A 72,089-nucleotide genomic window follows, 5' to 3' on the forward strand; every position below is an offset into this window, starting at 1 on the left:
ACGTGAAAAACGACCAATTGCAAGAGGTGAATCAACAATTTGTCACTAGGTCTGTAGATTGAGGGGTTCTGTGAGCTTGCATGGTATCTATGACTTGATCTAAATGTGTTTAGATTCCTCTTTTTACTTAATGAACGATAATCCGCCCTTTCTTTTGTTGTTGTTGTTGTAGTTGTTGTTTTGTACTGAACATGCTTGCTTGATACTTGGGCTCTGTTTATATTCAAGACATAATAACACACTGTAATGATACAAAAATGAAGAAAAGAAAAAAAAAATCCGCGTACTTTCTCAGCGGCTAACTGTGAAAGTTTACATCTACACGTCACCCGTGGTCAAGAAGGGAGTCGGGTAGAGAGAGACTATAAAGCTGAGCTGCCAAGTCGGCGGTGTTGTTTACCAAGATACTGGCTTAACCTAGGGCTGTGAGGGACTCACCAGATGGAAGCTACTCAATATTGAAGTAAATGTATTTGTCAATTATTTTATGTTCTGGTCATCTTGAACGTCACAATTTGAAGGCTTAAGATTAAACTTCATTATAAATGTATATAGTTGTGTTTTGTTGTCTTTTCTGAGTCCTAGCAGCAGTTTAAAAAAAAACTAATTTACGTGACACCCCCCCCCCCCCCGGTCCTCTCATGAAATTAATCCCAATATGGTATTTTTTCAAGCGTTCCTGTGATGGAACAACACACTTGTAGACATTATACAAAAACATGCGCATATTTCGGTCAATGAACTCTACAATACGCAGTGCGTAAAGTTCAGTGATTTCAGCTCACGAGATGAGAACTTAAAGGGCTGTAGCATGAAGAGACTTTGCGTCTTTCCCGAGGCCCACTAGGGGAACATTGGGTATAATACGACTACGGACGACGCCACAGCAGTAGGCCTACATATTCACGTGCGTGCAACATACGCGAAACCGAAGCGTGAGGAGAACTTCGGTCTGTTTCGCGAACGCTAGCGCTAGCTGTCCCAGTCAATAAGGTCCATTCGTTTATTTGCAGTTGTCCAAAAGAAGACGTAGATGGCGTCAACCACTATTTCCTATGCTACAGCCCCTTTAAAGGAGAATTAACCCCAAGAAATAACCTATTATGCAAGTTTTTCAGAAAGATTTATTGCATTCTCGTCCATTTATCTACAAGATTTCCCAGAAGTATGAGAGAGGTATAAAGCAAAGTATTCTTAGCATTATTTACAATTTACCGGTGTGACCGCGCCGTTTGTCCTACCAGTTTCGTTTGTCCGTCGGACTAATATGCGGGTTTTCTGCTCGCACGGATCGTCCGTGACTCGCACGGATCGTCCGAGGGACGATCCGTGCGGTTTGCTATCCGCACATTTTGTCCCCCATTGTTTTACGTGTATATTTGATAAAAGGAAGCAACTCGGCAAATCCAAGCCCCCAAGCCCGCCGTAGTAGGCCTCTAAATAGTAAATAAGCACATTTCTTGCCTGACTGTAAATTTTGATATTTGTCATTCTCTCACAAACGCATAAAAAGTATAATTTACTAAAAAGTGTGGAAAAATCGCGGAAAATTAGGCCGTTTCAGCAGCATCTGTAAATCACTGGTATCAAATTAGAACAAAATTTCACTTTAAAAGTTTATTTTGGTGGGGGGGGGGGGGGGGGGTAGCAACTGGCTGATTACTTAGACCTATGGTGTCGAGGGGCTCTTTCTTTTTTTTGTTCGGTAATAAATAAGGTTAGTTTATGTGGGTGTCTCTCAGGCGCGGACATACGGGGGGCGACGGACCCGCCCCCCCCCCCTTTGAAAAAAGGGAAAGGAAAGGAAAGAAAAAGAAAGGAAAGGAAAAAGGAAAGAAAAAGAAAGGAAAGGAAAAAGGAAAGACAGAAGGGCTAAAAACACGAGTTAGAAGTGGACCAATCAAGGCGCTCACTTATCCGTATCAGGGGAAAAATACACGGGGGCTCGGGGTGAATCAGCCCCCAAAATGCCAAAAAGAGCCCCCGAAAGTCATAAAAGTAGCCCCCGAAATTTTTAAAGTATTTTTTTCCCTGATCCGTATATAGGACAAGGCCCTGGGGCAGCTAGCCATACTCCGATATTTGGGTCGTTTTCCGATCTAGCCCTAACTATCATTCCAGGATTTTGTTTCAGAACCTGAGACAAAGTCACCCAATCCCTTTAAGTTTCAAAAAGTAGGCTTCATTGACCTGTACATAGGCTTAGGAACCGGGGGTGCTTGGGGGGCACAGCCCCCCCCAAATATATATATATATATATATATATATATATTGGGGGGCTCAGATATCATTGAGCCCCCCCCCCCCAATATTTCGGACGGGCTCGGTTATCATGAGCCCCCCCCCCCCTCCCCAATATTTTGTTCGTGCTGATGAGTTGAGGGAAGTGTATGCCGGAGATATTGACTTTGTAGCATTAACTCGGCAGCTAACAAGCCTCCAAGACGTGTATGACGATGAGAGGAAACCTATCAAATACATTAAAACAATCTGTGAGATTTTCAACAACAGTCCAATCTATAAGAGATCGGCAACGGCAACTTGCGAGAGAACATTCTCTATCTTGAAAGGGATCAAAACTTGGATTAAAATAAGCAACATTATTACATACTGCACATATATGCTAATAAGATTATTATGCTAATAAGGCTAATTATCCTACATATACATGGAATGTCTTCTCATGAATTAATGATTAGTCTTTCAAAGGTGATTTACAATGTTGCATTGCACCATTTTTAGGCTTTGTAGATAAACAATGACAATGAAGTCCATAAATTGTACATAATTATGCTAATTATGCTGTTTAAGACAATTGCATTAATTGGAAGCAAAAACTGGTATCAAAAATGAATTCCTTGTCATAGAAAACCCTTGAAAAGTCGTATTATCCATGTTTTCAGGCTTCCTGGATTGAGATTAGCAACATTATTACATACTGCACATGTGCTAATTACATGATTATGCTAATATGGCTATTAAAAAAGTTGCCCAAGGTTGCCAAGCTGGCAACCGAGCTTAATTTACTTCAATACCCATCTAGAACACAAATCAACAATAAAACCTTGTACTTATCAACTTTTCCAGGTCTGAAAAACTTCTAGAGGACTAATATATAAATCTCGTACAGATAAACTGGACTTAAAAAATATTGCCCAAAACTTTGTTTCCAGGAACACAAGAAGACAAAACTTCTTTGGCACATTTGTCTGAGGCTGCATGTGCACCTCAAAAGAAGAAAAGTCTGAAATTTTTCGCCGCGATGACATAGACGAGGAACAAAGAATTTATTTCCAGGTGCAAATCTGAATTCAGACAAGGATTAAGAGTCGAGAACGGTACAACAAATCGTCTTCTTTTCATAATAATTTAATGAAACGTCTAAGCTACCGCGCTTTGCGCGGGAGGCCTTTTACCCACCCCCTACCCCACCTAGGGAGCGCTTTGCGTGCTCTTTAAATGATTCGCTTGCTCAATACCGCCCCTCCCTTAAATAAAATCCTACCTACGCGCCTGCATTAAATATATAGCTATGATGCTTACTAAGTTGACGAAATAATTTGTATATTTATGTCGTCGACGAAAATGACCATTTGCGCATAACAATTTAGCCTTTGGCCTCGGGTTTATGGGGTTACGTTTGTAGATATTGGGACATTTAATTTTGTCGGTAATCGTTGGCCTCTATACCCCCCCCCCCCTGAAAAAGGTCTAGCGACGCCCCTGACGACACTTGCGTTTTGTGAGAGGCTCAAGTATCCGGGCCAGCTATTTATAGTTGAGTAAGTTTTGAAGAAAAACAAAACGAGTACTCGCTCTCCAATCGTATTGGTTATTTGGGAATTTCAAATGTCATCAAATATGTTTTTTTCCTTTTAACACAATGATTATTTTGCGACTCAATTCAGGCCTGACTAAATATAATTTTTTTCGTAAGGCAACAGACAAGTAATTTAGTCATATACCTCATTAACATTTGAAGATTTCCTACACCTAATGCCTGGCCGTGCGTAACCCATATTTGAACACTAAGTTGCACCTGAAATTGCAACATGTGCATTCAGGGGCGTACGCAGGGGGGGGGGGGGTGTTTTGGGGGTTAAACCCCCCCCCCTTTGGTATTTTGTATGTGTGTATTATTAAGAAAAAAACCCCTAACTCCCCTTTGTTGTTGTTTTTTTTTTTAATTATTAAAAAAAAAAAAAAAAAAAAAAGTTATGCCCATAATTGACCTAAAAAAGGTGACCTTACCCCCCCCCCCCAACGACGAAAAATGTTAAATTTTCAAATTTGGAGACAAAAAAAAAAGTGTCCTCTTACCTTTCTTCTTCCTCTTTTTCCCCCCTTTCCCTTCCCTTACTTCGCTCTCTCTCTCTCTCATTTAAGTTTGCTGAGGGAGGCAGGGGCCTTTCGCCCCCTCCCCCCGATCCACATGATGTTGGTGGGATTAATCGCAATTGATCTCTGCCTCTTTTCACCTTTTTCTTTTCTTCTTCCTCTTTTGTGTTCCATTTTGGCTCTCCTCTTTCCCTTTCCATTCTTTCTCTCTTTTTTTTGACGGGGAGGGGGTGGGGGTGGTCGGGGAGGGGGGGGGGCAGAGGCAAAGGCCTTTCTCCGCGATCCACATCTTGTTTGCAGGAAAATTGCAACTGATATCCCTTCTTTTCTTTTTTTCTTTTGTTTCTTTCCCTTTCCTTCCTTCTCTCTTGTTTTGCGGGGGGGGGGGGGGGGAGGCAACAGCATGGGCGGCAAGGCCCTGTCGGACCCTTTCTTCTTCCTTCTCTCTCTCTCTCTTTTTGTTTGCTGAGGGGCCAGGGGAGGGCAGGCGAAGGCCTTTCGCCCCCGATCCACACCGTGTTGGTGGGGAAAAAAAAATCACAATTGATCTCCATACCTTTCTTTTCTTTCCCTTCTCTTCTTTTCTCTTTCTTTTAAGTTTGCTGTAGAAGGGGGGGGGGGGGGGGGAGACAAGGGCCATTTGCCCACCCCCCCCGATCCCCAGCTTGTTGGGCGGGAAAACTGCAACTGATATCCCCCTTCTTTTCTTTTCTTCCCTTTATCTCGTCTTTTCCCTTTTTTCTTTCCCTTCTCTTCCTTCTCTCTTTCTTTTTGCTGGGGGGGGGGGGGGCAACAGCCTGGGAGGCAAGGCCCTTTCGCCCCCCCCCGATCTTCTTCTTTCCCCTTTTTCTTCTTCTTCTTCATTTCCCTTTGTCTCTTCTTTCCCGTTCCCTTATTTTCCTTCCTTCTCTCTCTCTCTCTCTCTTGCTGAGAGGGGGGGGGGGGTGGCGAAGGCATTTCGCCCCCGATCTCCTTTGTTCCCCCCTTTTCTTTTCTTCTTCCTCTTCTTCCTTTCCCTTACTCTCGGCTTTATCTTCTCTCTCTCTCTCTCTCTCTCTTCATTTTTTGTTGGCTGTTGGGGGGGGGGGGGGGGTCAAGGCCCTCCCCCCCTTGATCCGCGCCGGGAAGACCTATAGTGTCATCCCTAGCTAGCTGGCAAAGCTGAATATGGGTTATCCAGTCGTTTCATTCATTTAGTATATTTATACTTGTTGAATATGTATACGTGTGGACTAGTGTACGGACATTCGGTGCGGCAGGCGGACTATTGGTGCGAGACCTCTTCCGCACAGATTGTCCGTCGGACATTTGAGGCGCGCACGGAATGTCCGACACGGACATTCTGCGCGGATAAAATCCGCACCGATCGTCCGCTCTCGATCGATCTCTAATAGGCGGACGATCGGTGCGGGTAACATTCTACGCGGTCACACCGGCACGACATGTACATCGCCATTTTCTCGATGACGTGTCGTACCATGCGTCGTTTATCAAGTGAATGTATTCAAATTGATAGATGCTTCCTTGTCATGTGTGTGTGGTATTGATGTATGCCGTTCACCTGCTATTATCTTTGTACTGCAATTGTCAGAACGCAAAATGCATAAATAAGATGTTGCTCTTCTGGAGTGAAGCTTTTGCATGAATGAAATATATTTGTCTATATAGTGCTATAATGTAGTATTTTAAATAAATAAGTAGCAATTGTTCCCTCATTGTTTTTTTAAACTAAATATAATTTTTATCTTCTCAGCTATGATTTTTACTCATTTAAAAGTGATCTTTGTACTAATATAACAAGTCTTTCCCGTAAGAGCGTTGATGCATGATACATGTACAAGTTCGTCTGGTACGTAACATCATTAAGAAAATGGCTGCGCTCAAGTCATGCCAAAAGGCATTACATCATGCCAATAATATATTCATGTATGTATCTCTTGTGCATTTTCGTTAGTGATATTGTATATCAATATCTAGGCAGTAATAATTCTGAACTCCGGCTCAGCATACCTACACAAATCATATAGAGTGAGGTTTCCTTTAACCTACCGGCTAGTAAAGGACTCTGAGCGTGGAACCTATCAAAGGAGAACTGGCTTGTGAAAGGAAACAGTACATGCTTGGTTTCATATCGGGTATATTCCGGTTACAGGAACTTTCATGCACAATCGAGTCCTAATTCATGAATAGCCGGGTGTAATGTTAGTGAAATACACTTTCTTATTGTCACAGTGTCGGATGCAAGTTACCAGATATTTCATTACAAAACTGCAGCAAATCGACAATTTCTAATACGAGATAACAAGAGTTTGTAAAGAGGCTTTTCGTCGATGCCTGATTTTATGGATCGGCATGTTCTCACAAATCTACATGTAACCCCTTATCTCCCCCGAAACCTTATTATGTCTCATAACCTCCTTGACATACATGTATGCCACTTATTTCAGACGACTGAGAGTAATGTTTTCTCACATTTCCCAAAGACTTTCTTGCTAAGTTTGCTTGCATTTATGGTAAACCTATCTCTTTAATTCTCATTCTTACTCAATCTTTAATTATAAGATTTTGTTTAAAACCCCATAAGGATTGATGATGTCATCCAAATAATAAGATCTAATCGGGCACAATGTGACCATACACATCTTAAGATATTTGCTAACTTGCTGCCCTCGCTTGCAATTAAATATTCAGACACTGGTTCACAGATCTGCGAAGTATGACGCTGAAGCAGTAAATAACAAATGTTTAAACTCATCCCTGAAACAATGTCGGGTATCTAACAATGTCTAAAACTTGTTTCAATTTCGTTTTGAGGTAATACAGTTTGTAGGTGCCAATTTTCTGCAGGAAGTGCCCTTTTTCGTTAATGCACCCCCACTTTGACGGACTCTCCGCCGCACAGTGGGCCAGGGAGGAACCAAAGTGCGCCAAAACTCATGTTTGGGGATTTCTTTTTTTATAAATCCAGAGGAAATGTTTGGATTTCCAGGGATTTTCGCTTAAATTGTATTACCAACATTTTCTCTGATGTCTAAGCTTTAAGTTGATACCAGATTTGGCTGCCCGATTCTGCCCGTTATTATGTTAGAGCTGTTTTCCTTGCAACATTGCCCCGAAAAATGTGTTTATTTTGGTCCGCGGTGTCAGAACAAGTGTCACGTGCCCCCTCGCGCCTTGATTTATGACCACGAATCCTTCATGATTCATCCGCGGACCCCAAAAACCCACATTTTCGGGGCAATGTGGCAAGGGAAATCGGCTCTAACATAACAACGGGCAAGATCGGGCAGCCAAATTTGGTATCAACTTGAAGCTTAGACATCAGAGGAAAAGGTGGTATTAAAATTTAAGCGGTACACCGCGGAGATCTAAACATTTCTTCTGGATTTATAAAAAAACATGGATAATTAGTCCATTTGTCAGTGAATTACCCTATAATATATCATGAAGATTGTGTTTCTATTAATTTTAACCCATTCATTCAACGAAATGAACTATCAGGAATATGTGAGAGCAATTTCATATCAATAACTTAAAAACTTCATGTTGAATTGAAAGATTTATAAAATAAGTCACTTTTGCACTAAAACTGTGAATATGTAGGATTTTGCTGTTTGAAGTAGTAAATTTATACCCTTATTGTGCATACCGGAATTAAACATTTCACTGAGGTATTCCTCTATGTATTACCTTTCAACTGGGCAACAAAAAAATTGAAAAAAATAAATCACCCAAAAATAATTTTGGCGCACTTTGGTCCCTCCCTGGCCCACTGTGCGCCGCCTCTGCAGTTCAACAATGAAACACGTCACGAATACATATCTCTTTAATATTTATCCATGCGAGCGAGGCATTGTTAAATTTCTTTGTATTTTCCTCATCGCGATCGCGTTCAACTAGACTTGTTGACGCTGTACGTTAATCCTTATTTGCAGGCTGCAGCATGTCGGTCTTTTTGGAACAGGGAGTCGACTTTTGAGAACTTTCATACTTTCTCAACTCAAGCAAGCTACATAAAAATTTGGAGAATGAGGAGATTTCAATACAAACAAAATCGGACACTCGAGAGTTGCTGGTATTGTGATCCGAAAGGCTTGTTTAACTTTTCTTCATCCTCACATTTTACACCAGTTTGAGCCGTTTATAGAACGTCGTACTCATTAAGCAGGCGTTTCATTTTGAGTGGAATATTATTACAGACAACATCCTTAACCGGTTGTTTATAGCTCATTTATTACTCATTTTTCATTACATCGAGACAACTAATCGTGCACCTTAATTATCTGCGTTAAATGACGTAATTGACCTGTACTTAAAGGCCTACGGATTGATGATATACAAAACGTGAGTAGTTCAATCTGTTTTATATTTTTTGGGAAAAAAAATCTTCATACGTACCCAGGAGTCATCGCATAATAATTCTTGACGTGTAGTAGCAATAGTAGTAATAATAGCTACGTGTACAAGAGAATCATGATGGCATACACGCCTTTTTGTCTCCTGGTATGTGAATTTGTGGGGTGAGCGTGCTTGAACGCACTCGATCAAAGGTAAAATATTAACAACCACCAGATTCTGGTCTATTAATATTAGGTTATGTAAAAACGATTCCTAGTTTCTAGTCCGGATCATCCGTAAATTAGGAGGTATTTCCAGGTTAGTTTATATTTTGCTAAGATGGTCGCCGAAAATAAAATGTTATTAGCTAGGGTCTCTGTTAACTTGTGTTCTTGAGGGAGTATACATCTAGTCCCCCACAGTTGATAGTATTGGTTTGCATCAAAATATTTGGGATACAAAATACCTATATAAGAAATATCAAAGTTCATTAAAATAAAAAATAAAATCTTGCATTAATTAGATTCATAAATTCTAAACTATAATTGCTACTTTTTTCTTTAATCATAATACAACTTATCGAGTACTTCGTAGATTTTAAAAATATAGCCAAAAAAGTAAACAATTATAACAACACAGCATTATAGTATTGTTATATTTGAGTAGGTGCGATATATAAATCAAACTTATTCATGTAGTACATGTATATTATTAACAATTTAAAGGGCTTCGTTATTGTATGTGTGCTTCTGTGGATGGATGTTGGTTTGGGTGTGTGTTTGTACATGTGGTTTTAGGAGGCGGTTGCGTTTTAATGAATTTGAGAAAATCAAAGCATAACAGCTCAGAACAAAGTTTAGAAATAGTATTCTTCATTTGTTTTTTTATATATATGTTCTTCTGTTTGTTGTTGTTATTGTTAAAATTCAGGTTGTTTGAAAATAGTAATTTCATGTAGTTTATATACCCTAAACAAAAATAAAACGACTTGAAAACGCAGAACTACCCCTAATTTACAATTTCATCTTGAATTTTGAAATATATTGTCAGGTAGCTGACCACAAATATGTTATGATAAATGATAACGAAATATGAAATGAAGTATACCCCCAAAATATGAAAAAGCAATCTGTTAATTAATACGATCGGTTTGCCAGACTTGTGCCAGTTCCTCATAATTTTCCCATTATTACAAAACTTGCTTTTATTACGTTACATCGGTTGTGAATAAGGCATAAAATTGCATTTAAGATACTGAATTGTCAAGCGGCAAAATGTTGTCTGAATTATTATATATTGATCACATCCATACTCACATACCTTACTAAGTAAAGCATCCATCTATACCTCAAATTAAAGTATCCATCTATACCTCAAATTAAAGTAACTCTTGGAGATTGCGCTTTCAGTTGTGCTGCTCTGAAGCTTTTAAACAACCTAAACTAGACATAAGAAAACCTCATCTGTTGCCGTCGTTTAATAATGCTTTGTTAAAGGCCCACTTCTTTTTAGAAACTTTTGAATAGTTGATTATTGTGTGTCCGTAAAGTAGCGCTTCTTCATTCTCACAGTTTACACCAGTTTGAGCCGTTTTGAGAACGTCAAACTCGTCGAGTAGGGTCTCATTTTGAGCGGAATATTATTATGGACAACATGCTTAACCAGATGTTTATAGTTCATTTATTACTCAACTGTCATTTCATCGAAACAACTCATCGTGCACCTTAACTAACGGCGTTAAATGACATAATTGACCTGTACTTTAAGTCCTACTGATTGATTAAAAAAAACACGTGAGTTTCATACTGTTTTATATTTTTGGAAATAAAATCATCATATGTACTCAGGGCCAGGGTCAAAGCATAATAGTCCTTGACGTGTAGTAGCAATAGTAGTAAAAATAGCTACGTGTACAAGAGAATCATGATGGCATACACGCCTTTTTGTCTCCTGGTATGTGAATTCGTGGGGTGAGCGTGCTTGAACGCACTCGATCAAAGGTGGAATATTAACAAGCACCAGAATCTGGTCTATTGATATTAGGCTATGTAAAAACGATTCCTAGTTTCTCGTCCGGAATGTTTGGAAAAGCAGAGCTCCCACTTAGCCGAGTTGTATAATACCCCCTTCACATACACGGATTTTTCTTACGAGTCCTTACGGATCGCCAACTCGTATTCAATCGCAAGCATCCGTAAATAACTCGCTGGTATCCGTAAATAACTCGTCACAACTCGCAACAACTCGTAGACACTCTTAAGGATCCGTGAAAGGAGAGGCAAATTTTTTGACATGTCAAAAATATTCTTACGATTGTCCATGGATTGATTTGTCCGTAAATAGCTCGTAAATATCTCGTAACAATCTGTAATCATCCGTAAACCGCTCGCAACAACAAGTAACCATCCGTAAACTGCTCGCAAGAATCCGTAACTGACTCGTAACAGATTTTTGTAACGATTCGTTACGGTTAGTTTACGATTTGTTTACGGATTATTTACTGATTATTGCGAGCAGTTTACGGATGGTTACGTGTGCTTACGTGTTGTTTACGATTTTATTAGAGTCATTTTACGATGGCTTTCCGGATTGAAACGGGTTATTACGAGCACTTAACGTGTAGCCACGAGTACTTGACGAATAGATACGTATACTTTACGTATGCTCAAGAACTATTTAAGTCTTGGGGGAAGGTATGCAAGCTGCAAATTCGAACACTTTATTTTCAGTTGTTTTTTTGGCTAAAAATCGTAAGGACTCACAAATACTCGTAACTTACTCGTAAATATTCGTAACAACACGTTAACAGGTCGTAACTAACACGTTACTTGCTCGTAGTTATCCGTAACAACTCGTAATAAATCGTGGACTTCTGCCATAAATACATCGTAATAACTCGTAATAATCCGTAATAAACCGCAAACAGCTCGTAATAACTCTTAAACCGGTCGTAAAAGTGGCCAAATCGTAAGGATCCGTGAAAGATCCGTGAATTTGTGCGATCCGTAAGGACTCGTAAGGAAAATCCGTGTATGTGAAGGGGGTATTAGCGAGTTATGGCGAGTTGTAATGAGTCAAAGAGGCACTCGCAATAACTCGCGAAAAGCTCTTCTTGTAACTCGTGATCACTCGGCGTAACTCTTTACAACATTCCACGACTCTCCTCAAAGTTGCGAGCGGTTCAAAATCTTTGAACATGTTCACAAAAATTCTAACTCGTTGTTACTCGAGATGAACTCGCTTACACTCGTAATATAGTCGCATTACTCGAAACAAGCCCGCACTGCACTCTTCATAACTCGTATCAGTTCGCCACATTCAAGTATACGCAAGTGCTATTCGGGTTGCCAAGAGTGGAGTACGAGCACGACGATCGTTCTGCGAGTCATGCTGAGTTGCCCACGAGATTTACGCGAGTTTAGTATGAGCATGAGCAGAGTGTAGGGCGAGCATGACGAGCGCACCATGAGACGTCAGCTGGCGTTCATTATTGTCCAGCAGATCTAGCAAAAATACTCCTGGCATCCATCTTTGTTTTGGAGAGCGCCAAAATCAGAAATAGATGACAATTTAAATGAGGCTGCTCGTCAAGCTGCTTGGCGTCGGGCCTAGCAATGAGCTTGCCCCATCATTGTCAGAATCAGATGATTTCTCTGCCATCACGATCCGTCTCTTGCCTACGCCACAGACACAGTCACAAATAACACTCTTACAATGATAAAAGAATGAACAATAGTAATATATGGGTAGGCCTATATGGATAATTGCCTGATTGTTGCCAGAGCATACCACCTTCAGCCAGCCCAGCTGTATGCTCAACGTGATGTGACGCGTGTTTCACTTGACGCCTTAGCTTAGCTTGACAAGGCCTGCCGGCAAGGCTTACAGGCTAGGCCTAGGAGCGTCGTGATCTCGGACGAGCTGACGCGACGAGACCGGTCAGCAAAGGGGGCACCGCGCAATTAAGGCTATCTGCCGCTGCGAAGATCTAGAATGAGCAGTGCAGTCTCCAGTTCAGTTTTTATTCTCGTACTTTTATTTATTTCTTATTCATATTTCTTATGAATTAATTGTATCCTTCATTGAAAATCATCTAAGATAACAGTATTTTCAACATATTTGTCATTGGAAATCACGGTAAATCACTACGTTGATAAAGTCTTTGGTCCGGCTCATATAGCTTCAATACGCGAAATCCAATTCTGCTGATCTGCATGTAAACAAACCGGTCACTTTTTTTACTTTCGGACTTTAGGGCTCGAGATTTTGAAGGAAAATGCCATTTCTTGTATGTATAATTAGATTCAAGTAAGTTTGTTTTTTTATGGTAGTCATTCAGCTTGTAACTTCAACTCGTTCGTTTTAATTTACAAATTTGAGCTTGTATATATTTATGTATATGCACCATCCACCAGGTCCGCCTGTCGAGATCAACAAATTCGTCGAGGCTAATATGGTCTGATTTAACGCTAATTAAACAGATTTACAAAACCGATGAAGAATATCCGAACAAAAAAACATTAATCTTGTTCTTCTATATTCGTGTCACGTTTCTTTGCATACCGTAAATGTAAAAAAATAACATGTAAAATTGGACGGAATATACTGGTGAAAGATAGATGTTGTTTTACGCGTTGTATGATCTGTACTGTTTACGGCGCGCCAGCTGGGTCCATATAGCTACGTCACAAAAACAGTGTCTCACGCTATAATTCAACTTCCGTGTTCTAAGAATTTGAGAGGTGTTTCTAAATTGTGTTTTAGAGGGATTTCAATATATTGATATTATATCTAGTAAATATCATGGTAATCTCGATGCTTTTCGCTTTCCATTAATATATTATTTGCCATATCTGCGCTTTTCAATGAATATCAACTTTAACAAGTTGTTTATAGTTCATTTAATACACATTTGTCATTACATCGAGACAACTCATCGTGCACCTTATCTGTCGGCGTTAAATGACGTAATTGACCTGTACTTGAAGCAGCGCGTACGCAGGATTTTTTCGAGGGGAGGGGGGGGGGGGGGGGTTTAAAATCTGAAAATCACGCCGAAAATTTAAGAGGACATCTTTATTTTGTCCCAAAAATTGAAAATTTGGCCGATCGATATTTTGTTTCGTAGGGGGGGGGGGGGGGGGGGGTTTCCTCTAAAACAAGCACATAAAACAAGTTAAAGGGGGGGGGGGGGTTAACCCCAATGCCCTGCGTACGCGCCTGACTTAAAGGCCTACTGATTGATTATGTATAAAACGTGAGTTTCATACTGTTTTACATTTTTTGGAAAAAAAATCATCATATGTACTCAGGAGTCATAGCATAATAATTCTTGACGTGTAGTAGCAATAGTAGTAATAATAACTACGTGTAAAAGAGAATCATGATGGCATACACGCCTTTTTGTCGCCTGGTATGTGAATTCGTGGGGTGTGCGTGCTTGAACGCACTCGATCAAAGGTAAAATATTAACAAGCACCAGAATATGGTCTATTGATATTAGGCTATGTAAAAACGATTCCTAGTTTCTCGTCCGGATTCTTCGTAAATTAGGAGGCGTTTCCAGGTTAATTGATATTTTGCTAAGATGGTCGCCGAACATGCATATGTTATTAGGTAGGGTCTCTGTTAACTTGCGTTCTTGTGGGAGTACATCTAGACCATCACATTTGGCTTTAGGGATCTGTGTCAGATTATTTGAGGTAAAAATAGTAAATATGAACAATCAAAGTTCATCAAATTAAATGTGAAATCTTGAATAAATAAGATAGTTTAAACAAAATATAACCCAAAAGTGAATAATTAATAATGACAACACCTATTGTTTTATATGAGTAGCTGCTATGTATAAATCAAACTTATTAGTAGTACAAGTTTATCATAAACAATCAAGAGAGCTTTGTTATTTAATATGTGCTAGGCTGTGGATGCGTGTTGGTTTCGGGGGTGAGTGTGGGTATGTACATGTCGTTTTAGTAGGCGGTTGCGTTTTAATGAATTTTAGAAAAATCAAAGCATAACATATCAGAACAAAATTTAGGAAAAACTCTTCTTCATGTCGATATTTATTTATACATGTACACATTTGTCTGTTGTTGTTATTGTTACAATTCAAGGTGTTTGATAATAGTAATTCCATGTTGATTCCATACCCTAACCAAAAATAAAACGACTTTGAAAATGCAGAACTACCCAAGTTCACAATTTTATCTTGAATTTTGAAGAAAAAAATTGATAGCTAGCTGACCACAAATATGTTATGATTAATGATATTACGAAATAACAAATGTAGTATACCCCAAAAATATGAAAAAGCAACTATAAATTAATACGATGGGTTTGCCAGATTCACAAATAACGAATTTGCAGCGTGTTTAGAAAGCCTCTGCAAGACTTGTGTCCAGTTCCTCATAATTTTCCCATAATTATGATACTTGCTTTTATTACGTTGCATTAGTTGTTAATAAGACATAACATTGCATTTAAGATACTGAATGGTCAAGCGGCAAAACATTGTCTGAATTATTATATTTTGATCACATCCATACTTACATACCTTACCAAGTAAACTTTACACCTATACCTCAAATTAAAGTAACTCTTGGAGATTGCGCTTTCAGTTGTGCTGCTCTGAAGCTTTTAAAAAACCTAAACTAGACATAAGAAAACCTCATCTGTGGCCGTCGTTAAATAAAGCTTTGTTAAAGGCCCACTTCTTTTTAGGAACTTCCGAATAGTTGATTAATGTGTGTCCGTAAAGTAGCGCTTCTTCATTCTCACAGTATACACCAGTTAGAGCCGTTTTGAGAACGTCAAACTCGTCGAGTAGGGTTTCATTTTAAGCGGAATATTATTACGGAATACGGACAACATCCATAACCAGTTGTTTATAGTTCAGTTATTACTCAATTGTCATTTCATCGAAACAACTCATCGTGCACCTAAACTAACAGCATTAAATGATGTTATTGACCTGCACTCAAAGTCCTACTGATTCATTATCCACAAAACGTGAGTTTCATACTGAATTATATTTTTAGAAAAAAATCTTCATATGTACTCATAGCATAATAATTCTTGACGTGTAGTAGTAATAGTAGTAATAATAGCTACGTGTACAAGAGAATCATGATGGCAAACACGCCTTTTTGTCTCCTGGTATGTGAATTCGTGGGGTGAGCGTGCTTGAACGCACTCGATCAAAGGTGGAATATTAACAAGCACCAAAATATAGTCTATAGATATAAGGCTATGTAAAAACGATTCATTGTTTATAGTCCAGACTTTTCGTAAATTAGGAGGCGTTTCCATGTTAGTTGATTTAATGCTAAGATGGTTGCCGAACATACACATGTTATTAGGCAGGGTCTCTGTTAACTTGTGTTCTTGAGGGAGTATACATCTAGACCATCACATTTGGCTTTAGGGGTCTGCATTAAAATATTTGAGGTAAAAATAGTAAATATGAACAATCAAAGTTCATCAAATTAAATATAAAATCTTGAATAAATAAGATCTATAAAGTCTAAAGTATAACTTTTTAATTTATCTATTACCATACAACTAAAGTTTGTAGATAGTTTTATAAAAATATAACCAAAAAAGTGAAGGATTAATAATAACAACACCTTTTGTTTTATATGCGTAGCTGCTATGTATAAATCAACTTATTAGTAGTACAAGTTTATCATAAACAATCAAGAGAGCTTTGTTATTTAATATGTGCTAGGCTGTGGATGCGTGTTGGTTTCGGGGTGAGTGTGGGTTTGTACATGTAGGTAGGAGGCGGTTGCGTTTTAATGAATTTTAGAAAATCAGAGCATAACATATCAGAACAAAGTTTAGAAAAACTCTTCTTCATGTCGATATTTATTTATACATGTACACATTTGTCTGTTGTTGTTATTGTTACAATTCAAGGTGTTTGATAATAGTAATTCCATGTTGATTCCGTACCCTAACCAAAAATAAAACGACTTGAAAATGCAGAACTACCCCAAATTCACAATTTCATCTTGAATTTTGAAAAAAATTGTTAGCTAGCTGACCACAAATATGTTATGATTGATGATATTACGAAATACCAAATGTAGTATACCCCCAAAATATGAAAAAAGCAATCGTTTAATTAATACGATTGGTTTACCAGACTCACAAATAACGAATTTGCAGCGTGTTTAGAAAGCCTCTGCAAGACTTGGATCCAGTTCCTCATAATTTCCCCATAATTATGAAACTTGCTTTCATTATACGTTACATTAGTTGTTAATAAAGCATATTAAACATTGCATTACGATACTGAATGGTTAAGCGGCAAAATATTGTCTGAATTATTATATTTTGATCACATCCATACTCACATACCTTACCAAGTAAAGTATACATCTATACATCAAATTAAAGTAACTCTTGGAGATTGCGCTTTCAGTTGTGCTGCTCTGAAGCTTTTAAACAACCTAAACTAGACATAAGAAAACCTAATCTGTGGCCGTCGTTTAATAATGCTTTGTTGAAGACCCTCTTGTTTTTAGAAACTTTTAAATACTTATAATTGTGTGTCCATAAAGAAGCGCTGTTAGGATATATATTTTTCTTTCTTTTTTCCTTTTTCATCACAGCGCAGCAGAATATTATTAAATAGCTTTTAAAGATATTTTTGTAATCGGTCCGAAACTCGTCACGTAAAATCGATTACGAGGATCGTAATTAGCATTAACTCCCGGTCATATTTTGATGTGATATAGACCAGCCGGTCAAATTAGTATACTTCGGTATCATACCGTATCAAATCAACACTGCCCGCACTAAGCGCTTGCATCTAGACATCATATTTTAATTTATTTCGCTTTAGGCATACATAATTACTCCTTTCCCTCCTCTCTCACTCACATTCTCACAAACACACATTATCACTTAATCAATATCTCACTCTCGCCAACTCTATCATTTATTACTTGCTCATTCAAATGTGTTCGCTCTCTTTATCTAAATTGATATATTTCTATTTATTTATTTATTCACATCAACTAATTAAACAAACTCACTCCCTTTGTTACTCTCTCTCTCTCCCCCCCCCTCTCTCTCTATCTCTCTCTTACATTGAAGCACACACCCGATGAATCCCTCTCTTCATTCGTCCCCATCCAGTATATCGTGCATGGCGCAGGTGTACACCTTCACCTTCACCGCCCCCTTCCCATCCCCAAAGAAAACTTGTGAAGTTGCAACGGAAATGGTCAATGCATCTCTCACATACACATTGACACGAACACACACCCGCATCATCTGTTTCTGCGTTTTAGTGTGGGCAAGGGGGGGGGGGGTGGCCTTTTGTTCACCTGCACATGGACATGTCTCTGACACTTGCACTCCTTTAAAGTTGAAAAGATAGAAAAGAAAGAAAAGATATAAATGAATATCTTTAAAAAAATACAACTGAGAAACAGTGTAACTACGAAGCCCGCAGCGAATACAAATCTCTATAATAGTAAAACAGCCAAAACGTTTTTTTTTTTTTTTTTTTTTTTTTTTTTTAAACTTTGGAGGGAATTTTGGGTTAATGCATGACATCCAAACTTAATCTCTTGGGAAATACTAAGTAATCAGATATGAGTGGATGCCACGCATGTTCAAGATAACTTAATTCTGGCGATAATAGTTTCATCTAGTTTTATCTCGCTGGCTGAATTTAAACAGCAATCGTTCGCCATTTAATACGACCATGACGTGGCAATTTATTCTTTCGGGTAGGACTCATAATAATTTGTTTTACAGTTGATTCCGGTCGGTTGACTCCACTGTTCGGAAGTTTTGGCAGACGATGTGTTATTTTTCCTATTTTGTCGTCTTCTATACAATACTATATGCATATTTTGATGACAATAAACCATTGCGGTACTATTTATAAGGAACCGTCACATGGCAAATGTATTCATCAGTACCAGGCTTAATAATATGAAAGAAAACAGAATTTGAACCCCGGGCTATATCTCCTCCCCCTCTCTTTCTCTCTCTCTCTCTCTCTCTCTCTCTCTCTCTATCTCTCCCCCTCTCTCTCTCTCTCTCTCTCTCTCAGTAAGATCATATAAATGTTCGTGCCCTCTTCATCCCTCCCACCCTGAAACAATAATGATGAAGTAAACACTTTTCACAGCTACCTTATGAAGAGATAACATGAGGTGGTTATTTTGGGCGGAGTGTAGAGCAATCTCTATTTTGGAAACCAATAATTGGAGTTGAAGTTATACGTCAGGTTTTGCTACTTATACCAAAAAGGCTTCTTGTCACGACAACATTACTGGGCAATTGATTAAATATAGAGCTCACTATACTTAACATCCATTGACAAATATATTTATCTTATTATTAGAAACGGGCAATGTTCCAGATTATATTAAGATTGCAAAGGTTGCTCCCCTACACAAAAAAGGGCAAAGTGAAGATCCAGATAACTACAGACCAATATCGGTTTTACCTGTTATAAGGTTTAAACAAACAAGAAAACAAATATATCAGATCAATCAAATTTCTAGAAACAAATGGTGCATCAGTATGGGTTTTGGAAGAAATATAGAACTAAATTGTCTTTCATCAGCTTGATCAAATCAACTTTAAAATGTATAGATCGGGGATATTTAACTTTTAGTGTATTCATCGATTTTAAGAAAGAATTTGACACAATTAATCATATTCTATCATGTTTAATTTTGTTTCCTTTTTATTTGAAAAGAAAAGGAGCAAAAGTTGTAAAAAGTATTACGCGTAATATAATTTATTTTCATCCCTGTATTATATTTCAGATGAGACATGCAGTAGTATGTTAATTTGTGTCATTCCTGGTTATTGTATTGTTTACTCAATTATCTATATAACACTATAATTTTGAAATTTGTTATCCAATGGTTACACAAATTGAGAATGATCCTATCTGTTTGGATTGAAATCAAAACAGTTTGAATTTAATTAAATCAAATTTAATTATAATACATGAAATAGGGATACTATCTGATTATGGCGTTAAGGGGTTACCTCTTCAATGGTTTACAGACTATCGTAATAACCGATTTCTGTTTGTTTAATTTTGTTAAACGTTATCTGAAAGGAAGAAGATAAGATGTGGATTTTCACAAGAATCAGTAGTAGGGCGAACCCTGTTATCCATATAAATGATATGCCATTAGTTTCTGATTATTTAAATTGTTGGCTGTGTGTCGATGATTCCAACCTATTTCATACTTTACCAGATAACCAGGGCAAATTTGATGTAAATAAAGTCAATAACAACATACAGATAATACAAAAATGGTGCAATGGTATCAAACTTGAAATTATTTAAATTGGTGTACACTTTTTATATTTTCATCTCAAGGTCCGACTTCATAAAGGAGGTTTACCTTAATCCATAGTTTAAAGAGGCTGTAGCATGTGAAATACTGGTTGACGCCATCTTCGTCTTCTTTTGGACAGCTGCAAGTAAACGAACTGCACTGAGGTAGAGGTTAGTGAGTAACTGGGTCAACGCGCGCTAGCGTTTGCGAAAGGCCTCGAAACACACCGAAGTTCTCCTCACGCTTCGGTTTCGCGTATTTTGCACGCACCTGAATACTGCGGTCGCGTCGTCCGTAGTCGTATTATATCCGATTGGCCCCGAGGGCCACGGGAAAGACACATGTTCTCGTCATGCTACAGCCCCTTTAAATATACATAATTTGAATGTTTTTTAATCAAAAAACCATATCAAATCAAATCAAATCAAATAATATTGATGGATGCCTGTCCTTGTCAAATGGGTGGCAACAATACGCTACTATTAATTTTCGTATGTGTATACTTATTTAGACCACGATAGAAATCTACATCGTAAATTAGAGTAGCGTTTTTCAACCCTTTTTCAGAAATAAAAAAGCTTTGTGTCACCCAAATACCATATTCATCACAGAATATTACTCGTGCATCACTCTGAAACTCGTCGAGAGAGTCCAAAATTTTTACCTTTTTTATGTTACACAATTATTCTGTAAATAACAAACTGGATAAGATATACAATAATAAATGCCAGCACTCTGCTGTAAAATTTACATGAATATAAGGATATCTCTATGCCCGGATTTTCCCAGTTTCTAGATGTTACGAGTGAATGAAGCGAACAAGCGGTAAAATGTAAGTTTGATCATATGTAAGAAATACAGACAAACGGACATACGGGCATCTAGCTGTGGGCAAAAAAGTTGTTTTGGTGGAAACCAAATCAATAACCTTGTGTTGTTATAACTTTTTATTGAAAAGAGATATCAATCTTTCCTTTTCACAGAAATTATCCTTGATTATGGGCTAATTCCTGAAAACTTAAAACTAAAAATGTACCTCTCCAATTTTGGTTTATGGAAAATAACGTTTATTGATAAAATTCAATATGTCGAAATTTCATTTTTTACTTAAATTCGCGATATTGATTAATCCCAATTTTTTGAAATCTGTAATAAAATTTAGATAATTTAATTTTCATTTATATGACACCAAACTCATGATAGTTGAAGATTCCCTTAAAGGTACTATGTCCCATTTGCAGGTCAAACAAATAAAATGTTGAATTCCAACGGCGTTTGAAAGACAATACTTATTTAGAACTTCCCTCAAAACGAAAGGGTTTGAAAATGGCTTTATTTTGGGGGAAATTAGTTGTCGAATCAACATAAGTGATTGATCACTTAAGTAATAGTCCGATTTTCAGACCCTTGTACCGAATGGTCGTACGTTTTGCGTTGCACAAAGATTCAAGCAGTTTAATTTTGGCCATTACAAGTAGTGGGCTATTGACGAATGCTTATGTACCTGTTACAGCTCATTTTATGATTGTTATCACCAAAGATAAAAGATGTCAGTCAGTCACTCAATACTGTCTGACAGTGAAGTCTAGAAAGTAAACAGGTTAACTTGCATAATTTGAATACTAGGACACTGCTAACGTTTAAATTTTACAGATAGGACATACATGACATATTCATGTGGGGCCGCTTTTTTGGACGCCCCCTCCGTTTTAGGAGGGTTCGCTAAAAAAAAAAAAAACACCTCTGAAATATTGTCTATTATGATAAAATCTTTCGAATAAACAAGATGTGCTTTATGCGGTAGTGGCAGGCAACTCAAAAACTAAGCATGATATTTTACTTTGGCCCTCCGCTTAAAATGGGGACAAATCAATTGCTCACATACTTTACAAATTACAAAAGTTAGTAAGGGTATGAATAATTTAGTTGTTAACTGTATGTTGTCATTCCACACGCATGAAGATAAATCATCATCAGATAATGTGAGGAGGCGCGATAGCTCAGTTGGTAGAGCAGTGGTCTCGTAATCCGGTGACCCGGGTTCGAAACCAAGTCGATGCGCTAGTGCCCTTTGGTAAGGCATTTATCCTCATTACTAGATCCCTCGGAGAGGACCTACAGCCATCGGCCGTCTGGTTACTTACAAGCATTTATGCTTTCTTTGCAGTCAGGTAAAATAAACACCACCATTCACATTATGAATAAGTCATTTCATGTTCTCCAAAATGAATTTGTGTCTTTTTACAGGATGCGCATTTTGAATGGAAACACTATACATGTACATTTACAGTATACATGTACTGTACATGACAATTCTGACAGGTATTATAGCAGTATTACTCAATGGGCCAAAAAATGAAATGCCCCCACCCCTTTAATACTCAGATTTTTGTCTAAAGAGTGAATATTACGTTAGGATGAAGAGCACCGAAATAAAATGTTGTGGATGGCTTCTTGAGATGAAGAAATGGATTACAAAGCGGTGAACACTTTTTTTGGAAGCGACATGGGGGAGAGCCTTACTATACGTCACCCTATATCATCTCTTTAATCTGCAGTAATATGTTTTATTCCTACATCGTGTTTTGTCCTGGTTCATTTAAATCTGAATACTAAACAATTTGAGAGTGGTAAAATTCCAATGTCAATTTTTCTGCCCATTTTTCTATTCTTTGTCATTTTACACATAGCGAGAGAGAATACACACACCAAGAGAGAAGACAGAATGCACATGGCGCTTTCTACAGCGGTGAAGGAAGGCGATCTTGTAGAGACAATGTCTATTCTTAAAGACGAGACAGATGATACCAAGCTGGACATGCTACGCACTCTGACTCCTGACGGAAAGACATCTCTTCATATCGCTTCAGAAGAAGGGCACATCGACCTCGTGAAATATATGACTGACTTGGGGGTGGATCTAGAAAAACGAAGTAGGAGCGGTGACGCCCCTCTTCACTACGCATCTCGAAGCGGTCACCAAGATGTTGTTCAATATCTCATTGGCCAAGGAGCAGATACCAATATTGCTGATATCAATGGCTATACACCACTCTATCTTGCTTCGGAGGAGGGCCATTTTGGTGTTGTTGAGTGTTTAGTAGATTCAGGAGCAGAGGTGAACAAAGTAACATGTGATGATAAAAACTCACCCCTTCATGCTGCATCAAAAAATGGTCATCTGAACGTTGTGAAATATCTCATCACTAATAGAGCAGATATGACATTGAAGGGATATGAAGGTAAAACTTGTCTTAGTACTGCGGCTTCCTATGGTCATCTTGATGTTGTAACATACCTCTTAACTAAAGGTGCAGATATCAACGTGGACGACAACAACAAATACACACCACTTCACTCAGGATCAGAAAATGGCCACCTGCATGTTGTTGAATATCTCGTGGAAGCAGGTGCAGATATCAATAGAGCGTCTAATTCTGGTTACACTCCGCTGTCAACCGCATTAATAAAGGGACACTGCGGCATTGTGAAGTTTCTCATGTCTAGGGAAGCAGACCTTGGCAACAGAGATGACGTTGGTCCGCTTGTGCTTTCCAAAGCATCATCAGAGGGCTACCTCGACGCTGTAAGGTACATCATGCGTAAAGAAGTAGACGTTGATACTAGTGATGGAGATGGATTTACATCCCTTTACTACGCATCATTAAACGGACATCTTGATGTTGTTGAATGTCTAGTGAATGCAGGAGCTGATGTGAACAAAGCAGCAGAGAATGCCGAGACACCTCTTCATGTGGCGTCAAGTAGAGGTCATGTAGACATTGTAAAATTCCTAATTTCTCAACGGGCGAACCCGAATTCGTTTGATAACGATGGTTATACACCCCTGTACAATGCCTCACAAGAGGGTCATCTCGATGTTGTTGAATGTCTAGTGAATGCAGGAGCTGATGTGGAGAGAGCAACGGAGAAAGGCTGGACACCTCTATATGCGGCGTCATATAACGGTCATGTAGTCCTTGTAGAATATCTCATTTCTCAAGGAGCGAACGTGATTTCGGTTAATAACGATGGTTATTCACCTCTGTACATTGCGTCACATAAAGGTCATCTTCATGTTGTCGAAAGTCTAGTGAATGGAGGAGCTGATGTGAAAAACGCAAATGTGAAAGGCTGGATACCTATCCACGGGGCGTCATGTAATGGTCATGTAGATATCGTAAAATATCTCATTTCTAAAGGAACGAACCCGAATTCGGTCGATAACGATGGTTGTACACCCCTGTACCATGCCTCACACGCGGGTCATCTTGATGCTGTTGAATGTTTGGTGAATGCAGGAGCTGACGTGAAGAGAGCAGCAGATAATTGCGAGACACCTCTCTATGCTGCGTCAGGTAGAGATCATGTAGAGATTGTAAAATATCTCAGTTCTCAAGGAGCGAACCCGAATTCAGTTGATAACGATGGTTATACACCCCTGTACTTTGCCTCACAAGAGGGTCATGTTGATGCTGTTGAATGTTTAGTGAATTATGGAGCAGATATAAACAAAGCCTTAAATGATGGTTCTACACCCCTTTATACCTCATCAAGTAAGGGTCATCTTGATGTCGTGAAATATCTCATAGCTAAAGGAGCAGATATCAACATTGATGACAACAGCAAATACACACCCCTTCACGCGGCATCAGAAAATGGCCACCTTCATGTTGTTGAATATCTCGTGGAAGCAGGTGCAGATATCAATAGAGCATCTAATTCTGGCTACACTCCGCTATCATCCGCATTAATAAAGGGGCATCGTGGCATTGTGGAGTTTCTCATGTCTAGGGAAGCAGACCTTGGCAACAGAGATGACGTTGGTCCGCTTGTGCTTTCCAAAGCATCATCAGAGGGCTACCTCGACGCTGTAAGGTACATCATGCGTAAAGAAGTAGACGTTGATACTAGTGATGGAGATGGATTTACATCCCTTTACTACGCATCATTAAACGGACATCTTGATGTTGTTGAATGTCTAGTGAATGCAGGAGCTGATGTGAACAAAACAGCAGAGAATGCCGAGACACCTCTTCATGTGGCGTCAAGTAGAGGTCATGTAGACATTGTAAAATATCTCATTTCTCAAGGAGCGAACCCGAATTCGGTTGATAACGACGGGTTTTCACCGCTGTGCATTGCCTCACAAGAGGGTCATCTCGATGTTGTTGAATGTCTAGTGAATGCAGGAGCTGATGTGAAGAAATCGGCAGAGAACGGCGAGACACCTCTTCATGTGGCGTCAAGTAGAGGTCATGTAGACATTGTAAAGTACTTAATCTCTCAAGGAGTGAACCTGATTTCAGATGATAACGATTGTGTTTCACCCTTGTACTTTGCCTCAAAAAATGGTCATTTTCATGTTGTTGAATTCCTGGTCAAGGCAGGAGTTGATGTGGAGAAAGCAACGAAGAAAGGCTGGACACCTTTTCATACGGCGTCATATAATGGTCATGTAGACATTGTAAAATATCTAATTTCTCAAGGAGCGAAACTAAATTCGGTTAATAACGATGGTTATACACCCCTGTGCATTGCCTCACAAGAGGGTCATCTCGAAGTTGTTGAATGTCTAGTGAATGCAGGAGCTGATGTGGAGAAAGCAACGGAGAAATACTGGACACCTCTTTATATTGCGTCAAGAAGAGGTCATGTAGATATTGTAAAATATCTCATTTCTCAAGGAGCGAACCCGAATTCGGTTAATAACGACGGGTTTTCACCCCTGTGCATTGCCTCACAAGAGGGTCATCTCGATGTTGTTGAATGTCTAGTGAATGCAGGAGCTGATATGAAGAAACCAACGGAGAAAGGCGGGACACCTCTTAATGCGTCCTCATATAGAGGTCATGTAGAGATTGTAAAATATCTCATATCTCAAGGAGCGAACATGAATTCGGTTGATGTTGGTGGTTATACACCCCTGTACAATGCCTCACAAAAGGGTCATCTCGATGTTGTTGAATGCTTGGTGAATGCAGGAGCTGATGTTCACAAAGCAACGGAACAAGGCCAGACACCTCTTCAAGCGGCGTCCCTGTATGGTCATGTAGACATTGTAAAATTTCTGATTTCTCAAGGAGCGAACCCGAATTCGGTAAAAAGTAACGGTTATACACCCCTGTACTTTGCTTCACAAAAGGGTCATCTCGTTATTGTTCAGTGTCTAGTAAATGCAGGAGCTGATGTTAAGAATGAAGCAGAGAATGGCGAGACACCTCTTCATGTGGCATCAATGTATGGTCATGTGGACATGGTAAAATACCTTATTTCTCAAGGAGCGAACCCGAATTCGGTAAAAAGTAACGGTTATACACCCCTGTACTTTGCTTCACAAAAGGGTCATCTCGTTATTGTTCAGTGTCTAGTAAATGCAGGAGCAGATGTGAAGAAAGCACTGGAGGAAGGTTCGACACCTCTTCATACAGCGTCACAATATGGTCATGGAGACATTGTGAAATATCTCATTTCTCAAGGAGCGAACCCTAATTCGGGTAATAACGATGGTGTTTCACCCCTGTACTTTGCTTCACAAGAGAGTCATCTTGATGTTGTTGAATGTCTAGTGAATGCCCAAGCTGATGTGAACAAAACAACGGAGAAAGGCTGGACACCTGTTCATGCGGCGTCATATAACGGTCATGTAGACATTGTAAAATTTCTGATTTCTCAAGGAGCGAACCCGAATTCGGTAAAAAGTAACGGTTATACACCCCTGTACTTTGCTTCACAAAAGGGTCATCTCCTTATTGTTCAGTGTCTAGTAAATGCAGGAGCAGATGTGAAGAAAGCACTGGAGGAAGGTTCGACACCTCTTCATACAGCGTCACAATATGGTCATGGAGACATTGTGAAATATCTCATTTCTCAAGGAGCGAACCCTAATTCGGGTAATAACGATGGTGTTTCACCCCTGTACTTTGCTTCACAAGAGAGTCATCTTGATGTTGTTGAATGTCTAGTGAATGCCCAAGCTGATGTGAACAAAACAACGGAGAAAGGCTGGACACCTCTTCATGCGGCGTCATATAACGGTCATGTAGACATTGTAAAATTTCTGATTTCTCAAGGAGCGAACCCGAATTCGGTTAAAAGTAACGGTTATACACCCCTGTACTTTGCTTCACAAAAGGGTCATCTCGTTATTGTTCAGTGTCTAGTAAATGCAGGAGCAGATGTGAAGAAAGCACTGGAGGAAGGTTCGACACCTCTTCATACAGCGTCAAAATATGGGCATGGAGACATTGTGAAATATCTCATTTCTCAAGGAGCAAACCCGAACTCTGTTGATAACGATGGTATTACACCCCTGTACCTTGCTTCAAAAGAGGATCATCTCGATGTTGTTGAATTTCTAGTGAACGCAGGAGCTGATGTTAAGAATGAAGCAGAGAATGGCGTGACACCTCTTCATGCGGCGTCAGGTAGCGGTCATGTAGACATTGTAAAATATCTAATTTCTCAAAGAGCGAACCCGAATTCGGTTAACAAAGATGGTTATACACCCCTGTACTTTGCCTCACAAGAAGGTCATCTTCATGTTGTTGAATGTCTAGTGAATGCAGGAGCTGATGTCAAGAAAGCAACGGAGAAAGGCTGGACACCTCTTAATGCGGTCTCATATAGAGATCATGTAGAGATTGTAAAATATCTCGTCTCTCAAGGAGCGAACCCGAATTCGGTTGATAAAGATGGTTGTACACCACTGTACTTTGCCTCAGAAGAAGGTGATCTTCATCTTGTTGAATTTCTTATGAATGCAGGAGCTGATATGAATGAAGCAACGGAGGAAGGCTGGACACCTATTCATGGGGCGTCAAATTACGGTCATGTAGACATTGTGAAATATCTCATTTCTCAAGGAGTGAACCCGAATTCGGTTGATAACGATGGTTTTACACCCCTGTACATTGCCTCAATAAACGGTCATCTTCATGTTGTTGAACGTTTAGTTAATGCCCAAGCTGATGTAAACAAAACAACGGAGAAAGGCTTGACACCTATTTGTGGGGCGTCATTTGAAGGTCATGTAAACATCGTAAAATATCTTGTTTCTCAAGGAGGAAACCCGAATTCGGTTGATACCGGTGGTTATACACCCCTGTACTTTGCCTCAAATGGAGGTCATCTCGACGTCGTTGAATGTCTGGTGAATGCAGGAGGAGATGTCAACAAACCAGCAATTAATGGTGATCTACCACTTCATATTGCATCTCGTATGGGCTACCTTGGCATTGTAAAATATCTAATTACGAAAGGAGCAGATATCGAGGCACGTAATTCTTTTGGTTGGACAGTTTATCATTTTGCGGCAGCTGATGGTCATTTGGAATCTTTGGAATATTTCTTGAGAAACAACACTAGCGGTAAATCGGGAAATAGTCACTACGCTCTTGAAATGGGACTACAGGTATTGTGCTCTATTCAAAGTGCTATTACTTTACAGTTGGGTCGCGCCGCTAGGCGCGCTGGCAGAAATGTATCCACCAATGTGTTGTATGGTGTCTTCTTGTTTGCTGTCTCAGAGGGAAATATTGAAACAAACCGGGTTCCTCGAGATGAGTTACCCGATTTATGGCTTTCAGATTCACGAGAAAGGATTTACAGCATACTTATTAAAGAATGGAGTTTAAAAGTTGCCTAAAATGAATATTCCTTAATTAAACCTTTTCCACACAATTTTAGAAAGTTACTAGTTGGGTCCATGAGCTACTGTTTTTGATGGACTCAATATGTTCAAATAGGCATGTTACTAAGACATTAATGTAATCGAAAACCTGCGTAAAAATTGAATATTACTTAATTATATCTCTTTCACAGAATTTAAAAAAAGTTACTATTGAGTCCACGGATTACTGTTTTCATAGACTAAAGGCATGTTATTGAGACATAACTGTAGCCGCGGACAACTACCCCCAGGACGTAACTGGGAAATAATTGTCCCAGTAATTATTGCCCTGTGTGTAGTTGCCCTTGGTTTAATTGTTCTTGAGGGTGATTGCCAGAGGGGGTAGTTGTCCGTGAATGCCTACAGTCTTATAGATGTCGAAGTTACAAGCCTGTGGTCGATTCATTAATTTGATGTTAACAGATTTGAAAGAGTGGAAATAAGAATATTAACAAAACCACGTAGGAAAAATTGGCGTTAGTGTTATAGAGTCAGCATTTATCTGAAAACATGGAGTCCATGAGAACACCGAATAACTTTCTAAAATTGGGTGGAAGAAGTTTAAATAAACCATTTTTCAACTTGTCACAACTTTTAGACTTCAATCTTTCATTGTTATAGTTTAAATCTTTACTTTAGTATCTGAAAGCCTGAAATCGGGAAAATAATACAGAAAGGGACGCGTTTTTAACTTTCCCACTGATTCACAAATTTGGACACTTCATACACAAAAATGGTGGCTAATTTCGGCCAGTTGGTCAATATAAAAAACGTGTACGGCTTGTAAGCAAAAGCGGTGGTTAATACGTGATATAGTTTTCAACATGCATCCCATAAGGAATATGTCCACTGTGTTCTTTAAAAAAAGGATCGACTCGACGTTGATTTTTAACCTACCAATTTATTCCTTTAAAAATGGTCCAGTCCCTCTGGACGAAAGCAAAACACAAAATAAGGAAACACCGAATCCTATACCGGAAAGGACATTACACATTGTTCTAATGTGTGCGTTTTTAGCACAGAATTTGGGATTCGGACTGGCTTATAGGATCAGGATAATAGGCTAAGTGAGATATCACTTTATTCAGCACAGAGCTTCTCAAATCTCATCGTCCCGAAATTAATATTGATTTCTAGCAGTGTTGAAGATATGCGTTAAAAGAAATATCTTCATTAAGTTCTTATGTTAAAATTTAAATCTTATTGTCGAATAAATAAATACAAACAAGTCAAAGATATTATTCTATCAACACAATGATCATACAAGTGAGTAAGCATTCTATATTCTTCCTGATTGTCTCTTATGTAGGGCAAACTGTTTTTATCGATGAAATTATAGTATGACTACATGTATATTATGGTAGACCAACTCAAAATTGTAGGCAGTGTACCAATATTATTTATCGTACAGACCTTAAACGAAGTCACGCCACTTATGGTTGCCGCTAGGGGAGGACATCTGGACTGTGTACGTCTGCTGCTCGAAAACAATGCAGATATTGAGACAGAAGATGCAGAAGGATGGACAGCCTTTCATTATGCTGCATCAAGGTGAGCTGTTTATACAACATTTGTCCTTCTTTAATAGTTCCACCTATTTTCTCCATGACTGTATCACAAAATATGATTCAACTGTATTGTCGATTTATTCAACATAAACATTCGTCATTTATATCATCAATGCAAAATGATATATTTCATTTTTTCTTTAAATGATTTCATAAAATATTATGTATTTAGGTCCCATTGTATCGGTAGGTTTATTATTGGTTGCATAGGACATTTAGATTTGTAAATGAAAGAGACACAACTGAAAGTTCCGCTACAATTACATGTCACCTTTTATACAAACATTTTGGGGGCAAGAAACGATGCGAAAATAATTATGTAAGTACATCTCAAAGAAAAAAGAATTTCCTGTGTTATCTTAGAATCATGCTATAAGTAAATAAAGTCAAAAACATTGACAGTGTTCATAAATACCTCGAACATAAAGTTAGTACAAATATATACATTAATGCGTGTTATGCTCTATTGTTTTATTAAAGTGGGAATAAAACAATAATGAAGAATCTCCTGGATCGGAGAGCAATTATGAGCACGAGACTTTCTAGAAGAGGCCAGTCACCATTAAGTATTGCACTAAGCTCTGGCAAAGCTGATACTGCACGGGTTCTTCTTGATAAGGTACTTGAAGTTGTAACTAATTCAGCTTATTATGTTAATTACAATGACATCTGATTCATAACCATCACTCATACTATACATTCTCTCCCACTACCTGTAATATTTACAACTAATCAACACCAATACCCCCTTAGTTTTACTGTTAGGCCTCCAGATAGCTCTCGGGAATAATGTCTTCCCTTTTTTATGATGGTGATGCCGAGCCAATAGTCCTTGTATAATACCTTAAATGATAGACAACAATGACTTATCTACCAAGTGTCATCATTTTTTATGTCTTCTACTCTATATTATGGATAGTGTTATCATATATGTATATATATATATATATATACATATATATATATATATGATGACACATGCGTGTTTGTCGAATACATGTATATTGAAGGAATCAAAATTCATAAAAGGTTACACCATCATTGCGTGACAATATTTGAATTCCGTCATTTATTTGTTTATTTGTGGGTTTCTTCACAGGATGCAACATCAATACATCACAGCGACAGTGATGGTCTAACACCCATACACCATGCTACCGTAAGCGGGCTATCATCAATCATTGAGGAGTTGTTATCACTAGGTGCTGGTGTAAATCCTCAGTCACATGATGGCCAGACACCCTTACATGTTGCCATCAGACTATGCCACTGTAGGAATAGACAGGTTGAAGTGACGACAGCTTTGCAGCAGGTAACGTATTTTTTAACTTTGAGTTTCTTCTGTTTTAGGTTTTTCTTTACAGAGACCTGTTATTCTTGCTAATTGGTGCACGTATATATGTCCGTGCGTGCGTGTGTGTGTTTATGTGTGTGTATGATGTGTTTATCCTTTTTATAAACCGATTCTCTGAATATCTGACTGTTCAGGATACGGGAAGGACAAGGAGAAACTTGATTATGAACATTACACTATGAATATGACGGACAAAGAAAGAGGACAAAATATGTATACAGTTTCTCATTCTACCCTTTGCTGTGGTAGACAAAGGAACATCCATTCACTGCTATTATGTACAAATGTGTAGAACAGGTGAATATGTATGTGACACCTGTTCTACACCCAGGTGTTAAATGGGTACCCGGTAGGATGCGAAAGCTAATGTGCTTAGATTAGCAAGTGTGCGCTTGTAAAAATGACGCCTGGCTGAAATGCTCCCCAGGAAGTGGAGAATGTGCATACATTGTGTGCGGGTAAGCCTGAATCCGATGACCGGGGTATTAATATATATATCTGTAAGGCGCTTTGAGAGGTCATTCGGTCCTGAAAAGCGCTATATAAGAACTAGCTATTATTATTATTATTATTATTATTACACATTTTTACATAATAGCAGTGAAGGGATGTTCCTTTATCTACCACAGCAATTGTTGAGGGTAGAATGAGGAACTGTATATTTTGTGCTTTTTCTTTGTCCGTCATGTTCATAGTGTTATGTGTATATTCGTGGGTATGTGCGCGCGCGTGTGTGTTAGGTCCACGTTATTAAATAATAACTATTTACAGAGGTTTAACATTAGTAACATGCTTAACCTCTCCTTTTTAAAGTTATGGTTACTTCTTTACAATCTTTTCACTGACTCACTAGGTAATTTGTGTGCGTATGGGTTGTGCATGTTCGAAGATATGTGGGCGAAGCCATCGAGTGACGATGGGGCGACACGCTTATTCATATAGACATGCAGCTTTATTACCATTATTATTATTATTATGTTTATTATTAATAGTAGTGGTAGTGGTACTAGTAATAATCCTATTATAATTGTTACTGTTTTCATCATCATTGTCTTTGTCATCATCTTTTCATGTTAGAAGTAGATAATGCCATGTAAATAGATTGCTGCAAGTATAAACCTAATACAATCATAAAAATCTTATTCTCTGTAATCGAAAATGTAGAAAACATGTAGGAGTGTAATAAAAACACTAAGTTGAGACATTTTGTATTTGTTTGTTTGTTTGTAAGTTTCACAATAATTTAGTTCCTGCAGTCAGAAATCATAATACCTTATCCTTCTCATTAATTAACGAAAAAGATACAACAAGAGAGTGATGATGACATATCCCCCGCGGAGGCTCTGATACAATTCCTTATAAATCAAGGATCCAAGATCGACATCAAAGATGACAAAGGCTTTACCCCGGTACAGTCTGCCAGAGATGAGCGCATTAGGCAAATGGTATTACGGAGGTGAGAAAATCATAGGAATTAGTTAACAAGGCTCCGTAAAATACGATTCTGCTTAAAAATTATTAAAAATAAATACATCAACTCAAGGAAATAAGATATAAGAAATATAACCGTATAATCTATGTACAAAATTCCTACAATTATTGCGTGGCCCAGCTGATAGATTGATGGATTGTTCATGTAATTTGTCGCTTTCCTATGATATTTTGCTGCAAACATCAGTCCTTAGAGACAACAATTCTTATTGTGTATTATATGATGGTATTGAAGACATTATAATCAACAATGTTGACACATCACTGTAATATAAAACAAGAAATTCTATGACGTAAAACATGGATGTACGATAAGTAATATATCCAGTTACAGATAGACTCGTACAACTTTTTTGTTTTTTTGTTTTTTTGGCAGCTTATCCGAAGATGATGTTCATGCACTCCGCGGTATGTATTATATTTGATTTTCAATGGCTTTACTTCTCACTGACATTATTCAAAATCCACTGTTTTCCCCTATCTGGTTACTTTCCCCCTTTTTTTGGTATGAAACAAATATAGATCTACCGATTGCAAGATCTACTGAGAGTCATCGTAATATTGGCTGTGAAGGAGGTATTCTACATTTGGATAGCTGTGACGTCACAATGTCGATTCCACCAATAACAGTGCTTGCTGGCTCTTGCCACGATGTATCTATATCTGTTGTAACTGATGAGCCCCCAACTATCAGAGAGAGGGAGTTTATTACAGGCCATGGCTTTGGAATCACATTTCCTGCACAGTGGCGCTATTCTAAGAACCAGCCTATTACGTTAAGTCTCCCTCATGCCGCAACATTGCTGAAGTCAAACGATGTTCATGCTGACATTATCTGGAAAGAAACTAAGTCAACCTCAGGTAAGTTGTCAATAGGAGGATTCAAGGGTGTTGTAAACACAACATAATATTTTTCAGGATTTACAACGTTAAATTCAAATGACTCTTATTTGGAGCAGTAAAGGTGTTAAGGGTTTACCTTATGTAAAAATGCACTGTCTTTTTAAAAGATTATTCTTCATACATTCCTCACTCACCTATTTATACAATTTTTAAATCAAAATAATGTCCATTTCTTCAAGTTATCATTAGCTTACCTAATGCGAACGTTGTAAACGATGCACTTAGCAACAAATTGAAGAATTGTGGACGTCATCATATCAATTAGGGTCATACAAAAGAAAGGAAACACATTTAAAAACATATTTTTATTTGATTTTTTTGTGTCAATATGCAACTGTTTACAGTTCACCGTGAACGGTTCCTTGAATATGGTAATACACAATGTATCCTTAAAGAAAGGGACATCAAGCTCGTCATAGATGCCACATCTGTAATTCAGGACAAGGTACAGCTTTGGATACCGATAAAGCTTCAATATCAAATTGGTGGTAAACGAATGGTGTGCACCCCTTTCCTTCCCAATGACATGGCACATGGAGAAGACATCACACTCCGGATGTACATACATGAAGACATACCTTACATTCTTCAGGTAATTTATATATATATATATGAAACCGCTTATTGCGCTACATTGCTTTCACGGTTATCATGGGAAATTCATTTTTAAATACTTCACAGAGTGCCAAGTCTATAATTGAAATCGAGTCTTTTTGGTTTTTAAACATTTTGTAAATGATAACATTAAAATATTCAACTTTTTAAGACGACTCTAGTCACATTTGTTGGATGCTGCCTATGCAGGCCTATTATTATGATATATATTTTGATGATAGAATGGCTGAATAAGAAAATATAACTTTGTATACGCATGGCATAGCTGCGAATAGTTAAATATATCATGTAATAACTTTTCTTTTAAAATCAGTATTTGAAAAAGTCTAACGTTTGGCTTTAATCTTGCAATTTTCTCTCTCACACAGTTTTATCCCTTTAGGTATTATTAGTGTTAAAAAAGAAATGTTAAACAATGATGTCTTTCTATTTCACCTCCAATTTCAAGAGTAGCATTTCTTACCAATAAAGAATTACATCACCTTGCTCATGGTGTTAAAAGGACATATTCTGTATCCTTTCAAAATTATGTCGTGAACATGCATGCTACATCTCCTAACTGAAAGGTTACAACGTGTTGTTGTAGATGGAGAGTCATCTGAATGGGTTCCAGTCACCTCTGGGGTACCGCAGGGCACAATTCTCGGCCCACTTCTGTTTATATCCTTCATCAATGACATAGTAGATGAGATCTCTTCCAAAATCTGACTCTTTGCTGATGATTGTCTTCAATACCGTCCGATCACTGATGTCACTGATAGCCAAGCCCTACAACAAGATCTCAACAGGCTGCATTCATGAGCTAACACATGGCAGATGAAATTCAACACCGAGAAATGCTACCACATCACATTCTCCCTACGTCGGAAAGCCATCACCACGACATACACGCTAGGAGACACTCCTCTTGCGTTGGTAACAGATCTCCGGTATCTAGGACTGACTTTCTCATCCAACTTGTCCTGGCAAGGCCACATGAACAACATCACATCCCAAGCCAATCGGATGCTGGGACTAGTCAGCAGAAATCTCCGCAAAACCTCACAAAAGATCCGCCAACAAGCCTACTTCTCTCTTGTTAGACCTCATCTGGAATACTGTTGCTCGGTCTGGAACCCTCACACAAACAAGCATATATCCAAAATCGAGGCGGTACAAAGGCGAGCAGCAAGATTCACCCTCCAGAGATATCGTCGTATGGCCAGTGTCTCGGCCATGATTCAATATCTGAAATGGGAGAGTCTGGAGAAGAGAAGAAATGCTGCAAGCCTCCACCTCATGTACAAGATCCAAAACAACACAGTAGCCATCAATGCACACCATTACACAGCACCCATGATTGCCAGCAACACACGACAGTATCACTCAAAGAAGTTGCTGGCTATCCCATCCCGCATCCAGCTCTACCAGAACTCATTTTTCCCTCGGACAGTAATATGCACTTTCAAAGATCACCCTTGACGCTACTTCACTGGAGGGCTTCAAGGGAGCGCTTCCACCCAGCATATAGACCAAGAACTAGATAGTTTATTCCTCAGCACTATACATCCTGACTTATGGATCCTGCTGAGTATCGTCGTAGAAGTAGAAGTACATCGTGAAAGAAAAAATATAAAGCTATAAAAGAAAGTCATTATTTTGTCATGTGGACATTTTGTTTCCGATTCACGCAATCTGAACAGGTTTGTATTGAATGCAACGCACTTTTAATCAACTTAGGCAGATCGTAGAAGGTGAATTGATCATCATCATTACTATAATTCCAATCACTACATTTATGAGATCTCCTGTCACTGTTTTGTGTATGTTCGTAATATATAACAGAACATTCAGGAAGAAGAGGAAAATCGGCTATACCATCAAGTACATCCTGGGAGAGGTTTTGGTCTTGACCCTGAGTCAAGGGATCTCGAGCTAGAATGCAATGGGGAAAGGAAGGTAACAATTATTCTAATTCTTATAATGTATTGATGTATGTGCATTCTATTCTTTATTAAAGATATGTTTTATACGAGGCAAGAGATGCAAAGCGATTTCCCCGGGCGATTTCCTTGGTTAAACTGTTAATGGCCTTCTAATGAAAGTATGATAGTTCACTTTAGATGGAAATGTCTCTTATCTGGGCGTTGTGAGTATGTGTATTATATGTATATATATATATATATATATACATATAGAATAAGTAATTTAATGTTGATAACCCTCAAATTAGTGTGTGTCACAAACAAAAACAAATATCAATTCAGGTATTTATTTGGCGTTGTAAGTGGTTCTATTTCATTAAAAGTATAGGGTATGTGTCCGGGATGCATTTTGGTTCAAGTAATTGTCTACAGTAATTGTTCGGATTAGGTCTGAATTTTGTGTTGGGCACATGGCTGAATTCCATAAGTGTCTTATCGACCACATCGTACTCTAAACTGGTTCAATGATGTAGGAAGAAATAAACAATAAATATTATAAATATGATATTTTATCAGATCATCTGTACGAAAGATTTATTCAACCGGCAGAAGACATTGGTTTTGCTGCCCATCACGACGGAAACCAATGCCAGAACGCAAATTATTAACATCTCAGTTTTAGCAACAAGTACCAACCAACCAAAAACCAGCATGGCGTTCGTGGTTATACGTACTGGTTTGTTAATCTTCTTCTCCTTCCCCCTTCTTCAACTCATCTTCCTTCTCAATAGATATAAACAAAGGCGTTTATCGTTTAAACATGTTCAATTCTATCATTTTCATAAAATCGAGGATCAATGCACATTTTTCACTATGTTTATATTGTAAAATATTTCAAGTTGTGAATTTGACGAAAACCTATTGTACGGTACAATCGAGAACAAAGAACTAAATATAGTTTCGTGTATGTTATGTAATTGCCTTTTTAAACGCAATTATCATCCCCATAAGTATGCAACAAGGGAGTTTACAGATAGCACATGGTACAAATGACCCCAAATATCCACAGATCTTTTACACACGGAGAAGTTCCACTTTGAGCATCTTAGAATAATAACAGCCAAAGTCCTAGATGTACTTCATGAATACCTTTTGTTTGCCCTCTTGGAAAGAATACTTCCACCTGCGTATCTTAGAATGTACCGTTGGTGCATAAATGAATAATGTTGCATAACTTTAATGAGTGCATATCCAGTATTCATCTCTGTGGGTTTTACCTTTTTGGTACAAATGACCTTTATCTGCTCATGCTCAGACTGCAACCGTAAACTGGCTTATACGTGGAATCGAAGTTACCCGTGTACCAATGAGATAACTGTGGTCACAATTGTATCATTTCCTCCAAGGATTTTTTGCCGACAGACACTCAGCCCTAGATGAGATTGTCTCTGGATCAAATTTTGACCTCAGGTAAATTTACTCTAAGAAAAAACATTTCTACACGAACAATATTTTGTGTGTAAATCCTTGTTTGCTGATTACTATCACTACTATGCTTTTTCCGTGATATGCTCTAAAACGTTTGTGTGATTATTATTATTATATTATTTTGAGATATAACATTAACAAGATGGAAAAACATAATTAAGATCGTGTCAGATTACAAATTTGAACATCGTTACACGAGATTGATTAATAATCTGTTACTTTATTATTGAAAGAACTAGTAGAGACAAATCCAAAAGATATGAAAGTCTGGCTAAAATTAAATGCAACACTAATAGTTCAGTCATCAGGGGGTACAACTTTTGCAGTGGATAGAGAACACGCTGACATCAACATCACAAAACTTAGTTGAAATGCTTCAGACTCGGCTGAAGTATTGTCAGGCGTCCCAAAGGGTTCTGCCATAGGGCCGTTACTCTTCCTCTTTATATCAACAATATCAATGGAAACATCTCGTCGAGTACGATGCTATTTGTAGATTATTGCATCCTCTACCGGGCGATCAAGTCGACCAATGACACCCAAATCATCCATTCCGATCTGAATAGGCTATCTAGCTGGGCGGGCAATTGAAATGATTTAGTGACAAAGGAAATTCAACGTTGCCAAGTCCTCCAAATGTTCCTCGAATTTTCAAGAACAGGCTAAACCTTATCAACCGAATATACACAATGAACGGTACTACTCTCAACGAGTTAAACCGACATTCTTACTTCGGAGTTGACCAAAACTTATTGTTGGAGAACCAAGCAGATAAAGAGCTCACCAATGCAATGCTTGGGATGAAAACCATCCGGCCTCTCAACCAAGAATATTCAGAGAGCTGCATTCACTCTTTTTTTCCTCATTTTTAGTAAGTCTTCATCTTGAACATGGTAAATACGCATGTAGCATATATGATCCTTTTTTTTTAAATTAAACCAAGCACATCAACAAACCTGATGATTTGTTTAGAAAGGAGGAGCCAAACTTGTCACTGACCATTAAATGGGAATGGACGTCCATGTATAAGACTGTATCAGAATAGTGAAAAGTATTGGCAACAACTTCAAAAACGACGACCTGTGGCTGGGCACTAACCCTTCTTCAAAGCCATTCATGACCAAATCGCCATACTCAAAACTGAACTACATTAGGCGAGGCGTCAAAAATAAATATACCAGCCAGCGGCAGCTAACTGCACTTGTGCGTCCTGGCTGCATTTTTTAAATTAGCTCAGCCGGCTACCGCTGGCGGTAGGAAATGGCATTCAAAAGCATGCGCCGGCTGCTGCCTTTCGAATGGAAACCGAGCCTCAGATCCCAGCCTGGCGCAAGCCGGCTGGGTTAATAAGTGAAAAATAATTGCCCCAGCCAGGCTTCGGCCGTAATTGCAGCCTCGATGCGCCAATACGTGAGGCGGCAGCCTGCTGGTATCGATATTTTTGACGCCTCGCCTTACACAACCTCATAATATCCTAAAGGGATGCCACCTCATCTCCTCCAACATGAGATTCAAAACTGATCAACTTCTCCCCAGAACCATTCGGGCCTCGAATCTACTTCCTCCTGAAGTGGTAATCTGCAAGTCTGTAAAAAAAAAAGTTCAAGATCAGCCCCTGGAATGCAATTAAAAGTGACAATATGAATATTGCTTTCTTGACTATGTTCATGTAATTTTAAAGTGATGGGATTATACTCCAAAATGTATGAAATAGGTAACACACTCTCGAATGCAAACGCTCTTATCGGCAAACAATATCCAGCTTAGAGGATCACGAACATGAACAGAACAGACTCGAAGTCAGATATTGGAGGTAGTATCTCCTAACTGAGATCTGGATGGGATACTAGGTGACGATATTATCTAGCTTTGATAATCAGTGAAATAACGGCATTCTATTTTATCAGTCTCTCTTCTCCCTGTATTTTCATTTATAGCAAAGCCGAAGACACTCCGAGTGAAGAATTCATCACAAAAGAGATAAACACTGATCAGTACTACCATCTTGGTCTAGCATTGGGTTTGTCCTACCAGACACTTGACATCATCCAGTTCAGAAGCAGACAACATAAGGAGACTGGGGTGTATACCCCAAATCAAAAGGCTGCTATCTGCATGATCCGCTATTGGAAATGCTTGCAGCATTCCGTCTCCATAGCAGACGATCATCTAAGAGAAGTGTGGAAGTCCGTGAGCGATTCAGGAGATTCAGCCCCTGTTTTGAAACAACGACGAAGAGCGGGTAAGAGCGCACTAAAATGTTAAAACACAATTAGATTCATTCTAAAAAAGACCAGAGGATAAACAAGATTGATTGGTTGTGTGCACCTGTACGGTTGCCCCCAAAACAGCTCTCTTCAAGTATTAAGATTTAGTGGATATTAGAGTTTGTCTCTCTTATCGGTTACTGTCAACCTGTTTATATTGTAGTCAGGCATCTTCTAGACAAATTTTGTGGATTGTTGATGTTGGATCTTGCTAAAAGTTGAAGCTGAATTATTGTGAAGCATCGCCAGTTGATTTGTACAAATTAGTCTACCATTTTGACTTACATGTATACGCAGTGTCTGTAAAACCTACTGTTGGAGTGAATAGAAACCCCCTCATTCATGCTAAAAAAGACTACTTATTAATTTGAAAGTGTATTACAAAATTGCATATGACATTTAGAAAATGGTAACAACTTATTTTACTATTTAAAAGTTTTAATTGCACAATTAGAACATGTATTATTTCACGATTGTTTGAAATTAGTTGTTTAGTTCATTAGAATTAGTAATTAATATTTTTAAAAAGATTGCTAAAAGTATTGATTTCTTTATTCTTGTATGTATTTATAATTTGTAAACTGAATTGTATGAGTCTCCGGACTTTTTATTCAGTATGTTTTTATTTACAATAAAACCAGAATTGAATTGAAACAGAACCTTTAGAAACAATGAGGAATCGTACAATACAGTTTATTCTTCTAATTTAACTGATAAATAAGGTTAAACACATCTTTTTGGTTTTTATATTTCTACCTTCCCTCTAAAGAAAAGAAACATGACACAAATGTGGAAGACTTCTTCGAAGAAGAATTCCTTCGTGAAGAACCAAGAGCCATTCCGACAGTGGGCCTACATGCGTATGAGGTGGAGGTGAGTGTTTCCACACGGTAGATGTTTGTCGTTAATATTTCTAGAGACTTTGCCATCAGCATTATCTACCATGTCAACGTTACTCAACAGCCAATCAAATTAAGGTTTTCATTGACGTTACCATTAATGGTAGGCTTTATGAAACGGGCCCAAGATCTTTACCACTTATTTGTGGGCTCGACGTTAGTCTAGTCGTGATCAATGTATATTGTTTATACGGAGACCTGTATTAAAGCAGACAACCACATTTACGACTCTTTCAGCATATTTAGGTTTTTATTTGACAGGACAGAAAGATAATCTCGTGGCGTGGTGATCTACTATTAATTTCTCTTGAACTCATGTAGATGGGGAACTTGTATAGACACTGAGTTTGAATTCGAGACATTGAATGTGATGATATAATAGTTAGGAAAATGTATAATAGATAAATGAGTTTGACACTAATCTGTCCCAAATAACATAGAAGGTGTCTGCTTACATAGGAGAAACAGCAAAGGGAGTGTCATAACCTGTATTATAGATCCTCACTTAAGCCCTTCGATGAAACATGGAAGGCTCCTCCACCGGGCTACGACCCCGAGTGAGTGAATTGACTGTCAACAAGCAGTGCTGAGAAATAATTTCAGATATCAAATATCAGTCCTTGAGGGAACAGTAATGAATAATCACTTTTATGCCACAGCCATTCGAAACAACCTCCTCTTTCTCTCCTTCACCTTTCTCTGTGAAATGTATGTATCCTTCATTTTTGTACATTTGCTTTATAATGTTTCATGCTTTGAGAAGTATTGAATAAAGACTTTATTTTGAGAAAAAAGATTAACACTAGTATTGCTGTAACCCATTTAAATATGTCTAATAAGTTACTTAGCAATTGGTGATGATTATTTTAACTTCCAAAGATTCCAGGAGCAAGGCGGCACTGGGCAGAGAGCCTCTATCATAAGCGACCTAACACTCCTAGTGTCAGAAGCGACTCGTTAAGCAGGTACAAAAAATGAATTGAAATGCGTTTCAAAATGTATTATTAGTTTCCAGCTTCTATCAGATACATAACTATAATGGTGTTATGGCATTTTGCCAAAGTACAGCGTTTTAACCTAAAATATGTTCTGATTAAACGCTTTTTGAGGTAAAGTTATTTCAGATCCAGCATGGATTTGGCTTTTTTTTTTTTTAGTAATTTGCGATAAAACTGTGACCCGAGACTAAAAAGAAACAAGTTCAGATCCAAAAGAATCATGAGTAAAAGTGATTGCAGGTTCTCAGGAATAAAAGCAATGAGGCTGATGAGGCTTCCATGGGTAAACAACAGTTTAAAAAATATATATTATCGTTATTATCATAATCATTATTACCATGATCATAATAATAATCTTTTTATCATTATTATTATTACACTATCATTTTTATTATCACTATTATTATTATTATTATTATCATTATTTTTAGTAGTGTCGTTGTTGATGGTGTTATTATTATTATCAGTTTCAGCACGTTGCTGGAGGAGGAGGTGGAGGTGGAGGGTTGCTTTCCTAAACGTTGTAAGTTGCCCTGTCTTGTATTCAATTTCTTCTTCTAATTGTTGAATAACATAGGATGAAAAAGGTGTATACCCTAGTTATTTGTTACATGTAATAATTAGTAAATTTAATATATTGGGCAGTATTTCTCAATAGCATTAGGTGGGCTCGCTTCACGCATCTTGCTTTTACATGCCATCTCAACATCCAAAGGTAGTTTGTGAGTTAATTACAAGATTCTTGCAAGGAGACAATTTCTTTTTTTGTGTGTAGAGTTTTAATATGTTCGTTGAGTCTGGGACAGATATTTATAATACTGTAATTTAATTTGTTTAATGTTCATTTCAGATGGCGCACACACTCCCTATTTAGCTCGTGCGCGTAAACGGACTTTCTCAACTTCTAGACACATACCTGACAGAGTTCAAAGGTATATTTCCTGCCTTTCTCTTGTTTCAGATGGGCTCACCCTGATTACTCGTAATTAGAATTGCGAAAACTAAATTCAATTCATTTATTCCCACAAAAACCAGAATTACTGTAAAATAAGTAAAACAATGCAGAAAAAAAAAATCATCAAAATATTACATTATAAATAAAAAGATTCAGTAAAGAACAATGTGTGGAGGGTCGAAGGCCTATCAAGGGCTTATGCCCAGTGAGGTTGGGTTAAGACTTGTCTTCATATTGACGGCTTCTACACCTTCTTTGATATTATTTTCGATTTTGGATAATCATATGAAATGTCATAATAACAATCCACTGAATCAACAGATCTTTTTTTTCCTTCTTCAAAAGGATGAATGAATCACGGGTTAATAATAGAATCTTAGATTGCTATAGATAAAAAGTTTTTTTTGTCTGTACCTGGATATTCCTTGTCAATTTCCTACAATTTCTGTCTTTCCTTTCAGAGGTCTGAGTATTGACGAGCATCATGAAGATGAAGGTAGGCACCCCCTTATATATATATATATATTTTTTTTTTTGTGGGGGGGGGGGGGGGCAAGTAAAGAAACGGATGATTTTCCAAAGTGCTGTAATTGAATCATGTTTACATGTTCGGTTTCATACAATATTAATGAAACGAAATTTTGTTAAAATCCCCTTAATATAATTTAAATGCAAGATTGTCAGGTACAACATTATCTTCTATGTATTAGGCCTAAAATAAAAAACTTGTTGCATTGCCCTTTGGGTGCCAAAACATGGGTCGGTCGGTCGAAAAGGTTTTTTTTTTAAAACTTTTATTTTGTCGCCCTCTTTGGGCCGATATTTTTCAGATTTGATTTTTTTTTACCCGCCCTCTTTTGGCTAATATTTCTCAGTTCTTAACGCTTTAATACACATCTTTTTCACCTCATAACTATCCATGGTTTGCATGAGTGAGAATTTTGGAATAATTCGATTTTATGCATTTATATCCCATTTAAACAAACACAAATACATATCTTTTTATTCATTAATTTAAAAAAAAAAAAAAAAATCAATTTTTTTTTTCAAATGCCGACCGTAGATTTTCAGATTTGTGGATCGGTCGCTAAGGGCAACAGAACAATTTTTTTTATTTTATGCCTTATTGTTGATTCTTGTTGTAAATAGGGTTTTAGGCGCTATACAAATCCATAATTATTACTAGAAGTGTACCTTAATTCATTTACAGAAAGAGAGCATTCCAAGCAAGCCATTTTGGCATGGATGGAATCTGGAGAAAGAGTAAAGCCGGCGGATATCAAACCGAATGAGTACACTTCAGAACCTACATATGACGAGGGACAGATAACAGAGTCCGTTCACCATATCTTGTCACCGAGCGCTCTCCAGGATGAAATCCCAGTTCAAAATCTTGAAAGTAGGGTGGATTCGAGTGAGGATACTGGCCTCATTCGGCTTGAGAAGCTTGGTATTGAAGTGAGACTTCCAGCAAACGAAGCTTACAGCGCAAAAGATGTCACCTTCGAACCAATCCATGACATTCCACCTGAGTTGGTACTGAAGGAAACAGAAGCCATCATCACTGTCGGCTTGAGGATGTCGCCCTCTGACGCAAACTTTGACATTCCGGTGAGAGTAAGGATGCCCCATTGTGGTATATTCACAAAGCCAGAGGCTGCGGAAGTCGTCATTTATTATCGCAAGAGTGGTAAAGTATGGTCTTTCTCATTCTCTCTCTCTCTCTCTGTCCCATTCATATTGCCATTCATTAAATAAAGTAATAGATATGCCCAATGAAGTGAATTGCACAAATACAAACGTATAATTGTGGCCGTTTTTTTAATCCCCAAAACGCCTTTCAAACCCCAAGACATGACGCAGTATTAGATTGGAGGGGGAAACGAATTAGGATGACTGTTAGAAAAAAAAGGACATGGTTCCATTATGTTGTATTAAATGTGAGAACTGCGATATTTTATGATGAATTTGACATACAAGTATAGGTTTTTTTTTTTTTTTTAAATCAATGGGTTTGGGTTAACGTACGTTTACTAGATTTCTTTATTGATATTTTTGCATGGACAGCTTCTGAAAGTTTTACGGCGATTCCTTCTACCAACGGGAGCCCGCGATGTGTTGTAAGACATCGCGACCTTGATATCTACACGAACCATTTCTCCGAATTTTGGATTGTAGCTGTCTTCAGACGGATATTCATTGGAAAGCGTGTTATTTGTACACCATATATTCCTGTGTCAACTTCGAAGAATGATGAACACGAGTTGTTTGTCCATGTAAGAGATGAACACATCAGAAAACTGGAGGTTAGTTTGTTTTTTTCGTTTTTTCGTCTTCTTGATATTCTTTTCCCCTCTCTTTATCGTAATTTTTTGCTTTGCATTTAAAGTGCCATTAAAACATTCAGGTACGGTCGTGAACATTCATCAAGTTTAAGTGTAAACGGATTACATGGATGTATTGTGTATAGTGGTCCATTCAATTGACTCTCAATCGAATCGTTTGGGGGTTTGAATCCTAGACAGGCACTGACGTCGGTTGGCAAGACATTAATCCGCAATTGCTACTCTTCACCCAGATGTAAATGGGTACATGGCGAAGATAAGGTAATAATAATTGGAGGGCCCGCAGGAAGAGAAGCACTAATACTGATGTGCTTACCTTGTGGATCTACCAATAAATTGGTTTTATTTTGGGTTATTATCATGTCTCCTTTAATTATTGAGCAAGTTTGCACAATAAATTGATGTTAACAAATATTGTTATCATTATTGTTTGTACTTATCTTCATTATTAAGGCTGAAATATATCTAGTAACATTTGCAGATTCTTTTTTTCGGTATATCCTCATTTAGACCTTTCAATTTTAAACTTCAGCAGTTTTAAATTCGATATATTCATGTGTCAATGTCCCTTTTGGTCTTTGAAGGTATCTTTTTGTTCTTTCATTTCCCCCTTTCTCTCTCTAATACTGATGATATACTTTGTTGAGTGGAAATGCATTTGAACTATTCGTTATTTTTTCTTAACATTATTTTCAAGGTGGATGACAAATACATGGCTCCGATTCCCGGAGAGCAATTCTTGGTTAGGTGGCGTTCTGGAGGATTAAGGATAACTTGCAAACAAAGCACGGAAGACGACACCACGGTAACATTCATATGAGCAGTTTAAATCATACCCATGCCTTGAACCATAATGCATGGCCGTACAGAGGATTTTTTTTATGTTGGGGACCGGGGTAAAATGCAATGATTTATTGATAATTTATTACATTTTCTTCCTTCTTTTTTTATTTATGGGAACTGCCCTCTACCCTAGCCCCCGCTGCGTACAGTCATGGTTCAGTGGCACAGCAATGGCCTCGTAACTGTGAGACCCCAGGATCAAAACCGTGTCGATGAGCTATATTAGTGCCCTTTTGTGGGGCATTTATCCTAATTACTGTTATAGATGGCTTAAGGGCGTAGGTCCCCTAGTTGATAAGCATATTAGCATACACATGCTTTAGCAGTCACGTAACACAAACATTGGCAAATTATTGTTCAATAAAATCTGAGAATGTATAATATTATCCACATCTATTAGGAATAAATCATTGTCAAAATAATTCCATGAATTGGGGTAAACAAAAAATATTCCAACGTTACTAGCGACAGTGGAGATCCGTTTGGCAGCATTTTTGTCTGACGGGTTACGTACAATTTGAAGATAATTCTTAAGTCTTATAAACGTACGATTTTTTTAAAGGTTTATACTGACAAAACCCTTTTTTTGTAGACTCTACAGGAAAGTGAGATTCGCCATCTGACTGAGCACAAAGCGATGTTCACAGTGGGTCCACCAACCACAAATAAGAGTAAAGTGATATTACACTTCATCTTGAAACAAAGCACAACAAAGCGGCTCTTGGTTCCCATGCACTTAGAAGGTAAACAACATTAACTAGAATCAAGTCAACCGAGAACTCTACAAATTTAATTTATCATCTAAGGACATTTGACCAGTTTTGATGTTTGAAGGCATGTACAAAATAACCGCCGCATCTTGAGAAAGCGATTTATGTTTCATTTTAAAAGATAACACCAAAGGTGACTACAGTTGAAAACATTTGGTTTCCATGCTTACCTTCTGAATATAGACTAGTTGAAATATTTATTGTTAATGACGAATGAGATAGAAACGGGAGTCTTGACTTTGGTTCTGTTTGTGTTTTCTATCTGAACTTAATTAATCGAGGAGGTTGATTTTTATTTTACATCGATTTAATTTCAAAGCCAAGCTCCAACTCTTTTAGATATGTAAACCAAAAATATATATAACGGGCAGACATTTGGACGGACATTTCGAGAGTCATCAACGGACAATAACTTCAAATGAAACTGCCTATTTCGTCTTTAAGATGAAAATACACCCATTCCGTTTGCTCTGTACTTTTTGTTTAATCACTTTTTGTGTTACTATTTACACCAAACACGTGTTCAAAAAAGCACTCCTCAAGTGAAATCAATGTCATAATTATGCGGATACATGAACAGTACACACAAAGTATATTTTCATGTGAGCATTCAAACTATAATCCTAGTATTTGGAAAGCCTATATAAAATATCAATATTGAGTAGATTTTCTTTCTTTTTGCAGCTCAACATCTTATTTGTTGTAAACTTGAATGCTTTAACGTGAAGATAATCAAATGTGATTTATATTAAAACCCTTGCATTTAAATACTTCCGTGTCGAAGAACGATGAACTTTTCATGCAGATTATGTTCTGACAATGTTTGTTTCCTGTCTAAAGACGGTATTGAAGTATACTACGTAACATGATTACGATTATCATATATTCAAATTGAGCTAACAAGATTAATTCGCTTGAAAATTTGTATTTGTGTAAATAACTTGGAATTACATTTCTTCGACAAGATTATGCTAGCAAAACCAAAAGAATACTAAGTTCATATTTTTAAACGAAGTTAACACAATTTTCTTTCCTATATATAATCAGATACAATCGAGACATCACCAAGAAAAACAGATTCCGCATCCCAGGGACCGTCGGTATCCACATCACCTGACATTCCCCCTCAATCAGCGCCAGCCGATGAAGTTCCTACTTCTAAAAGCAGGTGAAAATTATTTTTATAATCGCTATTAAAGCATTCTTGATTAAAATCTCATTGGTGGGATAATACATATCTTAAATGATAATTATGATATTACGATATCTTTATTAGATACCGATCTACTATAATCTAGCATAGATCAAACGTGTCTAAACGATAATTGATTGCGTTCTGGTAAAACGGTTTTGCAATGTCTTTATCAACAACCATTATGACTACAATTCAAATTTGTATTTAAAGGGGTAATTAATACAACCCCCTTATATGAAATAGAAGAGGAAATAAACAAAGAATAAGATTTCGTAAGAACTGACGAAATTACCACGTCAATTATTAGAGGTATATTTGACATTGTATAGCACTCGGATCAACAACGCATAAACCAACAAATATGTAAAAGTTGACATTTAGAATATGTTTCGCCCCACCCCCCCCCCCCCGAAAAAAAGGAAAGAATAATGATTATTTTGTTTATTTTTATAATAAAATAATATAATGTATAAATATATAAAATAAACAAATCATGCTTTACAAGGCTTCCAATTTTCGAAGTGAGGCTCGAAGTTGTAGCGAGGAAGCATTTGATATCCTAAATCCTGGCAGGGGAATGCTCCAACGCCTTCGAGATCCTCAAAGAATTAAACACATTAAGATTTAAATTGACGAAGTCTCCAATGACAACTCATGCTTCTAGTGTTAGCTTATATAAACATAATGCATTATCAAAATACTTGCACCTAAATTAATAAAAAAAAGCTGCTCATGGGAACTGTGACAATACCACTTGGCGAAATTCATATTGGGTTTTGAACTACTTGACATAATATTTCCTTATTGTTTAAATCATTGTTGTAAAGTGTCAAGGTATCAGACGGAACACTGGATACGCTTGCAGACCACGTCCCACACGATAAATACCATAACCTGACATACAGACTCGGTATCGTGTACAACAAGGCATCCACTATTCTGCACACGCCCGGTAGCACCTATCAGAAAGCGACGAGGGAGTGTCTTTCCATATGGAAAAACAAGACAGGCGGAAGCTTCATCGAGCTGAAGAAGATTTTTAATGATGTTGAATTAGGTGGTGTATGGATGGAACATATGAACTAGACAAAGAAAATATTTGTTAGCTTTTCACCTAAATGGTGCAAAAATGCAGCTAACAATTGCACTATAATTAAGAAATTATGAAAATATATCTGAATACTTGGACTGGGCTGTCAATGGAGTGTTAGGGAACCGATAATAATTTAATAACTACTGACCACCAGATAATAGTAGGCCTGTAGAATTAATAACTAGTGACAACCAGATAATCATAGGCTTAAATACAATTAATTACTACTGACCATCAGAGATAATCATAGGCCTAAATACAATTAATAACTACTGACCATCATATAATCATCGGCATTATTACAATAAACAACTACTAACCATCAAAATAACCATGGGCATAAATTGCTCCGAGTATATTATGCATATTATTTAAGGACATGGTTACACATATGTCGAATCCCGTATCATGTCATCATGAACTGACGATGAACAGTATAAGAGACTGTGTAGAGAATAGCATACAAGAAACGTAAGGGGCTGAAATGCAGAGTCGAAAGAAAGAATAAATTGCACGTTTAAAGTTTTAAGCCAATAAAGCAGCTCAGTCCCACCTGTATCCCCAATATGTTTAACTTTCGTGAAACAAGTTAGGCTCACAATACCAATTCTGGTAATACACAATCATATTATTACCCAAACCTATTATTTGGATTACTTGTAACATCGTTTCGTGACATTCAGTTTTAATTGTGTGAATAAGTCTGCACATTTTTAAGGTCCAATGTAGTAAGGCCTCGTTTAATACAACATGTCAACGTTAATTTTATTAGATTTTTGAACATAATGTCTGCACATCATAATGGTAAAAGTTCAACGTTTCTATTTCATATCATACTGAAATTGGATATATGTGCTTAAGTCTTCAGATGTTGAATATACAATGTATTTAGATTCCATACGATATCATATCTCAGGGTTGAGTTTATATATCTATGCATAAGTCTGCACATCATAAGGGTGAATGTCCAATGCATATATATATATTTCATAAGATATCATACTTAGATTGGATTTGTTGTGCATAAGTCTGTACATCATAAGGGTGAATGTCCAATGCATATATATATTTCATAAGATATCATACTTAGATTGGATTTGTTATGCATAAGTCTGTACATCATAAGGGTGAATGTCCAATGCATATTTATTTTTCATAAGATATCATACTTAGATTGGATATTTTGTGCATAAGTTTGCACATCATAATGGAGAATGCTCATTACATATATATATATATATATATATATCTATATATACATACATATTCATTTTTTTAATATTATATCATACTGAGATTGGAATGTCTGCAAAAGTCTTTACGGGTTAAATATCTAGTGTATTTAGATTTCATATGACATCATATCTCAGGGTTGAGTTTACATATTTATGTATAAGTCTGTACATCATTATGGTGAAAGTATAACGTATTGTTTATGATATCTTACTAAGATTGGATTAATGTGCACAAGTCTGGATATCATAATGGCGCATATGCATTGCTTACATCTTTTTTATGAAATCATTCGGAGATTGGATTTTTGTCCACAAACTCATGGTGAAAGTCCAATGTTTATTTCATATCATACTAAGATTGGATTTTTTGTGCATAAGTCTGCACATCATAATGGTGCATATTCATTACATACATCGTCCTTGTTTTCACGAAGTGACGGTAGTGAGGAAAAAAAGTAACGCAAAGTGAATGCAATTTTTTTTCTCACTACCGTCACTTCGTGAAAACAGCGACGACATATTTAATATTACATCATTCGGAGATTGGATTTTTGTGCTTAAGTCTGTACATATTTATGGTGAAAGTCCAATGTATATATTTCATAAGATATCATACTTAGATTGAATTTGTTGTGCATAAGTCTGCACATCATAATGGTGAATGCCCGATGCATATATATTTCATAAGATACCATACTGAGATTGGATTTTTGTGTATTAGTCTGCACGGCATAATGTTTAATGTCCAATGTATATATATTTCATATGATATTATACTTAGATTTGATTTTTGTGTGCATAAGTCTGCACATCATAATGGAGATAGCTCATTGCATATATGTAAATTTATATTTCAGGTCTGTACAGGTTAAATGTCTAGTGTATTTAGATTTCATATGACATCATTTCTCAGGGTAAAGTTTAGATATTGATGCATAAGTCTGCACATCATTATGGTGAAAGTGTAATGCATTGTATATGATATATTACTGAGCTTGGATCTTTGTGCATAAGTCTGCACATTATAATGTTGAATGTCCAATTTGAATCTCGTTGAATGTCATATCTCGATGTTGAGTTGAGATTATTGTGCATAAGTCTGCACATCATGATGGCGAATGTCCGATGCATACATGTTTTATATGATATCATATGTATTAGTCTGCACATTATAATGTTGAATGTCCAATTTGAATCTCGTTTAATATCATATCTCAGTGTTGAGTTTATATATTTGTGCATAACGCTGCACATGTTAAATGGTTTAATGTCCAATGCATATATATATATTTCATGTGATATCATACTTATATTGGATTTTGGTGTGCATACGTCTGCACATGTTGAATGTCTAGTGCGTTAAGATTTCATATGATATCATATCTCATTGTTGAGTTTGATATTTGTACATAAGTCTGCACATTATAATGGTGCATGTGCATTGCTTACATATTTTAATGATACCATTCGGAGATCGGATTTTCGTGCATAATTCTGTAGATATCCATGGTGAACATCCAATGCTTATTTCATTTCATATCATACTGAGATTGGATCTTTGTCCATAAGTCGGCACGTCATAATGGTGCATATTCATTACATACATATTTGTTAGTATATCTTTCGGAGTTTGGATTTTCGTGCATAAGTCTATACATATTAATAGTGAAAGTCCAATGTATATATATATATATTTCATAAGATATCATACTTAGATTGGATGTGTTGTGCTTAAGTCTGCACATCATAATGGTGAATGTTCATTGCATATATATATTTCATATGATATCATACTTAGATTGGATTCTTGTGTATTAGTCTGCACGGCATAGTGTTAATGTCCAATGTATATATATATATATACTTCATATGATACTATACTTAGATTGGATTTTTGTGTGCATAAGTCTGCACATCATTATGGAGATAGCCCATTGCATATATATATTTATATTTCATATTATAGTATATAATACTGAGATTGGATTTTGTGTATGCATAGGTCTGTACAGGTTAAATGTCTAGTGTATTTAGATTTCATATGACATCATTTCTCAGGGTAGAGTTTAGATATTTATGCATAAGTCTGCACATCATTATGGTGAAAGTATAATGCATTGTATATGATATATTACTGAGCTTGGATCTTTGTGCATAAGTCTGCACATTATAATATTGAATGTTCAATTTGAATCTCGTTTAATATCATATCTCAATGTTGAGTTGAGATTATTGTGCATAAGTCCGATGCATACATGTTTTATATGATATCATATGTATTAGTCTGCACATTATGATGTTAAATGTCCAATTTGAATCTCGTTTAATATCATATCTCGATTTTGAGTTGAGATTATTGTGCATAATGCTGCACATGTTAAATGGTGAATGTCCAATGCATATATATATATTTCATATGATATCATACTTATATTGGATTTTGGTGTGCATACGTCTGCACATGTTGAATGTCTAGTGTGTTTAGATTTCATATGATACCATATCTCAGTGTTTAGTTTGATATTTGTACATAAGTCTGTACATCATAATGGTGCATGTGCATTGCTTACATATTTGTAATGATACCATTCGGAGATATTCATGGTGATAGTCCAAAGTTTATTTCATTTCATATCATACTGAGATTGGATCTTTGTGCATAAGTCTGCACATCATTATGGTGAATGTCCAATGCATATATATTTCATATGTTATCATACTTAGATTGGATTTTTTGTGAATTAATCTGCACATTATAAAGGTGCATATTCATTACAGACATATTTGTTATTATATCATTCGGAGATTGGATTTTCGTGCATATGTCTATACATATTAATAGTGAAAGTCCAATGTATATATATATATTTCATAAGATATCATACTTAGATTGGATGTGTTGTGCATAAGTCTGCACATCATAATGGTGAATGTTCATTGCATATATATATATATTTCATATGATATCATACTTAGATTGGATTTGTGTGTATTAGTCTGCACGGCATATTGTTTAATGTCAAAATATATATATATTTCATATGATACTATACTTAAATTGAATTTTTGTGTGCATAAGTCTGCACATCATAATGGAGATTGCTCATTGCATATATATATATTTATATTTCATATTATATCATACTGAGATTGTGTGTGCATATACCCAATAAACAGAACACCAAAAAGTAACCTCTTTTAGGAGTGTATTTTAAGTGATTTTAAAGTATAGTGCCTTTTGAACTAGATTTAAACGTTATCGACACGTGCCTTCATTTAAACAAAAAAGGTACTTCTGTTCACGTTTTCATCTAACCTAAAAACCACCAGTTTATCACGCGACTGGAGTAACGTGATTCCACTTACCTCTGTAAATCAAGTGTTTATGACCAAATAACCACTTGACCAAGCAACGAGTTTTTTGTCAGTTAACCGATGGTGGGGATAAGTACGTAATTATTTGGTCTTGTAAGCACCTTTATTGATTGGTTTCACAGGTTATCCAAGGTTGATGGTAATAACCACGTTACTTACACCGGCTAATCGTCTTATTGTTCTGTCCGTGAATCTCTGGTTATATTCAACTAGTAATTCTGAGGTGTCTTACACACCTCTTTAAAAGGTTTCAAAGTTACCATAAATTTCTTGGTTATGACCACGTGGCTCAAGCTGATTACTAATCTAAGCTGTGAAAACGTGATATGTAGGTTTGAAAATTAGTAATTATTAAGTGTTTTAAAACACCTTTTTAAATGGTAGTCAAAGTTGCCATAAGTTCCGCGGTGATGATCTCGTGACTCAAACGGATTATTGATCTAAGCTGGTCATACGTGACTTTTAGGTGTGAAAAATTAGTCATTATTAGGTGTCTTAAAACACCTATTTAAATGGAAGTCAAAGATACCATAACTTTCTTGGTGATGATCACGTAGTTAAAACTGATTACTAATCTAAGCTGTGAATCCGTGATATTTAGGTGTGAAAAATTAGTAATTATTAGGTGTCTTAAAACACCTATTTAAATGGTAGTCAAAGTTGCCAGCACTTCCGCGGTGGTGATCTCGTGACTCAAACGGAATATTAATCTAAGCAGGGCATACGTGACTTTTAGGTGTGAACAAATAGTCATTATAAGGAGTCTTAAAACACCTATTTAAATGGAAGTCAAAGTTGCCATAAGTACCGCGGTGATGATCACGTAGTTAAAACTGATTACTAATCTAAGCTGTGAATCCGTGATATTTAGGTGTGAAAAATTATTAATTATTAGGTGTCTTAAAACACCTATTTAAATGGTAGTCAAAGTTGCCAGCACTTCCGCGGTGGTGATCTCGTGACACAAACGGAATATTAATCTAAGCAGGGCATACGTGACTTTTAGGTGTGAACAAATAGTCATTATAAGGTGTCTTAAAACACCTATTTAAATGGAAGTCAAAGTTGCCATAAGTTCCGCGGTGATGATCTCATGACTCAAACGGATTATTAATCTAAGCTGGGCATACGTGACTTTTAGGTGTGACAAATTAGTCATGATTAGGTGTCTTAAAACACCTATTTAAATCGTAGTCAAAGTTGCCAGCAGTTTCGCGGTGATGATCGCGTGACTCAAACGGATTATTAATATAAGCTGGGTATTCCGTGTTTTCCATGTGTGAACAGGAGTTATTCTTGGGTGTCTTGATGGTTTCACAGTTACCATTTAAGTTCCGTGGTGATAATCCCGTGACTGTTGGCATATTTTCATTGCACCAGTTGATAACTGGAGTGTGCATATTTCCAGTTGTACCAGTTGATGACTGAGCGTTGGCATATTTCGAGTTGACCCAGCTGACACCAATTCATTTGCATATTGAATATGGGGTGCGTGCAGATCTATGTTTTTTAAACAATTTATCTGAATTTACAGCATATTTCTTAATTACTGATGATTTAGTTATATGCAATTCATTTCGAAAATACTACAAATATAAATTACCAGTTATTAGGACATTTTGCTACTTCGTATAAATAGTTAAACATGAATAAGGGAAACATTAACTGTGAACTAAAATAATTTCAATAAAGTACAAGTATACGATTTTTTTCTCGATTACTTCAATTATGTAAGTCTACTTATTACCAATGCCCTTACATTGGAAATACAGACGTACCAGTATTGAAGTATTGTTGCTGTTCAACTGGTTGGAAGTTTTACCAAATGGTTCTAATGGCTCAGCTAGACCAGTTGAATTATAACTGGCCTGGATCAACTGGATCATTTAGCCCATTTCAATTTCCAGGGTTACCAGATGGCATTAACTGGTTCATCAACTGGACCAGTTGCAACTAGCTTTCTCTTCTGGAATGTTTGCACCCCCCCCCCCCCACCCAACCTCTTCTTATCCCAAACTGCTTCCGGCGCGCTTGGATCCAAGACACGATGTTCAGAAACGGGATGAGAACGTCATTATTTTGGTTCATTTATTGTGTAACATTTGCGTAATTATTGGGTTGAACGCGAGTTACAGTAACATACTTCCTCTTCGACGTAAATTTCACGTGAATGAAGAACATGATTCATCTCAAGTCAGCCTCGTAATATTCACGTGAATTTCACGCAGATATTTTGACTAAAACTATCACTAACGCTTCTCGTGTTTCTGTGACGCGATAATTTCGTTTATGAAGATGTAATTTCATAACCAAACAAACACGGGAGTATTAGGTTTACAAACCATGGTCTCCAAGGTAGGGATAATCACGTTATTATAATGGTGATATTGCAGTGACAATTGTGTGATTTAGTGAACGTGTGTTTCAAGTTACCTAATGCAATAAACGTATTAACACATTTACGTAAATGTCCGGTGTTTGAAGAACGTAACTCTCCTCAAGTCGATACCTTGATATTGACGTGATTTTCACGTGATTTTGTTTATTGGGAGGTCTGTACAGGTTAAATGTCTAGTGTATTATACTATATATTATACTCAGATTGGATTTTTCTGTTTTAGTCTGTAAATCATAATGTTTCATGTCCAATGTATATTTCATATGATATCATACTGAGACTAGATTTTGAGGAATAAATAAGTCTGCACATGTTAAATGTCGATTTTATTGAGATCTCGTATGACGTCATATCATATCTTTAAGTTTTTGTGCATAAGTCTGGCACATCTTAATAGCGCATTTTCATTACATACATATTTTGTTATATCATTCTGAGATTGGAACTTTGTATGCAACTATAACGCATTTTGTTCCAAATCACTGCGCAATTCCATCATTTATTTCTCCAGTACTTTTTATTTGATTGAATGTAAATAAAGAAATATACACATTACAAATGTCTGCACAAAACTATGATTTATAATTGCCATCGTGAATTGGATGTTACAGTTAATATGGAGCTACACATGTGTAAGCGAAGTCTTTAATGTAAATACTCTTTGTTCTATACCATATACACCTCTTGAAAATGCATATCTTTTCAGGGTACACTCCATATCTTGATGCATTTCTGTAGTAAGTTTCGATCTCTCCGGATTTGAGTTCTTGTGCACGATATCGCACGCTTTATGATGATTTTTCTGTTGTAAATGTATTTTTCGACATCATAAAGGCCTGGAAAAAAATCAGATGTGTGTCCATTATTATGTAAAATTGTATTTTGAATGTCGGAAAACTAGTGTGCGTAAAATCGGGACACACATTTTCAGATGCACACATGAGTGCATAAATGTAAGTCTGCATATATATATTTGACTTGAGACTCGTTGAGATATTTTCGTTTCGTGTAACGTAAAGTGTAATACGTTTAACATTTCTATGTAACTTATAATACATAATTCAGTGAATACGCGTAAGTCCTTTATTGTGTGCAGTTGCCATTCATGTATAGTAAAATAATGCGCCATGTCTGATTTAGACTGAAATTCTATTAAGGAAAAATGCTGAAAGGCCAAGTCCACTCCAAAAATAACTTACTTTCAATAGAAGCAGCAAAATCTGACAAACCAATCAAAAAAAGTTTGAGCAAAATCGGATAGGCTTACAATTATATATTTACACCCTCACACGCACAAATGAACTAGTTTGAAAAGATACAAGTATGCAATTTTATACCTGTTATTGCTTGAGATTGTTTTCATTTGTACACATTCTATCCTTACCTGTTAAAATTGAAATAAAAATAAAAATGATGACCAATATTCCAAACTATTCGGTTATCCATCGTCTTCATTATCTCCCTTTTATTACCAGTATAGGTAGACATAAAAAGTAGGATTGAAATTACACGGAATACATTCTTGGCAGTGAAAGAACTGTTTACAGCAAAAAAGGTGAATATTGAATTGAGAATGAAACTTACACCATTTCTTTGTCTCATCAGTTCTATTGTATGGAGCAGAAACACGGACACTAACGAAGATTATGGAGAAAAAATTACATCATTTGAAAAATTGGATGTGCAGGAGAACAGTAAAAATATCATGGAAAGCAATTAAATCTAACAGAGAAATACTGCATAAAGACAGGGCTTAATCACAATATCCTGTTTTGTCTAGAATCCGCACGGTTCTTTATATTATTCCCTACACACTTGATTCAAGCCGCCGAAGATGGCGTTATCAACGAACTCATAATTATGCTCACCAGTAGGGTGTCCTAATCAGTGCCATTGATTAGGAGAGTTTGGCCACAATATGGCGACTACTGCTGTGTTGGGAAAGCACAAAACAAAAGAATATGGCACTGGTTTTTTTAACTTATACCAAATGTGTCCACAAATGGGTCCAAAATGAAATTATGTTTACTCACTTCAAACTTGTATTTTTAGAATCAGGACTAATCATATTTTTGAGAAATGCAAATTCTGGACCTCAATCTATCTTCTTATTTATTCACCAGATATGAATACTTTGAGTTTTTACAATTTTATTGTGAACTATAGCATATCTAATAACTGTGATATAAAACTCATTTGCTATTAACTACACCTTTAATTATGTTGGGTCTTTAAGAATATGTTTCAGAGATTATTCATGCAAATTGTTGAGTTTCTATCTTGAAAAATACAGATTTTGTATCCCTTGAAAGTGAAAAATAGCTCTAAATTAGGGTTTTGACAATAACAAGTTTTTATTTCAATAGGTAAAATGTTTTTTTTCTTAGGTCAAACTTATTTTATTATAACAACTGATGATATAAGGTAAATACATGCAAAAAAATTGGGAACCAGTGCATTGCCTAATAATTTTCATATGGCACACCACTGATGTTTCGGACGTTACACACTGTTAACATTATAACTTTATTCAAGTTAATTGCTTTTCTTTAGGTATTATTGACCTCAGTTACATTAATTGTTTGCAGAAAAATACTTCTGTAACATTTAAGGAAAACAAATTGTGCAGTTTTAATTAGTTTAGCACATACATGTATACCAAGTTTGTCTTCATTGACCACTCAATTTATGTAAGGTATATTATTCATTTCAAGAATGTGTACCGGTAGTTAAAAATGCTTATGTGATCTAACAGAGTGAAATATGAAGCTAATAGCAATTGCAGTCATCAAAACTCCTTAGAAAATTCACTTAGAAACATACTCTTTATTGCATGTTATGAACAACAGTGTGAAATGTATACTATGGTATGTTTTGGATGTTACACGATGTTAACATTTCAATGGGATCATCAATTTCTACAAACTCTACAATATAGATGTTTAATCAGCTTGCTAATGTTCTTTGCCTTCAACTATATAGTGTGTCATTCAATAATATCACTAACACATACATGTATGTAAGCACTGAAACATTGACAAATCTTTAAAAAAATAAAACTATAAAAAAGTACCCCCAGTCAGGTACGGTATTTTTTACGGTAATACGAAATAAGTGAATCCTAAAGTATACATCTCGAGAATGAGACATCTTTGATGTATTTTAAAATTGTGTATGTTTTAGGTTATAATACTACTGTAGTAGCAATCATCCTTTACCACTATTTGTATTAGGAGGCTGTTTTAAACGACAATATGTTTTAATGCTCTTAAATAAGTGTTCATTTATTTATTTAATTGACGACCGATTGATGAATGGATGGATTGATTGGTTGGTCGGTTGGTTGGTTGATAGATCTTAACTCTTGCTGTGCCTATATTACAGGTGACAAACAATATAGTGTACGTTAAACATGTACCGTATTTGCCGGCGATAAGGCCGCAGCGCCGCACCCCCAACTTTTCGTAGAGGAAAAAAAAACGGACAGCCAATTTATATTTCACACTAGTGTAGGGTTGCGGTTCTAACAGATAATTACTAGCACTCTTAACACAGAGGCAGCCCAGCAGACATCTTGTAGGATTGATAACTACTAGCTAACTGACCAGGTTTTAATGTGTAAAAGCATTACAGCATTCTATGTAGCATTCCACATACATTCCATGCAAAGTAGAATAAATCAATAAATATTTATATAGTCCCATACAAATATAAATCAACATCACAGTATTCCTGAATATTCAAACATAAACAAAGGGTATATATTTAATATTCATAGTATATGTAAATTATACTACATACGCTTGACTGCATCAGGTGAACATTGAAACCAATGAGAGAGAGATAGACAGATGAAAGGATGGTGGATGAAAAGGGTGAATGTGAATGAGGAATGACCTATTAATATGAAAGGGATGAATCATGGATATGAAGGGGAGTTTCAGAAGTTCAAAATAAATCCCTACACTAGCTTATACATTTTGTATGTATGCATACATTTGAGGAAGATACTACATGTATATGTTTAGGATCATTAAATAAGGTATTACTGGTAATGCCCTTTTCTTTTATACATGTATGTACTTTCTACACAGATTAGTTACGTGTACTGAGTGCCCTTTTTTAAAAGGTATTTTTAATGAAAATCCATATTTCCCATAAATTTTTAGAAAAACATTTTAATTTGCTTGATTTTATCAACTGCATATACCTGTATCATATCCATGTCATGACCATGCACACTGGGTATTGCTTAAGTTGGTAATTTTGATTTTTGTAACCTACCAGATAGTTTAGATTGACCATACAATCTTTGGTTATATGACATAATTTAGAACAACCTCTGTAAAAATGAAAACGTGATGATTTGCAAAGACACAGCAATGTAAATAGCAAAAGGAGAGGTTGAACAAATAAAATTTGCTATTCTCACATCTATCTTTGCCCCTCATTTGAACTAGTTAAAGTATGAAAATGTCTGTTAACAGTTTAATGTAACATCTGAAACGTGCTACAGCATAACAGAAAGTGCTGTTAAAATGGCTGAATAATTTTTATGAGTCACTTTTATTGAGATTGTTTCTGATAAATTACAATTAAGGATATACTAAAGCAGCCAGGAATGCCTTGCACCACGAAGTGTGGCTTCAATATTTATGTTTTATAAGTCAATTTTGCAGAAAATTTAGATATTTCACGGAAAATTTGATTTTTTGCATCATATTTCTTCATATTTTTATATTTAGATCTAAATGAAATAATCAAAATAGTGTTTTTAACAGGAGTGTGCATTGTGATATCGTAACTTGCACATATGATAGAAAATTAGTTGAAATTTGCAAACTATGTGTTAACATTCAAATAGTGTAACGTCCGAAACACCCTTCTTGAGTTTACACAAAATTATTGGATTTGAAAGACCGGATTTGTGTTTTGACTTGTGTTAAGACTTATAATTACTTATTTCATAATGATTTATTCACTCTAGATACCTTAAAATATGGATTATTATCATTTTATTGGTATTTTTTGTTTCGGACGTTACATTTGTTTCGGACGTTACAACTGTTAACGGAAAATTGGTTTTAACTATAAAATAGTATTGTAGTAATGTATTGCAGATTTCTTTGTTTGGGTGGGTAGCTGCCATAAGAAGTTAACAAAATGTTATGATAGATATATCCTGCTGTTCATATATTTTCTGCTACTTCAACTTGAAAATTGTTTCGGACGTTACAAAACTGTTTACGGAAAATGAGACGACTTTTTCAAATTTTAAGTATATTTCTAACATAAGCGTTACTATAATTAAATTATATTTTCTTTTAATATAATCACTTGGAGCAACTAATAAACTTACTCAAACCATATACAATCTCATTAATTTGTTGTTCTAGTGGGTTAAATGAGGGTCTACATTGTTTACGGAAAAGTAACGTCCGAAACGCCATTTTCAATTGCACTTTTCAATTAAAATAGGGGAGTTGATTCAGATTACTGTTAAGTTTCTTTAAGATCCACTCATGCTCATTAATCATCAATAGAAAAAAAAAAAACATATTGTTTGTGGCTATATATTTTTTTCAGCTCCGAACAAAATGGCATGTCAATTTTGTTACAACATTCCGTAAACAATTTGCTGTTCAGGGATACCTCATGCGCATAAAGCAACGATGAAAATTTATCGTTAAGCTATGGGAGGTTAACCTAGGTCCATGCTACTAGAAAAAGTTGTTACTGATTTCTAGTTCTTTATCTTTGGAAAGTTTCAGGCTCTCAAAGGGCCATTTAGGTATTTGGTCATAGTTAAAAAAAACCAGTGCCATATACGCCATGTTGTGACCCAGTGAAACCAAGTTGGCCGAACTCTGTGTATAGATGGCTCTGGTCCTAATTGAATGATCACGCCATCTTCGGCTGGTAGCAAGTAAATACATAATTAAAGGGTGGTAGCGTTGGTGTAGTGGAAATCACAATTAAATAGACCAGATTCTGGACTATATCCTGATAGGAATGGATAAAGAGCGAAAGGTACGGAATACATTGACCACATTAAAATGCATCACAGTCTCTTGAAAGATTTATTGAAAGGGAGAGTGTAAGGTATATCAGACCAACAGGGAAACCAAGAACTAACTGGGAGGGGAACTTGATTGATAGACCAGTAGGTAGGGTTTCTGAAAGATGTTTTCTTTCTCAGAAACTACCAGTCCAAATGATATGATTTTCTCATATCATCACATGTACCAAATGTCATGTTAATACGTGCCGTTGTTTTCGTGTAATATTATTATGCTCAAATTAAATTTGCGGTCATGTTAAGTAACGAAACTCCCATAGACCCGTACAAATGCATTGCTAATGGCACAAAATCATCCTGCTGAAACGCTTGAGTGCATGCACAATGTCCTTGTAGTCTGTTTGTAAGTTTGCATGGGGCTATGTGAAGCAGTGGGGCGGGTCTGTCCAAATTAATATTAAAAGTGGTCTAATATATTGTTAGATTTGTTCCCCCCCCCCCCCAAAAAAAAAAAAAAAAAAAAAAAGCAAATCAAATTTGGAACATTCCTAAATTAATTCCCGATGGACAAGTTTTTAGCTTCAGTACTTGCTGAGATGTTGTATCAAACACGTTCATGTCAGTATTCTAGGTAAAATTTCATGTAAAATGTAAAACCTCTTCTTAACACAAAATGATAGGCCATATAATTTCATATTAAAGTGTAACGATACCAAATGTATCTCAAACTCCTTACATGGTCACATTTTCTTCGTTAAGTATTTGTTGTGCCTTATAAAAACTGTTTCAATATTTATTTTTGCTGAATGATACTCAGCTGGTAGATTTTGCCAATCTTCAAACACCCTAATTATGGTAAATCACAAGACGAGGGACGTGTCATAATATAAGACGAATGTGTACCCCCCTCTCACTCCAAAATGGGGTTTACGTTTATTCGCGTTTCAAAACTTCGTGACGTCAAAATTAGGGGAAGTCCCTTTACAAGGAGCGCCATGTAAAGTTGAAAGCCGCAGTGAGATTTATCAAACTCTGAAGTTTAACGATTATCGAAGTCACTATAAGGTGAGTAGGGCATACATTATTCAACGCTGATAGGAAGTATAATAGTTAAAAAACTTCATGAAATGCACTAACGGGTGATTCCGTTTTTACCAACCCCACATGTATTTGTTGTTTTATGCATTGGGTCCACCGTTTTAATGTCTGTGTGAGTTGTATTGGTGCATAGTGCCAGCATGGTCTCCGTCAGACGAATACAATATATCGAAGGTTTGTTAAATCCATTGTGCCTCCATATTTGTCCCGCACGCTCGAATCAGGTGATCGTTTCATGAAACCAACTCCATGACAGTCATAACTTTGTCGGTGACCTACGGAGATGTCATGAAGTGGATAAACCGTTTCACAAGACCATAATCAGCGACTAATTCATGATTTCGATACTATCGGCTTAAATAATATAGTCTTTGTTACGATCCATCAGATTTTATCAAGAATTATCGAAAGAGATTATGAGGCTAAATTAATTCATTTAAACTGTTTGAACAAGTTAAAAGCTATACGAGATTAGCACAAATCATACAAACAACGGATTTGCAAGAAACAGGGGTAATTGATTACATCTAAGAATGTTTAAACAATGATGAATATCATTATTATCGAAGTTGCTTTGATACGAGCGAATGGAAATTTGAAAGAAAAGGATACCATAACTCATGTCCAATCGAAAGAAGACCCTGGTTCTATTTCTAGTTAATAAGAAAATTATGAAAAACAAAACATTTTAGGACTCTTAGTTTTACATATTCAGCTGACAGACTTAGCCAACATCCAGGCACCCTCCTATAAACCTAATCGGGTTATATCTTAAGATGAAGGACGTTTCAGAAGTTAAGACTAATGTGAACTCCCCCCACCCCCACCCTCCTCCCCCCCCCCCCCGCCCCATGGGGTTATGCTTATTCGGGATTTCACAATTATGTGACGTCACAATGAGGGGAAGTCCATTTTAAAAGTAGCGCAATATAGAATTGAAAGCCGCAGTGAGTTTAACGATTTCCGAAATCCCTAGATGTATACGGTGAGTATATGGGCGTACATTCAAAGTTGATGGGAAGTACTGTAACAAATCAGGGTTTTAGTATTGGACGAAGGTTAAGCATTTTCTGTTGTACGCGCATGCGCTATAGCAATATGGCGCATCGTTGATTTAGCAATTACCAAACTGAAGGAAAATGAGCATAAATTACATATAAAAATCATGTTGGTGCAATTATCATGTTTCTTTTGGGGATATTATTTGTATAGTAGTTATCTAATCAGGAATAAGGGGTTATACTGAAGATTATATGTGAAGATTTTATGGGATTAGCAGAGATGTTGTGTTGAAGTGTTGTTTTACTAACGAGGACATAATTGCCCTTTTATACGTTTATCTATAGGGAAATTGTTAGTACGGCTAGGATTGTGTATTTAGGGTTTTCCACTGCACTGTATCAGATACGGGCCAGTGTCACTGAGGCTGGCCCAATCTGTAGTTGAGTTCTACATCTATTCTACACTTGTACTTGTGTTGATCGAGTTTACCCTGAATGTTGGTTGGTTGGTTCGAAATTAAAGGAATTCGACATGCAACTCATGATTGGTCTGATTTGGTCTGAACAGTGCAACCGTAGTTAGACAATGAGATCGAAAATCAGTGACAGGAGTTGACAACGCATGGTGACTGATTGGTGATTGATTGATTGATTGCTCGAAGGATGTTCAATTGACTGTTGCTGTGCACAACGATTGGGGTGACCGATTGCAGTCGAAGGATGCACGATTGTTAATACGCCCTGTGACGTGAGCAGTGAAAGAACTCCAGCCATCAAGCTACGGGCATATATTTTGTCCAAACGAACGACGAGGAGCGCCAGGCCAGACACGGGCATCCTGACAAATACTCCGTGCCAAGCTAAGGTGGCGAATCGTGTCCGTCACAGTACTAAGAGTTAAACAACTTCGTGAAATGGACTAATGGGTGATTCTAGTGCACCGTTTCAAAGTTTGTGTCAGTTGTATCTGTGCATGGTGCCTTGGTCGCCGTCCTATACGAACACACCGTATCAAAGGTTACTCGCTTTGTTGAATCTACAGGCTGTGTTTGTTTAAATCGTTTCTCATAACTGTTTGTTCTTTTTCGGCTTCTGCATGCTCCACCTTGACGACTATCGAAACATATCTTAACCCTCGTTCAGATATTACGCAGCATATCGACGGATTTTTTGTTATTATGACGTAAAGTGTCATACCCTTCACATTTCTGAATCTTATCACAGAGCTCCGTAAAACCCCGTAAGCCCTTTACACGCAGTTGCCATTCATTTTTCAAACTAATAAAACCGAGTAGGATTTTTTGGTGGTAGTTTCGCGCGTCATTGTGTTTGTGCACAAGTGCCGATCCGAAATGGTAGCCGAGCTAGCCTGATAAGGTGGTCTGGCTTGCGAGGATTATTGTTTTCCTACCGGGTATCCATTTACATCACCTGGTTGGAAAATGGCAAATGTAGCTTTTAATATCTTGCCGCCTCGGGTCTGGACCACGTAGGATTAGGCTTTCAGTTTATCATTGCGTCTTATGCTGAGGAGTGCAATCTTCGATTTTGTTATACCTTTTATTCAATACAAAAAAATGCATTTATTTTAAAAAACATCAATGCGTTGCAAAACAATGGTGAATTGTATAAATCTTACAATGAAATGATGAAAAAGAAAAGTAGAAAAGTACAAGCTGAAGATGACATAAAGAATAACTAGAATTTAATTCGTCACGAAGACGAATAAGGTGGTCTGTCTGTCTAAGTCTTATGATAGATTTGAGAATGGGAGAAGTTATAAAGACATGTAAACAATGATGATCATGATGAACATGGTGATGATCATGATAGTAAAGGTGATGATGATGATAATGTTATATGACGATAAAAACGATAATGTTAATGATGATGATGAGCATTAGCATGATCCTGACAACTAATTAAAAAAAATGAGGAAATATTTAGATAGCAAATAGTCTCAGCTACAACATACTAAAATTTGGGAGAAAACTGTTTAATAACAACCGAGATACTGGTCGAAACACCTTGTCATGCAGATTCATGTTTTGAAAAAAGTGACCTCCCATAGACATAACACGCAAATATAACAAATTATGCATTGTCGTCTTTAATCGAATATTTAAGTATGATGACGTCATTTAAATAAAAAAATAAATGATATATTTGTGATAGAGAATTATCTCAGCTACAACATATCAAAATATGGAAGAAAATTGATCCCCGATAAGAGAGATAATCTCAATTAAACAAAGACAAAAATGACGTCATCAACAAAATACATTTGTTTGAGTTTAGATGCCAATATGATGACTTTGTTTCACTTTGAACGAATCAGGGTGGTATGAAATCATATCTCCAACTCATGTTTTCTCAAACCATGATATAAAAATTGGGGGTCGACGGACTATCTGAAGAGCTATTTCGATTTTTAAAATGGCATGTTTTGCCCATATATGCTATGTATTACAATAGCTCGCACGCACGGACATTATCTTAAACGGACGCTCATTCCGTTATTAATGGGCAGAAACGGGTGAACAATGTATCAAAATGCTTGGCAAAATGATTCAAATATGATGACGGAGAAAATTTGGCGATTTTATGTTGCTAAATGCCAGGAAACGCGAAAACGCGCGCCCATGCGCGTGTGCGCGTTTTTTTTTGCAAAATGCTTAAAATGGCCTGAAACGTATGCATTTTTGAGCATTTTTATTTTTTGCGCGCGCGCTAACGCGCGGACGTACATATGCGCGCGCGTTTTTTGACCTGAAATTGACCGGACAAATATTGACCTTAATCATGATAAATATGAATGAGAAATGCCTATCCGTTATGAAGATATGATCATGAGTAAAAAGTACCAAAAAAAACACAAAATGGCGCCTGGATGACGTCATGAAGATTTGATGACCTAGAAAATGTTACTGTCACGTCTCATGACAATGACCTATGACTGTGTCAAAATTGAACGAAATTGATTAAACCGATCTTGAGTTATCCTCTACACAAAAAAGTGCGGAAAATAAAAATAAATAATAATAAATAATAATAAAGAAAGAAAATTCTGACGAAAACAATAGGTGGTCTGTTGATAACAGACCACCTAATAATTTTTTGGAACTGAGGAGATTCATAAATGGCATAAAATGTTATCAGTATGAACATAATATGAGATAGAAACGTATTACCTTGGAAATACGATTTATTGTTTGATGTAAACAAATAACATAGGAATTATAATTCTATGGTGAAATTTTAGAGGTTTACTGAATTAACTGTATAATTATCTGTTTTTAGTACATAGAGCAGTGTATCATGAATTTACATTTACAATCGATAACAAAAAAGAAGAAAGCACAAATGATAAATGATGAGAGGAATTCGATTAGTAAAGATAATAACTACATTTAATATTCATACCCTATTTGCCACTTTTAAGTAAGTGACAAATTTGTTTGTCCCGCTTTATGTTCTTCTACTGTAGAATGTGACATACTGTACGATAAAAGCTTACATCTATAAGTATTCAACAAAGCCCATAATTCAATCATTCCTTGTTGCGTAACGAAAAAAACACAGAACGTCAAATTTACATGTGCGTATTCGGACGCCTACTCCCTGGACAACTACCCCCGGACAACTACCCCAGACAATTACGCCGGACAACTACCCGGACAACTACCCCTTAGCGTAATTGTACGGGTGGTAGTTATCCTAGAGGATGGTTGTCGTAGGGGGTAGTTGTCTGGGAGGTAGTTGTCCTAGGGGACAGTTTTCGTAAGTGGTAGTTGTGTGGGGGTAATTGACGGGGGTAGTTCTCCCGGGGGTAGTCTTCCTAGAGGGTGGTTACCCTAGGGGGTAGTTTTCCTAGGAGGTAGTTGACTGGGGGTGGTTATCCGGGGGTGCACGTCCAGGGGGTAGGTGTCCTAGAACCTAACATTTGGTATGAATCAGTTAGTTGTAAATTGTATAAACCAGAGCAAACAATTAACCATTGCAAACTAAGCATTCAAATTATTTTTTGTTTTGCAGGTCATCGTCGGGAAACCATGGCGCATAGATTGAACGAAAGAGTCATCGCAAAAAGAAAGCTGTATAATTTCCACCAAGATCAAGTTCGTCAGTGCAGAGTCGCTGCCCCTGCAAGATTCAACGCTCTCAAAGCCAAGGTCGATTCGGCAATCGATGAGGAGAGGAAGCAGGAGAAGGACAGGGAGAATAGGGAGGCTGATAAAATCAACCGCGAGTTTGACTTGAGGAATGAGAAGATTTTCGAGGAGAATCGAAAGATCGAAAGATCAGTGAGGAGATTCGGAAAAAGAATGAGGAGATTTTGAAGAAGGATGAAGAGATTTTGAAGAATGATGAAGAGATTCGGAAGAATAATGAGGAGAGAGAGAGGAGACTTCAGAGCAACAAACAGGATTCGGAACGCAGATTTGCGCCAGTAGAACACAAAAGATGCGGCCTCCTGGAGGACATTGAAAACATTCAAGACGTGATTGAACCCCAGATTGCTAAGTTGGAAAAGTCTTTGCAGGACGCCAAACGAAAACTTGATGATCTGATGATGAACCGTGGAGACGAGGTGGAAGGTCCGTTTGGCTTGGACAGATCTGTGACGGATGCACTGGACATGCCTTTAGACATTGCTGCGGCCAAGCGGATCAATCGCACACTATCATGTTTGAGGTTTGTTGAGGGTGTTGGGAGGGAGAGGTACAATGGGAGGATCAACGGATACGATGGGGTGTGGAGGCTCGTGGATGAAATCAACGTCATGGCAAGAATCAAATTCCCAACAATTGTGGGGTGTATTGATCCATCAAGCGTGCTTATCACCGATTGGGACGAAGGTAACATGCATACATATCTTTTGGATATTAACACTAAAAGCACTGAAAAAGTAATCAGCAGTACTGATAAATCTTGTGTTGTCTCCTGTGCATCGCTCTATGATGGGAAAATAGTGTGCGGGAAAAGGAGGGCGGGATGTCGGGCTGTCGCTTCGGGACAGCGTTTAACTGGATGCATTACCGTGTATGACAGAGAGTGGAAGATGGTCATTGACGTTACAATACCAACAAACAACACGCAAGATGACACTTGGGTGTATGCTGCTGCTGACCCGGAAGGAGTGATCATCGCTGCCGAGTGGGGTCAGAGTAACATATACATAATCAACCCAAATGATGGTAACACTCTGCGCACTATCACGTCTAGAGAAAATGCCGCTGTGCGTGGTGTAGTTTCATCAGGTCTCATTTTGGCTCAGCCCTCATCAGACAACTGCAGAGTTTTGAAGATCAACAGAGGAAGGGGTCACAGCGAAATCCCCTTCAGAAATATCATTAGGAATGCTTGCATCGATCCACTGTCAGACGCCCTCTACGTCGTGACAACGGGTAACGAGTACAAGACGTGTGTGATTGAACACGTGATATCTAAGTGTGAGTCAAAGAAGAAGAAAGAAAAGGTTGCATCTATATGCCTATCAAGAAGACTGAGTGGGATAAATGAAAGACGGACTCACCTTGCATCATCCCAGGTGATCATGACGTCATCAGGGAAGCTGATAGCTTGCGATGGAAATAGCATCCATTGTATCACAAAAGATTTATATTCTATAAGATAGTCTTTTCCTTATTCTGTATTATCCAACGTACTAGTAGCTACGATGTCATCTTGTATAATACTGTAATCGGGGAAACTATTAGCTGGTGATGGAAATAGCATATTCATAATTATTCTGTTTTTTATCTTGAGTACACTTTACATCATCCGAAAGGCTGGTATCTTGTGATGGACATTGCACCATTGAAGAGATATCTAGTTATTGAGACCGGTTTCCAGTCGTACATGCATGCTGTTAACCTATTGACTACTGAATTCTCTCTTTCACATAGGTATAATACAGGGATCACACGGTTCCAGTAGGCAAGGGGTTAATCTGAACTATTACTGACTCTACACACATTCCCGTAGGACTGCCCGTGAAGATAACCAATAACCAATGTTTACATTCTTCTATTCCCGTTGCCCACGAGGCACCAAGTGCCTGAAATGGAACTGTTTTCGAAAAACTATTTACAATGTGTATTGATATGCAAAGTACAGTTTGATGAACTAACTTACAAATACATGTACAAACTTTCGCCCTGTGTTGCCATTTTTTAAAATCCATGTTTGGAAACAATAACATACTCTGATTTATATTTAAATTTAATAAAAGATTTATTGCAAAATACACAGTGTAAAGATTTTGTTGACCTAATGGCATATGGGCAAATTGCACTGACACGGTCCATCGATTGTCGTGGGTATCTGTTACGCAATCGAAATGACGCCTTATATTTCAGCTGGATTTTTAACCCTTTCGGGACAAGAGTTATAAAGGCTAAATTGAGCATATAATGTTCTTCAAATTAGGCAATGAAATTATATTCGTTTCATTGCTTCATTGTTAAGATCAAATGCTATGTCTCTGAAAACAATAAACCTGGGCAAGATTGCAATTAAAGGATCACAAATTGTCAGTTTTTTAAAATCGAAAATCAATGATTTTGAATCTCTCAACGTGTTGCCAATTAAAGGATTTTAAATCCTATTTTCCCTTTTAATATGAATGCTTGAATGAATGTTAGACGGAATTCACGCCCTTTCTCCTCATGACTCTAGCATATCTTTAAGGCTCTGAATCAAAAGTTATTGGGCCAAATCACAAAATGTGGAATGATTGTCGCGAAAGGGTTAACGTGAAAAACGACAAATTGCAAGTGGTGAATCCAAAAAATTGTCACTAGGTCTGTAGATTGAGGGGTTCAGTGAGCTTGCATGGTAGCTGTGACTTAATCTAAATGTGTTTAGCTTCCTCTTTTTACTTAAAGATGGATAATCCGCCCTTCTTTTTGTTTTGTACTGAACAGTGGCGGATCCAGGAAGGTGGGGGGGGGGGGGGCGGGTCCCCCCTGAGAGGGGAAAAAAAAAACTTTTTTTAGATGCCCCCCCCCCCCGGCGCTCAAGGGGGGGTTGCGATTTTTCAAATCTTCGAGGGCCACACACACAAAAATTAGTGCTCACTACCCCCTCCCCCCCACTGAGCGAAATATTGGCCGGCACGATTTTCAAATTGATTTCAAATTTGGCCCCCCCCCCCCTTGCTAAGAACCCCTGGATCCGCGCCTGCATGAATCTACCAATTTTTCTTAACTCACCAGATGGAAGCTATCCAATATGTAAGTAAATATATTTGTAAATTATGTTCTGTTCATCTTGAACGTCACAATTCGAAGGCTTAAGATTAAACTTAATTATAACTTTATATAGTTGTGTTTTGTTGTCTTGTCTTTTCCTAGCAGCAGTTAAAAAAAGTCATGTACGTGACACCCCCCGTCCTCTCATTCAAATTAACGTTTATCAAGTCATGGATCTAATACGGATGGAAATTCAACGTGATTCTTTCTTTGATCCAATGATAGTCACCGCCTTCTGATTATGTGCATCTTAAGCTATGGTCACAAATCAGAGCAGCGACCGACCGATCAGTAGCCTGCTCGGTCGCTGCTGGAATTAGGCATCGCCCAGCGATTACGTCGGGG

The 72,089-nt window shown here is 37.1% G+C and overlaps 2 protein-coding genes across 2 annotated transcripts; both read left to right on the forward strand.

The window, feature by feature from the left end:
* The first annotated feature begins 22,734 nt into the window (after positions 1 to 22,734).
* On the forward strand, positions 22,735 to 36,066 carry LOC105436475. The gene is made up of 11 exons (XM_030982507.1): positions 22,735 to 23,629; positions 23,711 to 24,916; positions 24,998 to 27,799; positions 28,070 to 28,242; positions 30,086 to 30,225; positions 30,723 to 30,861; positions 31,342 to 31,554; positions 32,898 to 33,052; positions 33,464 to 33,495; positions 34,335 to 34,435; positions 35,422 to 36,066. The coding sequence occupies exons 1-11, from the start codon at positions 22,735 to 22,737 to the stop codon at positions 36,064 to 36,066; spliced, it is 6,501 nt and encodes a 2,166-aa protein (XP_030838367.1).
* Positions 36,067 to 44,332: 8,266 nt separating this feature from the next.
* On the forward strand, positions 44,333 to 46,281 carry LOC593853. The gene is made up of 3 exons (XM_030982508.1): positions 44,333 to 44,806; positions 45,184 to 45,422; positions 46,159 to 46,281. Exons 1-3 carry the CDS (start codon positions 44,362 to 44,364, stop codon positions 46,279 to 46,281), a joined length of 807 nt encoding a protein of 268 aa, XP_030838368.1. The 5' UTR covers positions 44,333 to 44,361.
* The last annotated feature ends 25,808 nt before the right edge of the window (positions 46,282 to 72,089 follow it).

This window comes from Strongylocentrotus purpuratus, unplaced genomic scaffold (genome assembly GCF_000002235.5).
Source record: "Strongylocentrotus purpuratus isolate Spur 01 unplaced genomic scaffold, Spur_5.0 spur5_scaffold_12, whole genome shotgun sequence".
NCBI lineage: Eukaryota > Metazoa > Echinodermata > Echinoidea > Camarodonta > Strongylocentrotidae > Strongylocentrotus > Strongylocentrotus purpuratus.

Bases quoted from the DNA above. Each gene is read 5' to 3' on its own strand.
- LOC105436475 (XM_030982507.1), top strand. From the start codon at position 22,735: ATGGCGCTTTCTACAGCGGTGAAGGAAGGCGATCTTGTAGAGACAATG. The intron at 27,800-28,069 runs GCTGGACACCTA...TTTCTCAAGGAG, and splicing joins GAATGAAGCAACGGAGGAAG to GAAACCCGAATTCGGTTGAT. The intron at 28,243-30,085 runs GTAAAATATCTA...TTTATCGTACAG, and splicing joins GTATGGGCTACCTTGGCATT to ACCTTAAACGAAGTCACGCC.
- LOC593853 (XM_030982508.1), top strand. From the start codon at position 44,362: ATGGAATCTGGAGAAAGAGTAAAGCCGGCGGATATCAAACCGAATGAG. The intron at 44,807-45,183 runs GTAAAGTATGGT...TTGCATGGACAG, and splicing joins CATTTATTATCGCAAGAGTG to CTTCTGAAAGTTTTACGGCG. The intron at 45,423-46,158 runs GTTAGTTTGTTT...ATTATTTTCAAG, and splicing joins AACACATCAGAAAACTGGAG to GTGGATGACAAATACATGGC.